We start from the raw sequence: 72,089 nt of genomic DNA, 5'->3' as shown, positions 1-72,089 counted from the left end.
TTAAGCATTTCCAAGATGGTTTACTTGTAAACAAATTATACCCTTCAAACTTAATTTTTCTACTCTGTAGACCAATAAAACAATTATTATTTCTATTGGTAACATTAATTTCTTCTCTATGTTGTATCGTGAGTTCTCAAATTATATCAATGAAATATCCTTGTTTTGAATTCTTATGTTACATTTAGACATACATATACATATTTTTTCCCAGAACTGAGGTATCTTTCTATGAAGTTCTTCTCCCCCTAGTATTGTTTTATAACTCTGAGTTGGAAGGCCAAGTGATGCTGGTGATTATTTTCCTGAGGCACTGAATCTAGGATTTATTTAATTGTTTACATAATCAGTTGAATATTGTTTCAGCTACCGTGTTTTCTGGAGCATTATACTGTTAAATATATGTACTTTCTCAAATTCTTTTTTCATTTGCTGCTTTGTTCCTAACCTCTAAAGTCTTATTATCTCTCATCAGTCTTTGCCCCTCATACCGATTTAATACTACCTGTAGATTTAATTAACTTGCTGTTTTTCTCTGGTTTGGACCATTAATGAAGATTTGAAGTGAGACCTAGCAGAACCTCCACACTGAATATGCTTTGCTATTTAAATTCTATTTTACTTTGGGATTCTCCATTTCATTTTCAACAAAATATCTCTCCCATGATCTGAATCTGGTTTGAAAACCAGATTGTATGAAACCTTACTTTCTATTAAAAAAAAAAAAGTTGGTGCAACGAAATACATTTAAAGACTTACTGTTTTCTTCAGTTCTTGTATGGACATTTTATATTGCATTTTGAGGAAGATTTTAGCTAACCACTTTTCAGACTTTGCCATTTTCCTCTCTTTACAAAAGCAACCCTTCAGTATTTTTTTAAGATTTTGTTTGTTTATTTAATTGACAGAGAGGGAGACACTGAAAGAGGGAATACAAGCGGGGGAGTGGGAGAGGGAGAAGCAGGCTTCCCACCGAGTAGGGGCCCCAATGAGGGGCTCAATCCCAGAACCCCAGGATCATGACCCGAGCCAAAGGCAGATGCTTAACAACTGAGCCGCTCAGGCACCCCAAAAAAGCAACTCCTCAGTATTATAACTTTCAAGCTTTTGACTTAAGTTTATAATAATTTGATTAATTGAGGCATTTAAGTGATCATTTCAAGAGAAATCTTTTGTTGACTGATCTCAGGTTGTATAAATCACCTGTATTTATTACCATTGTTTTACTAAATTCTGTGATTTGGAGCTTTTTGTTTTTAAGGTCTTTACTCAGACACATTTAAAAATATACTTAAAATAAGAACAATGTTTTCTGGCTTCATTGCCCATTATTTCCAGTTTGTAACTGTAGCGGGAAATTTCATTGGGACTCTGGCTGTCCCCTTTCCAAGTTAGGTCCCATTTACTCCCACTCCAATATAGGATCCTAGTCCAACCAAATAAAATTTGCAAAAGAAATGCCTAAGAATTGATTTTGCCATCCAGAGATGACTACCATCCTTTCTATCAAAGTGGCTGGAGAGGTCAATGGAGGAGCTGGACATAGAGGGTGAGAATTCGTAGAGGGTGTTTCAGGGTCTGTGAAGGAATGAGAGGTAGGCCTTTCGCCAGAAGCCCATGGAGCTGGTCTTCAGAAAGTGATTGACTCTGCTATCCAAGGAATTATATGGTGGTGGGACTATTGCTGGGGGAGAGGAAATGAGAGAACATGGCTAAAATTAGGGAGCAAGAAGAGGGACTACTTTGTGAATGGCCTGTGCTCCCAGATTCTATTGAAGGAAAAGATATGTCGGTATTCCCTATGGGCTTCATGGGAGAAACTTCCCCAAAGGAAGTCTCTTGGAAGACAAAACAGACACAGGAGAAAGAGACTAAAGATGCACTAGGAGATGAAGATGGAGAGCATGATACCTACTAGCAGTCAGTGGAGACATTTACATCCCTGAGGGGTCTTGTTGAGGGGTCCTGAGAATGGCAGGAGGTGTGGGAGGAAGTCCATGAGCAGTTGAGCTTCAGACATTTTTCATGACCAAAGGACTCTAAGTCCCATCATATCAGTGCTCATCAAGTAAGCTCTTTTATACCCTGTACCTTTTGTCCCTTCTCTGCTTCCGTGCTCCAACCCTGGAAGCATCAGAAATCTGGGCAGAGGAGGTAGGAGTGAGGAGAAACAAAGTGGTAAACAGAAATGCAGGGCACTGTAGTTCTTCCCCATGAACATGGAGTTTGGACTTGAAGCAGGACTGCCTGGGAGGACAGAGGTAACGATTAAATGAACTTCAAGTGAAGTAGTTTTAACTAGTGCTTAGATTAGACATTTTAATTATGGAAGAAGAACATTTTTGTTGACTAAGAGAGACTTTCATTATCTGAGAGCGATTAGAAAAGCCATGGGGTCAGGGTAGATAGTTCTTAAAGTAGAGAGAAAAGCCATCCCTACAAGAACGGGTGTGAATGGAGGTGGTGGTCATGATCAGTATTCTTTTCACCTTCACCTTGTGTAGTTCTAGTCTTTCAACCTTTTTGCTTTTGGAGATTACTTAGACTATAAACTTAGTGATGAGACTTGCTTTCAGCAAGAATCTCCTAAGCTTTCAGCTTAGAATCTCCTTGGGGTTGGCATTCTCAGGCTTTATTGGGTATCTGCTTTTTGTCTGTTTTGTTGTGGAAATGAAGCCCAGATCTGGCTGTGGAGAAATTCAGTAGGAGATGTAAACATCAAGAGAAGGTAACAGGATGATGAAAGGTCTAAGATCCTTGCCATCTGAAGAACAGATATAGGGGCAAGGCTTGCATTTAGCCTGTAAAAATGAATGATGTAAAGAGAATTTGGTATGTGTCTTCCCATGTCATGGTTGAAGGACTCTAATTCTGTATGTCTTCACAGACTCAAACTAGGAGCATTTCAGGCAGAGAGATTATATATTAATCTAAATTACGACTTTGAAATGTACAGAGCTGTTTTTAAATACTGGAACTAGGTGTTCCTTTGAGAGAGAACTCCCCTCTCTAGATGTTTGCAAACAGATACTAACTAGCTATATGCAGGGGGTATTGGAGAGGTCCCCTGCATTGGGAAGAATCTTGGATTTCATATTCTGGACTTACCAGTGCTCAGGCTTTAAGTGTTGATAGGGTGAATCAAAGAGGCACTGGCTACAGGAACCTCAGACCATCATTGCTGTACAATTATTCCTATTATTAGCAGGTTAGGCACCTACGCTCATGGAAATAGCACTGGTAGTAAGATATGTGTTCACTTAAGACCAATATGGCTACTGCCCAAACCACAGTTGTGTGGCTGGATTTTCTGGTTGTGGTAGTAAGTGGAAACAAAACAGAAGATGAATATAATGTCAATTACAAAAATAGAATGTAGAAGCAATATTAAATTTTGATTGGTGCTACCAAAACCATGTGTGCATGTATGATGTGGAAAGCTTTAGGTCAGTTTTACTGTTGGTTTCACTTTAAAGACTTATCAAGGTTAAAGCATATCTGTAATTAGAATAACTAAAGGGGGGCGCCTGGGTGGCTCAGTGGGTTAAGCCTCTGTCATCGGCTCAGGTCATGATCTCAGGGTCCTGGGATCGAGCCCCACATCGGGCTCTCTGCTCAGCAGGGGGCCTGCTTCCTCCTCTCTCTCTGCCTGCCTCTCTGGCCTACTTGTGATCTCTGTCTGTCAAATAAATAAATAAAATCTTAAAAAAAAATAGAATAACTAAAGGTTCTGAAGTGAATTTTCTGAGTAAAGAAATTAATCTTTTATTACCATAAAAGAAAAGAAAAGCACAAGTGCTTATCTCCTCAGTTAATGATTCATCATCATACATCCTGAGGGCAGTCATGTTTGAAGGCATGGTTGCATTTTGCATGTCTCTTTGGGGGTTTAGTCTCCAAATTGAGACTCTAATAATCTTCTGCATCTGCTGTTTATAATAGGAGTTCATCTGTCAGCATAAAGACACAGCATTCTCTCTGGAAGCAGAAATAGGACTTATAGGATTCATTTATTCATCCAAGAGTATTTTCAAACATGCCAACATGCTATTACCTTCATATATTAAAACAAAACAAAACTCTCTGTATCTTACACTCCTGCCTTGCTAAATCCACTCTCCACACCCATTTATCTGCTTTATAGCAGAACTTTCCAAGACCTGTCTGTACTCACCTTCTTCCCATGCCATTCTTCTTGAACCCACTACTGGAGTGATCACAGGTTTTCTTAAAGTTTTAAATGCTAACTATCCCTAGCTTATATTACCATCTCAGGTCTCTCTTCTGCTGAAGTCGGGGATCAGTGATGGTTCTTGGAGGGTAAACCTTGACATGAACCTTAAAGATGAGATTAATAATTTAGGCAAGCTCGAAGCGGGCTGGTACAAGGCTGGAGTTGAAGTTCCCAGGTCAGATACATGGCCTCATAAGTATAAATGCTAAACTAAAATAGTAAACAGCTGTCAACTTGTGAAATTAGGGTCAGGAACACAGAAGCCAATAAAAGAGTTGTCAGAATAGAGGCAAGATGCAAGGGTTCCTATTAGGGGAAACACCAGCAGGTACCTAAGGGAAGTATTTGAGACCTTAAATGTTTATTTATACCTTATAATCTTCACGTCTGTGTCCACTTTTGAAAAAATCTTCTTCGCTATCACTTCATTTTTCTTGTAGAGGAATAAATGACCTACACTGTGAAGGGAAAAAATAGATTTCTATACAGTGTATTTTAATACATGTTAAAAATTATATGCATAATATTTCCCCGATTGATAATTTCTAATCCTGCTTTACTGTAGTTAGGCAGCTATAAATATATTGAGCTTTAATGAATCTTTGAAATAAATTATTGATCATGAATTTTCTCACACCAAAGCCAACTAGAGCTATACCCCTGCAGTTTTATGAAAGTAAATTGTGCCTGTATATTTTAAGTCTTTTAGGAGAATCATGATTCCCATTGTTGAGAGCTGTGTATAGAATGATTAAGCAACATGGTGGTCAGTTTTCAGTAAGCCTTAGGTTATTAGATACCAATAAGATGCCTTTTCTTTTCCATGACACACCAGGGACTTAATGAGAGGGCAACTGAACACAATAAACAAACAATTGCGTGCATGTGGATGTATAGTGAGTCATGTAAACATTATGCATTTCTTTAGCAATTGGCATGGGGGTTGTGATAAGACAGCTTTGAATGCACTCCCTGGGTGATTCAACATCTGTCTGGCACTGAGCACTAATGTAAGTGCAGATACAGATCTCATTAGGGGTGTGGGAATAACACATTAGGGATGTCTGATGAGATGCCGTTGGTTGACAAGATACCTGCAGCAGGCCATAATTGATACCACCAGCCCTAACTGAGAGTCTTGAGAATCGACAGCTGCCACAAATGCATAGGGACGCAGGGTTCCTGAAATTGAGTCTGATACTTTGGATAGAGCAAGAGAACCACATAAACATTGATGTTTTTGGCTGTGAGCATAATTCATCTTTACTTTGCCTACCACATGTTCAATTACCTAATGGGCAAACAGTGAACATGCTCAGGGTCCTAAGACATGAGGGACACCTAAATATTTTAAATAATTGAATTGAAGCAATTCTGCTTCAAAAAACATAACTTGAACTTTGCAACCAAAGGAATCTGAGGGAAAACAAAACAAAACAAAACAAAACATTTTAATTTCAGCACATGCATGAAATTATGGGTTTTATGGCTTAGGGTTGTTTTTTTGTTTTGTTTTGTTTTGTTTTGTGTTTTTTAATTACAAATGAAAGAGAAAGTACCGTAATCTTTTCAGCTTTGAGGGCCTTTTAAAGGTCTTTAGCTGACCTTGTTCTCCACAGAAATGGAAGTAAAGCTCCCTCTGAAAGTGCACAAATGACCCATGCTGTGTGCTGTTCCAGCGGTGTCTTTGTGACCAAGAGGTAATTAGTCTGAGCCCAAAAGGATGACTGGATTACTCTTATCTGTGTGTGAGCTTGCCGCACGGCCAATGTTATTAATGGTCATAAAATTATCTGATCTTTTTTTAACACCAACCTTAGCATTTTTCTCTCTGACCTCATGTGGCAGTTATTCCCACAGGCTGACCGATGTGCAGGGTGAAGATGAATTCCCTTTTATTGGTTTGAAATTTATTGTCCGTTAATTTCATTGATCAAAGGGAATAAAAGATCAAAGAAAGGATAGCCTATTACATGAAGATACAAATCATTATTACTTTCTTTAATATTTTTGACATTAACATTAATCACTCTGAATTATGGTGGTGTTCCTTTGGATGTAGTATGCAACTTCAAACACATTTTATTTTAACACCATCTTATTGCTCACCATGTTACTTAAGCAAGTTTTCTTTTAGCACACATTTTCCCCCCTCATTAAAACCAAGTGGGGGGAAAAGCATCATGTTTGTATCTCTAGAGGCTGTGATCACACGTCTGTGTACCTGTGTCTGCTTTTGCAGCAAAATACTTAATATTTAATAGATGTGACTGAGCTATGTTCTTTTCTCAGTAAACTATACCAACTTGAAAGGCATATAAATATTAAGGATCTGTGGAATCAAAGAAAAATTTGATATTTTGAGGGGAAACGTAAAGCTGCGAATGATAATAGGATTATGTATTTGATTTGAAAATATGAGGGAAAAGATAGAAAGATGTCTTTGATGCATCTGTTAAAACCTACATTTCCTCACATTTCCTAGTCAAATGACTGTTTTCCAGGACAGTTTTATGGGGATTTTTTTGGAGCTAAGAATGGAACGATTCAGTTATATACTTGCTTTTGAGAAGATGGTTAGAATTTGCTATGTCTTTTTACTCAACAAATATCTTTGGTTGTTTATAATAAATAGGGCTTTTTTCATTTTTCATTTTTTTTTAAAGATCAATTCAGTCCTTTTCTTTGAATGTTCACCCTATGTCGTTGGTTATGACCTCATATAACAAAACAGATACTAGAGAGCTAGAGAGGTTTTAGAAAGTATCCTGTTCACCTCACTTTACAGATGGAATGCTAAACAAAGAAGAGATGAGATGATTTGCCCAATGCTCACCATTGACACCACAAGCTCTGGAACAATGCATTTCTGACTTCCAATTTGCTGATCTCCAAAGTAAATGTCATTTGTTCGATGGCTTAATTGCTTCTAAGGCATACTGATTATTTTCAAAATAATTGAGGTTGCTTGTTCATTTGCCTGAGCTTAAAACTGAAGGTTTTTTGGGCCATCAAATGTCAAGTTGGGTTGGACAGTCATTTACTAAGCATCTAGTGTGTGGTAGGCCTTGTGCTATTACTAGAGATACCAAAATGATTAAAAAAGTAGCTTTTGATCTTAAAAGTCTAGTGAGGTAGATAGACTCAGGTAAAAATAAAATTAACAATATAGTATTAAGTCTCAATGCTAGATGCTTCAAGCCATTTGAGCATGCACTCAAGGGAAGGAAGCTTACCTCTAGGAAAGATAAAAAACTACTTCAAGAAGGTAATTCTTAGGGCACCCGGGTGGCTCAGTTTGTTAAGTGGCCGCCTTTGGCTCAGATCATGATCCCAGGGTCCTGTCGTTGAGCCCTAAGTCGGGCTCCCTGCTCAGCAGGAGCCCGCTTTTCCCTCTCCCTGCCACTGCCCCTGCATGTACTCTCTCTCTCTCTCTTTGTGTCAAATAAATAAATAAAATATTTTATTTTTAAAAAAGGTAATTCTTCTTTGTTTGAGATGATGAAGAGAAAATATGTGTTTTACTGGCAAAAAAAAAAAAACATCATTCAAGGTGGACAAAGAAAAAACTGAGTGTGCAAATATCTAGGAATGTGAAAAACTACAGCTTGCTCAGAATGTTTATTTATGCAGGAAATATGAGAACAGCGGTGCATATGATAGGAGATGGGGTTAAAGAGGGAGACAACAGCCAAATCCAACACAGGTATAAAGCCTATGCAGACAAAGAATTATCTGATCTGTGTTTTAGAAATACTGTTCCTAGAAAACTGAGGAACATTTAAAAGGGGACTGGTTAAAAGGGGCAAGACAGGAATGGTTCTGGAGTTCAAGGACGTAGACCATCTCTTTGGTCTAGGCAAGAGTGACAAGGTCTTGTGTAACAACAAGGTGAGACGGTTTATGAGAGACAGTTTGGTAGACTGAGGAACTATTTCAAAGAGGAAAAACAGGCTGTCACAAAGATTGAAGTGTCAATAATGATATCCAGGATTTGGGCTTCCGTGAATGGATACAGATGAAAAATAGAGGGGAAGTGTGGTATAGACACAGTGAGCTCTGTTTCCAGTATGTTGAGTTTAAGGTTACAGCACGCAATCATGGAGTCGCTGTATCTAAAACCCAATGGGATCCACAACTCTGGTTTTCAGATGAGAAATAGATAAAGTGATGAGGTAAAGGGAGCTTCAGTTGATACAATATTAAGTCTGTGAGAGCTCACCAGCATCCAGATAGTGCCAGACAAGTCTCAGAAAAGAAGGAATTGGAGTGCCACCACCGTTTCTGAGAAATTTAAGGGAAGAACCATTGGTGAAAAAACCTGCAAAGGAATGGGGAGCCAGCAGGCTGATAGTTCAGAAGATAAGGGCATCATGTTTCAAGGAGCAGTCATTAGAGTCAGAAGCCTCAGGTTATGGTGAGATGAATGTCCAAAAGTATCCATTTGTCTTGTCTATTGATGGAATACTGGTGACTTCAGCAGAGGCAATCCTGGCAAGGTGCGGTAGAGATCTAGTCCAGAGGCAAGAAAGCAGAAGGGCAAAATGAGCTCAGTTATTTCAGTGCAAAGCGGTTGGTGTTCAGAGAAAATGCAGGGGTCAAGGAATGAGGTTGGGGGAAAGAGGCAGATCTGAGCCATTTTAGAGACTGATGGGGGAGAAGATGGAACGGGAGAGGCTCAACCTGTAGGTGAAGGGCCCAGTTCTGGGAGAACATTCCTGGATGCTGTGCATTCAATGGCACAGATCAACACTGCCTTCAATGAGGAAAAGGGAGAGGCACACTTACAGACCTCAGACATAGATAGTATGGCTATAGACTTGTTTGATGGGGGAAGAAGTGACATGGAAGAACCTTCCAAAATTGCATTATTCTGAATATAAATCCTGACTTGCCTTGTCAGGTGTGTCCTTGAAGATCTCTCCGATCTCCAGTTTTCTCATCTGTAAAATTGTGACATTAATTATCTAAAACTTACTGAGTTATATGAATTAAATGAGATAATGCCTATAAATTTTCAGCTTAGTACCTAACAAATTTTAAGGGCTTAAAAGTGGTAGCTGTTATTAAGGCTGGCTAAAAGACTCTTTTATTCTTACCTTTTGCCTGATTTTTAAAATTCCCTTCTATAGGTGCAGCTTCTCTGCATTTCCTTGTTCCTTCCTCCAGCTTGTGGCCCAGCTCTGGCACTCACTTCACCCAACCATTTGGTGGCTATTTAGAATTGAACATCAATTTATTATGAATGCCATCTTGTTCTTCTATACCTAAGTTTGTACCTGGTTCAAAGGGAAAGCACAGCTAGTCTATCATTATCAAGCTGTCACTTCTTATCCAGTTCATTCATTCAACTCATTTGCATGCAGCCACTCTAAGCCAGGTGGAGGATATATTGCAGCGCTAAGACAGACCTGCTCATCCATAGGGAACGTGCAGAATGCTGCATCAGCAGGAAAGCAGATGGGAGATCAGGAGTCCAGTCTGTACTTTCTGAGACTGACGGTTGCTTGGTTTTTCATTTGTGCCTGAGGAGAATTAGTGATAGCTGGGGGATGAGTGGAGAAAGTAAAACATACTCATCTTCTCTAATCAGCTTCTTGCAAAAGGAAAGATCAGTTGTCTTCGACATGATGCTCATCTATACCTTTCTTAGTTCCAGTCACAAAATATTTTCCTTAGAACATATCAGTAATGCCTCTTAAAGTCTTGCTCATGGGCACACAGAGCAAAAAGATATCAAATAAAAAACTCACTAGAAAAACGGGAAGGCAGTCACCTTCGAAGTCGGATTCACATGGAGAATAACCATGTTTGGACTCTAGGCACCTCTCCACGTGCCCATTCTTTCACACACAAACACTCCAAGAGGTATAATGAAACTTTTTTTCTCAAACATTTCGTTTATTTCCATGGTGAAAAAAAAATCATGTGATTTATTAGTCCATTTAAAACCCATTAAAGATCTACTTGCTTTGATTAAATGGCACCATTTTAAAGGTTAATAAGTGTCATTTTTTATATTTAAAACTTAAAGGTACAGTGCTTCTTACTTACTGAAAATTACTACCAAAAATGGAATGAGAGCAGGCATTGACATGCATGCTTACTTAAAGTGTGGAATAAATACAGTGTGAATCATTTCTTGGTCAGATCCTATGGGTCAGTATGCTACTAATAATATACATTTTTCTCACTTCTAGCAACTACAAGGTCAGTATGAGTGTCCTTGTTTATCGTTTTCTCCATGCATCTCTATACTAAGCAGGCTGAAAAATGCCCCCTCTGTCTATCCTTTGATTTCCAACAAACTGTGTTGGTAGACCTCTTGCCACCAAAGCAGAAAACTGTGTTCTAGACTAATGGACTAATACTGTGTTTTGTTTTTTTTTTTCCTGTGAGTGCTCTATTGTAATTTGCTTTATTTACTCTCTTCTGTATTCTTATTTATATAGTTAACATCTGAATGTTCTTCCTGTAAATAATATTGGAACATCACAGATAAGACTAAAGTCGTCTTTGACCCTCATCCCCCACCCAGATCCCCTATCAGCCTCTCTACCTAATTTGGTATATATTTAATCATTTTATTTTTTTAATATAAAAGCATCCTACTGTAGGATACTGTAGGTATTCATCTGTACCTTGAGTTTTTCAACCTCTAATGTCTCCTTGAGATGCCTTATTTTATTTTCTTAATTTATAATGTGAGACTCACAAAGAAGAGTTCAAATAAGTTTTGGAATTATTGAAAAGAAGAAACTCTTTGTATGCAAATCAATTATTAGTAGGTATTAGGAAGGCAAATCCCACAACTATTTAAGTGAACTTGGTTTTATTAGGTGATGAGAGAAAGCCAAGTTTACATTTTTCTCTTGAGATTCTGACAGTCTCCTATCCTGAAATTCTCTTCTGAGCCGGACTTACCCCCATTTGTCTATATAGAGTGTGCTTTTTTTGTTGTGGTTTCTCATTACAGTAAGTTCTTAGTTGTGAGAACTAAATGTGTGGTGCTGTTCCTTGCAGTGATTGTCTGGATTCTACTTTCTAAAGAATCACTGTATCAGGAAACAAGGATCCTCTTAATATGATGCACACACACTAACGTTGGATGACTTACCTGTGTTTCATCACTGAAGAGAGATAGAAGACACTAGAGCGAAAACCTGTATACAGCTTGTTCTTTTTGTGTAGAACATATTGAAGAAACAATGCCACTCTGACGATGTTGTGCTCCATGGCTTTGCCACAGATAGAAGAATTCAAGAAGAAATTTTTAAAAATCTAGATGAATTTAATCTGTATTCATGAATAATTATTTGGCTATGATTCCCTTGTTTACCGAGTAATTATGGTTTTAAAATCTGTTTGGGTTAGCATTTAGCATTTCTCCATCCAAGGGAATCATAACATTGATGGAATATCTATCAGCCCATTCTTATGAGCTAAAGTAATTTAAAAAATTCTTTATTATTCTCTGTATGATAGTAACCTATAATAAATTTGGAATGAGTTGTTCAAATATTGACTATCAAAGCAGTGTCCTTCTGCTTCCATGAGTAAAGGGTTGGGGGAAGAATTTGAAGGGTTTTCTAAGGCGTTGATGAATCACCATACATTGGAAAAGTCACACCACGCATACACAGGACCAGCCACAAAATCATATGCAAATCTGATACCAATATTAATCAGACCCCAGAAATGAACTTAGGATCCGAACTGCAGAAGAATGAAATTTTAGGAGGGATATATTGTAAGTTAAGATTGAATACTATTTATTTTTAAGTTTAAGCCAGGAAATTGACCTTTTTGAAAGCATGCCACATCTCATTACTATGTATACGTAAGCAACTATTATGAAATTGTGGCTGCTAAACAAAAATTCCTATTTGTGGTATTTTTTATCTTGAATTGCTTTCTAAATTAGGATAAGAAATGATAAAAAGTTAAAAAAAATCCTTCTAAGAAATGAGTGTCTTGGACCAGAAGATATCTGAGGTCTCAGTGATACCATTCTATGATAATTCTAAGACAGTTATTATTCCAGTAAAGATGCTTGGATTTGTTTTCCTTTAAAACTGTTATTTGTGGCTATTTAAAATTTGCAAGTGAGGATGGTGGAGCAGAGATAGAGGTTCTCAGCAGGTACTGGGAGAACAGTGTATTTTTTTTTTTTTTTTTTTTTTTAAGAACCACAATGTTGAAACTACGTAATTACATAGTAACTGTTGACCTTGTAATTACACTGTAAGTACCTGTAGTGACAAGATAAATGCATGGTTATTTCAGTCTTTTTAGCTATAGGGCTATCATGAGACCCTAACAATGTAAGCTACATAGTAATTTATTTGTAGAGTAAATAGTGCTTACCCACAAGTAATACCCACACATGTGCGGTGCTTGCTACACAGATCCAGAAAAATATGGCAAATCAGTGCCCTCTAGGTACTTTTATTAAAATAACATGCAAGCCACATGTATGTATACCACTAGGATTAAGTTATTTGTGGAGCATTTGGGAGTTTTCATCATTGCCTTTTGTCCTCAAATTTCCTGTTCTCTACATAGATAGAGTTATAGGTGAGTTCTTTTAATGATAGTTATTTTTTGTTACAATCGTATGTGACCATATGATTTGTTAACTGGGAGTCCTCTTGTCCTTACAGATTTTCTTCATTTAAATAAAGCTGCTTTTGCAAAAACTGTATGTACATCACACTATACTTAAGTTCTATTTTGTTTTGTTTTTTAGAGAGAGGGAAGGTGGGAAGGGTAGAGTGAAAAGGGAAAGAGAATATTAAGCAGGCTCCATGCCCACCGCGGAGCCTTACATGGGGCTCAATCTCACAACCCTGAGATCATGACCTGAGTTGAAATCAAGAGTTGTATGCTTAACCAACTGAACCATCCAGCCTCCCCTATTTTAACAAGTTTTAAGTGATAATCTATAAGAGTTTGAAGTAGAAACAAAATAAGACTTGTGAAGAACTTTCTAAAACATAAATGCTTTTGTAATATAAATGATAATGATGGCTACTAGCATTTATTGAGTGTTTATTAAGCCCAAGGGCATATGATAATTACCCCTAGTTTTGTCATGTCTGCACAAGTTCAGATTTCAACATACTGAATGTTTTTGTAACAATTTGATTTAACCAAGGAGCTGATGACTTATTTTTCAGTCACTTATTCATTCAAAGTATTTTTGCCAGTCTCTCCATATGCTGGATACTATGCTAGGTAGTCTTCAACAATTGTTAGTCTTCATAATGAGAAAGAAAATGGACAAATTATTTCAGTCTATGGTATAAAAATAATAGTAAGCATAGGATGAAATGGGAATGAATTAAAGTTGTCAGGTCACGAGAGCCAAATTGGGGTTGTGATGGAGGAGGAGAGTATTCAGGCTGAGGGGATAGCATGCTATAAACACCCGGAGACAAAGGTGAAATGACATGGGAAATTTGAAGCCTCCATGCCTGGGACTTGGAGTTTGAGGGTATGAGCTGGTAGATAGAAGATTCCAGAAGACAGGCACCATACCTTGAACAACCTTATAGTAGGGAGTTTTTATTTCATTCTGTGCTCATTGTAGAATCATTAAAGAATTTAAGCAGAAGGAGAGTAGACAATGGATGAGAAAAAGGCAATACTGCCATTTGGAAGACATATTATTGAGGTCAGCGCAGGAATCCAGTGGAGAGGGAGGCTGCTCAGAATATAGCACAAGAATATTGGAGGCTCCTCTTATATTCTGTCCAAGTGTTCAGTGTCACTGCCCTTAGTGAATATTATACATTGTCCACGTACGGTGTAAATGCAAGAAGGGAGGTGGACTGATGCTGCTGGAATAACCAGTCATAGTATTAATTGGCCAGGGGTTAGCAAAGATGCTTATAATTAGACTCTGAATGTAATGTATCATATAGTAATGTTTTTAAGTTCTGTAGGTGAAAGTTTGTCAGCCTGAAGGTGGTTTCAGCTCATGAGACATACTTCAATCTTTCCTGTCTAAAACATTGAATCATTCAATAAATAAGCCACTGGCACTTTTTCCCCTGTGGCCTCTGTGTTGATCCATTTCCTCTAACCAACGCATAGTTTTCACATGGCATATTTGTTCCTTTTTTGACAAGGGTTTGCAAGTGAACCTCCCTAGGAGAGACTATATCTGTGAACCGCTCCGAAGGGCTTATGGGAAGCTATATTGGGACTGTTTTCCTTAGCACATCACTGTATGATCAGGAGAAAAGGAAAAAAAAAAAAAGCAAAAGGCAAACTTTTGTTTGGATTCAAATGTCATCTTTGCCTGTGCCACATTTATTTTTATTTTCTCTCTGACAAGGAATGTTAACTTTCCAGGAAAACTCGACTTCTCTAAGAGAACAGCCAACACAAACAATTTTTTTTAAGGTGTGATTTTCCTTGAGGCTGTGATTTTATCATTTGGAGTGAATGGTGGGTTGGGGGAAAAAAAAAGGCTTGGGAGTATACATTTCCTTTACTAGGACATCAACTTGAATCATGCCTTGGATATTGTGGCTATGGTTTTCCAGGCCTTTGCTTCTCAGGAGACCCTGATGTGAAACAAAATGGAAATCTCCATCCACATTCCCTTTGGGTCAGATCTCTAGGGGACCCAGATAAGGTGAGAGAAACTTCTGCTTGCTCATCACATATTCTAGACAGATATTGTCCCTGAACATATGTACATTGCCAGCTTTTTATACTGGGGCAGTGTGGATTTTATGAAATGAAAGCAGTTTTCCCTTTCCTAACAGAGAGAGATTTCTCTTTTCAGGTAGGACATTCTCAAAACATTTTTTTTTTTTTTTAAATTCAGAGTAGTTAACCATGCCCTGCGAATAACAGAATTCTCGGATTTTTACCCATGTCCCTTCCATATTGCAAATAAAAGAGTGAATATTTTAATTTTTTCAATTCATTTAAAGTGTAAATAGATTCCTCTATTCTCTCTGTGTGTTAGGAGACATTTTTATTCTCTTTGCAGCATTTCCTTTGTGCTTTTGAGCTTGAATGGTTATCTTCTGTTTGTAGTATGTTATTTTTTAATAATTTGTAGCATGAACAATTGACAGGTACTGCCTTTTATGTCCTCCATATATTATGACAAAAGATAAAACTCATTTATAGAGGATGCTTTGCATTTTAACCCTGTCTTACTGTTTGTTTTATAATCATCAGCTATATCAATGATGGTTATTTAGAAAACAGGTAGAGGAGGAGAGATGGAGAATACCCAAGAATAGAATTATACTAACATTTATGATTATGTGACACCTTGAATTCCACCCAATACTTCAGTTTTACTTACTCCCTGAACTTTCACTATTAATGATATTCAGGCTGAAAAAAAAAGGTTGAAATGCCAACATCATATTGGAAGACAAATTTACATTTCTTTCCCAACACCATAATTTAATAAAAGTTTTATGGTGTTATGGGTACTTAATTATGCTCAAAGCAGAGCTGGAATTTAACAGTGTTCCATATACAGAGGAGTTGGTGGTGCTTTATTTTGAAAAGTTCCTTTGAAAGAGCATTGCAGTGTATGATACACCAAATATGCTGCATTTAAAAGACACTTTGGAAAATGATAAATTACTTAAATTGTAGTTCGTTTCTGTTACAGAAAATAAACTCTCCTAATTCACTTAAGGTGATATAATATACTAGGTTACTGGATTATCAAGCTTTGAAGTATTCATTCCTCTCAGAATTGCCACTAAGTTAATGTTGTTGTGTATGTAGCTTTTGCGTTTTAAGTCCAGACGCGAGTTTTCTGACTTTTCTCTAAGTCAGCATTATTAATTCTCCTGGGCACTCTTGGTTATAGTTTTTATCACCTCCTTCCCTCTTCTCTTACCTCATCAAAGTCCTGTTGATTAGATCTTTTTTTTTTCCCCAAAGATTTTATTTATTTATTTATTTGACAGAGAGAGAGAGAGAGAGAGAGATCACAAGTAAGCAGAGCAGCAGGCAGAGAGAGAAGGGGAAGCAGGCTCCCTGCTGAGCAGAGAGCCTGATGCAGGGCTCGATCCCAGGACCCTGAGATCATGACCTGAGCTGAAGACAGAGGCTTAACCCACTGAGCCACCCAGGCGCCCCTGATTAGATCTTTTAAAGGTCATTGAGAATCATGTTATCCTCCTCTGCTTAACATTGTTCAAAACCTCCCTCCCCAGTGATGAGTGAATCCAGTCTAAACTGTCATTTACAATTCTACAGTCTGGCTTCTACCTACATTCATTTGCATACCTCACATCCCCGCCAAACTCCAGCCCTTCAAACAGGACCCTTTCTCACTCCCTTTACTTCATGCTGTTCCCTCTGGTAGAATTCTCCCTCTCCTCCCATTTCCACCTGGTGATTTTTTCATCGTTCAAGACTCGGTCCATATGCTACCTCCTTCCCAGACAGAAGTTTTTCTTCAGCATTGGCTTCCTTTACTATATACTTTATTTTCCTTTACATTTAGACTTACAAAATGTGTTTTTTTTCTTATACACGTGACATTTCCCTATTAGCTTCCACAATCCTTGTCAGAAGATTCTACAGCTCATTCATCCTCTGAAGCTCTTGTGCAATGTCTTGTACATAGTAGCCCCTTAATCAATGTTTGTGCAATGAATAGATTAACTTCTAGAGGGGATGTTTTTATGTGTTCGAGGTGACTGAAGGGTCACACCTCTTCTCCTCTGAATACATTTTATTTAATGTCCCGATTTAAACTGGTTATAACTTCAAAAATACCAGCTGTAAACTACCACCCATGTCTATCTATGAACTCTTCCACCGTTAGGAATTCCTACTTAGTTGGAAGTATCAATTTTTCTATCCACTTAAAACAACAGGGTATTTATCTTTTATGTTAATACCTCCTCATTTTGTAGGATTACATGAGTAACTTTGGTATTCCCAAGTGTAGCACTTTATTTTGAGAGTCAGAGTTGAGTTTTTTGTTTGTTTTAGTTAGCGATCTTTATTTTTATGAGCAATTTCAGTTTCACAACAAAATTGAATGTAAAGTACAGAGAGTTGCCATAAACTCCCTGTCCCCACACATGCGTAGTGTCCCTTTGCTATCAAGTTCCCACATTAGAGGAGTGCACTTGTTAAACATCCATGAACCTAGATTGACCTATTACCCCACAAAGTCTGTAGTTTACATTAGAGTTCACTCTTGGTGTTTGACATTCTTTGGGTCTTGACAAATGTATAGTGACATGTATCCACCATTATAGTACCATGTAGAATAGTTTCACAGCCCTAAAAATCCTCTCTACTCTACATTTTCACTCCCCTCCCCACTAACCCTTGACAATTACTAATATTTTTACTGTCTTCATAGTTTAGCCTTTTTGGAAATGAAGTGTGAAGTTTTTTCAGATTGGCTTTTTTGATTTAGTAATCTGCATTTAACATTCCTCTGTCTTACCATGGCTTAATACTTTATTTCTTTTTACTGCTGAATAATATTCCATTGTCTGGATGAACCACCATTTAGCCATTTACCTACTAAAGGACATCCTAGTTGTTTTCAAATTTTAGTAATTATGAATAAAATGGATGTAAACATTGGTTTCAGGTTTTTGTGTGGATATAGTTTTTGGTTCACTGGAGTAAATATGAAGGAGTGTGAATGTCAGGTTGTGATTATATGGTGAATACATGTTTAGTTTTGTAAGAAACTGATAAACTGTCTTCCAAAGTGTCTATACCATTTTGTATTCACAGCAGGCATGAATTAGATACCCTTTGTTCCATATCCTCACCAGCATTCAGTAGTTCCGATATTTTAAGATTCTGGCCATTCTACTAGGTGTAGTGCTATTTCATTGTTTTTAATTTTCAATTCTCTACCGACATGACATCAGACATTTTCTCATATACTTACTTGCCATCTGTATATATTATATACATCTCTCTATATATTATATATATGCACATTTCTATATATTATATGTGTTTGTAATATATATGCATATATATGTATATATAACATTTTTTCATGTACTTACTTGCCATCTATATATATCTGTATATATTATATACAGATATTATTTTCATATATGCATATATAATATGTATTATATAAATCTATATATACTATGCATATTTACATTTCTATATATTATATATGTATAACATATACATATATACATATATGATATATATAGATGTATATATATATCATTTTCTTCACATACTTGTCATATTATTGCCATCTATGTATATATTCTTTGGCGGGGTGTCTGTTCAGGCCCTTTCTTTGTTTTTAAAATCAGGTTGTTCATTTTCTTATTGCTCACTTTTTTTTTTTTAAGATTTTATTTATTTATTTGACAGAGAGAGAGAGATCACAAGTAGGCAGAGAGGCAGGCAGAGAGAGAGAGGGGGAAGCAGACTCCCCGCTCAGCAGAGATCCTGATATGGGGCTCAATCCCAGGACCCTGAGATCATGACCTGAGCCGAAGGCAGAGGCTTAACCCACTGAGCCACCCAAGCGCCCCCTTATTGCTCACTTTTAAGAGTTCTTTGTATACTTCGGATAACAGTCTTTTATCAGGTGTGTCTTTTGCAGATACTTTCTCCCAGTCTGTGACTTCTTTTATCATTCCCTTGACACTGCCTTTCATAAAGTCTTTAATTTTAATAAGGTCCTGCTTATTACTTCTTTCATGGATCATGCCTTTGGTGTTGTATCTGCAAAATCATAGTCATACCCAAGTTCATCTAGGTTTACACTAAGCCTGGGAGCTTGACAGTTTTGTGTTTTATCATTAGCTCAATGATCATTTTGAGTTAATTTTTGAAAGGAGTAAGATCTGTGTCTAGGTTACTTTCTTTCCATGGAGATCCATTTGTTCTAGTACCATTTGTTGAGTAGACTGTCTTTGCTCTGTTCTATTGCCTTAGCTCCCTTGTTGAAGATTAACTAGCTACATTTCTATAAGTCTATTTCTGTGTTTTCTTTTCTGTTATGTTTATCTGTCTGTCCTTTCACCAATGCCACACTGTCTTGATTACTGTAACTTAATGACAAGATTTTCACTGCAATTCCATGGATTCTGTAGAACAAGTTGGGAAGAACTGGCATCTTGACAATATTGAGTCTTCTTACCCATGACCACGGGATAGCTCTCCATTCAATTAATTCTTCTTTGGTAACTTTTAATCAGAACTCTGTAATTTTTCTCATATAGCCCTTGTACATATTTTGTTAGATTGATACCTAATGATTTCACTTTTTGGAGGGGGAGCTCATGTGAATGGTATTGTGTTTTTAATTGCAAATTTCAGTTGTTATTTGATGGTGTATGGTAAAATGATGGACTTCTGTATATTAATCTTATATTCTGCACTGTAACTATAAATCTGGGAGGGTTTTTTTTGTTCTTCTTGTTGATTCATTTGGGTTTTCTGCATAGATCATCATGTCATCTATGAACAAAGTTCTATTTCTTCCTTTCCAATCTGTATAACTTCTTATGCTTCTCTTACTGGATTATCTAAGACTTCTAGTATGATGTTGAAAAGCAATAATAAGAAGGGACATCCTTCCTTTGTTCCTAATCTTAGTGGGAATGCTTCAAGTTTCTCACCATTATTATAATACTAGTTGTAGGGTTTTTGTAGATATGCTTTATCAAGTAGAAAAAATTCTCCTTTGTTCCTAGTTTCTTGAGAGTTTTTATCACAAATGAGTGTTGGATTTTGTCAAATGCTTTTTCTGCATTTATTGATATGATTGTGTGATTTTTCTTCTTTAACCTATCAATATGATAGATTATACTAATTGATTTTTGAGTATTCGATCATCCTTGCATACCTGGATGAATCCCATTTCATTGTAGTATGCAATTAATTTTTTTTATATATTGTGGATTCGTTTTGCTAGTATTTTATCGAACATTTTTGCACCTATGCTAATGAGCAATATTGGACTGTACTTTTCTTGTAATGTCTTTTCTGATACTGGTATTAAGGTAATGGTAGCCTCATAGAGTAAGTTAGAAAGTATTTTTTCTGCTTATATTTTCTGGAAAAGATTATAGATAATTAGTATAATTTCTTACAGAAATGTTTTGTAGAATTCACCAGCGCATTTATTAGGGCCTAGAGTTTTCTGTTTTGGAAGGTTGTTAATTATGGATTCAATTTCTTTGTGTGTGTGTCTGGGTTTTGGCATATTGTGTGTAAGAGGGATTGGTCCATTTCATATAGGTTATCAAATTTGAGGGCATAGTGTTGTTTATAATATTGCCTTATTATCTTTTTTAATTTCCATGAGATCCCTAGTGATGTCCCCTTTTTCATTCTAATATTAGTAATCTGGGTCTCTTTTCTTATTTTCTCAGTAGCCTGTCTAGAGGCTTACTGGTATTACTGATTTTTTTCAAAAAATAAGCTTTTTGTTTCGTCGATTTTCTCTATTGATTTCCTGTTTTCAATATCATTGATTTCAGGCCTAATTGTAATTATTTTTTCTGCTTACTTAGAATTTTATTTGCCTTTCTTCTTACAGTTTTCTAAGGCAGAAGCTTAGATTATTGATTTTTAGAGCTTTCTTTTTTTTCTAATATATTAATTCAGTGTTAAAATTTCACTTTGTACATAGTTTTGCTAAATTTTCTAATTTTGATAAGTTACATTTTTATTTTCATTCCAAATTTATTTCATTTCATTCCAAATTGAAGTGACCTTTGAACAACATGGATTTGAACTACATGGGTCCATTTATATATGGATTTTTGTTTTTTGACAAATACAGTACAGTACTGCAAATGTATTTTTTCCTTATGATTTTCTTAACATTTTCTTTTCTCTAACTCACTTTATTGGAAGAATATAGTATACAATAGATATAAAAATACATATCAATCAACTGTTTATGTAATTTTATGCTTCCAGCCAACAGTTAGCTATAAGTATTTAAGTTTGGGGGGAGTCTAGAGTTGTATGCAGATTCTCAACTGCTTGAGAAGTCAGTGCCACTAACCCCCATGTTGTCCAAAGGCCAATTTTCCTTTTTGGTTTCTCTTGAGATTTTTTTGTTTGACCCATGTATTATTTAGAATTGTCCTATTTAATGTCCACGCATTTTAGGATTGTCCAGATACCTTTCTGTTACTGATTTCAAGTTTAATTCTATTATGAGAGAAGACATTGTATGTTTTTTGTTCTTTTGAATTTGTTACGATGTGACCCAGAATGTGGTCTATCTTTGTGAATGTTCCATGTGAGCTTAAGAACAAGGTATAATCTGCTCTTGTTGAATGAAGGAGTCTGCAGATGTCCATTATAACTAGTTGATTGATAGTGCTGTTGAGTTGAACTATATCCTTACTGATTTTCTGCCTGCTAGATCTGTCCATTTCTGTTAGAAGCATGTTAAACCTCCAACTATAATAGTGGATTAATCTATTTCTTCTTGCAGGTCTAGCCAGTTTTTGTCATATATTTTGATGCTCTGTTGTTATACATTATACATGAAGTAATGTTTATGTCTTCTTGGAATATTAATCCTTTTATGATTATGTAATGCCCCTCTTTATCCCTAATAACTTCCTTGTTCAGAAGTTTCTTCTCTTCCTCTGTCTGAAATTAATATTATTACTGCAACTTTGATTAGCATGTAAGCATGGTGTATCTTTTTACATATTTACATTAAAATATATATATATATATATATATATATATATATATATATATATAGTAAAGACCATATAGTTGGGCCTTGTTTTTTTATTTACTCTGGCCATTTCTGTTAATTTATGTGTTTAGACCATTTTCTTTTAAGGTAATGATTAATATAGTCAGATTAATATATATTCTATTTTTTGTTCTTATTTCTTTGTCTTCCACATTTTTCTGCATTTTGTGGTTTTAATTGAACATTTACATGGTTTCATTTTCTGTTCTTTCTCAGCTTATTAATTGTGTCTTTTGTTTTTTTTACATTTTTTTTTTAATGAATGGTTGCCCTAGGGTTTGCAATTACATTTACAAAATCCAAACCCACTTTAAATTAACACTGTGTCCCTTCATGTGTACTATGAGCACCTTTAAGGAAAAAAAAAATATGTATATATATATATATATGTATATATTTATTTCTGATTCTTTCCTCGAGTTCCTTTTATCATTGTTATCATTCATTTACTTATACATAAACTTATATCAGGACCAAAATACATATATATGTATATATACAAATATATACATAAAAGCATATATGATTAAATATATTTTTGCTATTATTATTTTGAACAAACCATTATTTTTAGATCAATTTAGAATAAGGGAAATGAATTCTTTATTTTATTTTTATTTATTAATTCTTTAATGCTTTTATGTAGATCAAGTTTCTAACCTATATATTTTTGTTTCTCTATGAAACATTTTTTTTCTCTTTTTTGTCATTTCCTACAAAGCAGATCTACTGGTAACAGAGTCTCTCAATTTTTATTTCATAAAGTCTTTAGTTCTCCCTTCATTTTCGAAGAATAATTTTGCGAAGTATAGAATTCTGTATCATTTTTTTTCCCTCTTAAAACATCCAGTTTTTCACTCCAATTCATGCTTACATGGTTTCTGTGGAGAAGTTGGATGAAATTCTTATTTTGCTCCTCTGTAGGTAAAGGTTTTTTTTTTTTTCCCCTCTAGCTTCTTCCAAGATTTTTTCTTTATCTTTGATTTTCTGAAGTTTGAACATTATATGTTTAAGTATAGTTTGTTGGGCATTTATTCTGTCTGGTATACTCTGAGTTTCTTGGCTTTGTGGTTTGGTGTGTGCCATTAATTTGGGGAAGTTCTTAATTACTGTTGCTTCAAGTACTATGTTTGTTCTTTTCTCTCTATTTTTTCCTTTTGTTCCCATTACACACATGTTATGCCTTTTTAATTGTTCTTAGGTACTCTGTTCTTTATTATTTTTCCTAGTCTTTTTTTCTTTTTGCTTTTTAAGTTTGGAAATTTCAATTGTTGTATCCTCAAGTTTAGAAACTCTTTATTCAGTTGTATCCAGTGTGCCAGTGAACTAGTTGATGACATTCTTCATTTATGTTAGTGTTTTTTTTATTTCTCACATTTCTTTTCAATTCTTTCTTAGAATGTCCACCTTTTGTGTGCATTATTTATCTATTCTAGCATATTGTCTATGTTTTCCATTAAAACTTTTAGCATGTTAATCATATATTAAAAAAACATGGTTTAATAATTCTAATATTCTTGCCATATCTGACTCTGGTTCTGATGCCTGTACAATCTCTTGAAAGTATGCTTCTTACCTTTCAGTATGCTTTATAATTTTTTGTTGTTGTTAAAAGGCAGATAATGAAGTGCTAGGTAAAAAGGATAGTGGTAAATAGATCTTTAATAGTGTAGTGGTAAGGTTTCAGAGGAGGGTGAGGGTTCTATAGTCCTATGATTCTCAGTAAACTTGGTCTCTGAACTTTATCAGTGCTTCTCAGTTTTAGGTGGGACAGGCTGGCTATAGGAGGCTTAAGGTGTGTATTCCCTTCTCTCATGTGGAAGCCTGTGAGGGCTGGATTTGGGTATTTCTCCTCTCCACATGGAAGGCTAGTGGGAACTGGAATTGTTTTATTCCTTCCCATAGATAAATTAGGCTCTGATAAATACCTGTCAGATTAAACTCTGGTAATATACTTTCTCCTGAGGTCAGGCCTTGTTAAAAAGTATAGAATGCTCTGGCGTATTTCAGAATGGTTCAGTTTATTCTCCCTTGCTAGAAGCACCAGGAAATTTTTCTCCTGTATTCACTGTGAGAACTTTATAAAGCTCTTAGCAGTAAAACTCAAAAGGTGTGTGAGACTCTTTATGATTGAGTGCCCCTGGAGTTTTCAACTCCGAGACTTGTCCACACTGAGCCTCCAGCAATTTGTTAATTTCAGTGAGCTCTTTTTATCCTAGCCCTGCTTCCCACAGAGGTTTCTAATTGTGGGTTTCTGCTTTGGTAAGTTGTCATTCTCTCTTTCCGCTTCTCTGTTTTTCCAGTATTTGAGGGCATTGGTTTGCCTTTGACCTTATTCCTCTCATGTATCTAAGAAGAGATGTGATTTTTGAGTTGCTCATATTTTTGCTTGTTGTCAGAACAGAGTGGTTACTTCTAAAGAAATTATACACCAAAAAGGAAACTGGAAGTTTCATCGGTTTTTAATTTTTGTTGAAGCTAGCATTATTTGAGTCATGACCTCTATCTGTGCTCTTAAAATGAGAGCAACATTTTGTTGAAAGTGTTGTATTTTCAGAATTTCATATAATTTCTTAACCATCACAAGAAATTTTATCATATGTTAATGAGTAATAATAACAATAAATATAATTAATAGAAAAATTTAGATGACAGTAATCATTTGAGACCCTTATTTGAGAGAGCCATGACATTAAGATTTATCTATAGATGAATTATAGGATGCAAGCTATTTGAGAGTACTGACTTGGATATATAATAAACATTCTACAAATGCTTGTTGACTGGTCTACTAATTGACTGATATAATCTATGCTAAGTGTCACTTATCCAGTGGTGCAACATATGATGACTTTTACAAACTCTTAATAATTAAAATGTGTTAAAAGAAACAAAGCCTGAAATAGCTATTAGTATTAGGTGTATTCTTTCCCTTAGAAGGTATGAAATTTTGCCTTTTACTTTCTAGACCATTTAAAACTATACAGTCCTACAGTTTTCGAACTGGGCTGAAATAACTGAACCTCAGCAAACTCAATTGAAATCTATGAGATATTTTAAACATTTAAAAGAAAGCTAGAAACATCCGCCTAAAAACTATTTAGTTGTTTGGGCCTAACTACTGAATAACTGGAACTGTTATGTAATTCTCTTGCCCTAGGGGTACGATGGACATATCACCAAGACACTAAGGTACTGTGAACTGAGAATATTTGGGGACCTCTAATATAACTCACTATCAGAATATGAGTATGTAGCATGTAAGTCAGGAAAGTGGAGATTGAAATTTGCTTATCATTATTAAACAATATAAAATTCTATGAAAATAAGTGTATGGATCTCACTTTAGTAGAATAATAATGAGTAATTTAGGAATATAGGTAGTAATTCATGACATGTTTATTTCAGAAACTTAAGTTATTTATCATATCATTTATTAGGTACCATAATACATTGACCAATAGAGAGAATATTAGCAAGGGTGATTATGTTCCCACCCACCCATATAACTCTATTTATCTCATTATATAGTTATTGCCAGTTACAATAATACTGGATTATACTCAACAGTTTTCTTGTCAAGTGTTTCTATTATTTTTGTGAATGAGGCACAAAATGAAAAGTTATACTTTGTGGTGCGCTGCATAAACACATCCGTACATACAAATATACAAACATACATATATCATGCTCTAAGGAAATTCATACCTGAAAGCAAACACCAACCACACGTGGGATTTAATAATCATTGCATGCTGGTTAGGATAGTTAGTTAAGGCTTTGTTTGTTTCACTAAAAAAATAAATTTGATATAGAAATTTATTAATGTGGCAGTTTAGTTGATGCATATATCTTTGTTAGATTTCTAAAAGTATTCAAAGAAATCTTACATACTAAAATTTTTATTATATGTACCTTGGTCCTGGGCTTAATTTAGAATTCTTTTACTACCTTTGCCTGGAAATGAGAGTATCAACTAGTGTTGCTCAAAAGAAAAATAAGTCCATATAGAAATATAATGTCTGGGGTGGCCTGGATAGCTCAGAGGAAAAAATACTTACATTCCTATCAATGTCAGTATGTGTAAAATAGCACAAGCTTTTTTATTTTTACACAGAAATGTGTGTATTCATATCTGTGTGTCTTAGGTGTGTGTAGATGTGTGTAAAATACTGGATTGCATTTTTGAAGATTACAGAATGCATATTTGGAAGCCCATTTTTCTATTTAAAAATATATCCTGGGTGCCTGGGTGGCTCAATGTGTTAAAGCCTCTGCCTTCGGCTCAGGTCATGATCCCAGGGTTCTGGAATCAAGCCTTACATCGGGCTCTCTGTTCAGCAGGGAGCCTGCTTCTCCTTCTCTCTCTCTGCCTGCCTCTCTGCCTACTTGTGATCTCTCTCTGTCAAATAAATAAATAAAATCTTAAAAATAAAAGAAATATAATGTCTGATAGAAATATCAGTGTAAGATACATATATAATTTAAAATTGTGTAATACCCACACTAAAATAAATAAAAAGAAATACATGAGATTAATTTTAGTAATATATTTTATTAAACTTATAAATATAACTAAAACATTATAATTTTAACATATAATCAAAATAAATTATTCATGAGATAGTTCATGTCCTAGTTTTCATACGGAGTCTTTGAAATTCAATGTATATTTTTTTACATTCAATACATGTCATTTTGGATTAGCTGCATTTTTAAAAGCTTCATGGCTACCATATTGGACAACACAGGTAAGAACTGTATGTAGTAGAATCACCTGTTGCAGCTTGTTGAAAATGCAGTTTCTATGGGGCGCCTGTGTGGGTCAGTGGGTTAAAGCCTCTGCCATCAGCCCAGGTCATGATCTCAGGATCCTAGGATCGAGCCCCGCTTTGGGCTCTCTGCTCAGCAGGGAGCCTGCTTCCCTTCCTCTCTCTCTGCCTGCCTCTCTGCCTACCTGTGATCTCTGTCTGTCAAATAAATAAATAAAATCTTAAAAAAAAAAAAAGAAATGATGATTCTATTAAAAAAAAATGCAGTTTCTAGACCTTACCCTACAGTTATTGTATCAGAATCTCTTAGGGAAAGCCTAGTGATGTGATTTTTTAAAATTTCCCCAGCAGATTCATTTGCATTTGAACATCTGTGAATCATTTTACTTCCAAGGATGGTAAATAATTAATCCCTTCCCATGTCCCCTTATACACCTGACCCCCACCCCTGCTACACATGCATATTGTGCTAATCTCCTGGAAGAGAGAGTAACGCTCTTTCTTCTCCCCTTTCCCAAACATGTAGTGTCAAAAAAAAAAAAAAAAAAATAGTATGTTGGCTAGTGATTACAAAAAAAAAGACAAGTAATATTACAATTTATAAATAGAAAGAATACTAACAGATATCTCTTCGGTCAGCCTGAATTTTGAGTAATTTGTGAGTCCATTTTATATTTTTAAAATTTAAATCCATATACTTTTTACTATACAAATACGTAACAGTCGTTAGGTGACTTCCTTAGAATGCTTTTCTGTTTTAACTAAAAAGAACTCTGAGAATAAGCATCATAGAACATTTGTGGCTAAGAACCTGGGGTTTGGTATCAGATCCAGATTCAAGGTCCAGCTCTGTGGGACGGCCTTGGACATGATATTTAGTAATTCTGTGCCTAGATGCTCTCATTTATAAAACAGGAATGGTGAGAGAGCTAACCTCATAGATATGATTGTGTCAGTTGAATGGGATAAAATGAAGCTGTGCACGGTCTTTTAACACGTCATGGTTCTTACATAGTTAGTGTACGATCCTTTCCTTTTTCTTTTTCTTTTTCTTTCTTTTTTTTCTTTTTCTTTTTTTTTTTTTTTTGCCAGAGAGTGAGAAAATAAACCCTAATCCTCTTTTATATTTGTAGCTATTTTTTGAAATATATTTGTTGGTAGAAAGAATTCACTTGTTTTCTTGAAAGAGTTCAAATTCCGAGAACCTCTCTGCTAGGCAAGAGCAGCGTCTGGACCAGGCTCAGCTGCTACTAATCCCGAAGTTGGGCAATTCTGTTATAGTCAGTCGGTGGCTATGTAATGGAATTTACAATGGACACAGATAATTTAACAGGCACAATTTATTATACCTCTTTTTTAGAGTTAAAGCATTTTCAGTCAATTTTATGCTTAAGGGTTGATGAAACATTAGTCACTACTTTCTGAATGGGTCTGGGACACTCAGAGAAATGGTAAGGATGGTCATAATATTTTTTCTCACAGAGATAATTGATTATCACATCCCCAGAAGTGACAAATGGTAATGAAAGTAAAAGGAAAGAGTAAAAATATTAATGTTTCAAAAGGATCATCCTGTCACTTTCCTAGAGGCAGGTGACTTTTTACACACTTCCTATTGGTGAAGCAAATACAAACCGAATTCTTGTGTTAAATGTGTTTACTTTTGCACCAAAAACAGTAATACCGACAGTGTGTTTCAATTAAAAGGAACCCTGGAGCAAAAATGTGTTCCAGTCAGGGGTAGAAGCAGAGTGTATCATTATCTTGTAGGCACAGCAGTCAAGATAATGAACAGCTAAGAAGACTGGACAATGGAAGGTGAAGTATGACTTGTCATGAAACTGTCAATAGAATCTGAGCTCACTTTCTATTAGTAGGTGCTGTGAAATTGCAGGGATGTGCTGAGCAGCAGAAGAAAAAAAGTAAAAGTGGCCTGATAGTACTTAGTAATTTCAAGCCTGATTTAATATTTTGCCATTGTTATCAAAAGCCTTAAATCAATGATTTCATTGTTTAATTCCTCTCATTCTGAGTTGATGGCCTGTGTTTTTCCTCTGTTGCCTCGACCTTGGAACAGAAATTCCGCGAGTTCTTTTCCTTTGAGGGGATTTTTTTGTTGTACTTTCTTAGTATGTGGTGTAAGATTTGAATAAGTTTTGGAATTCTGTCCCTGCTGAGGGGCAATAGGATGTTTTATAAATTACAGGAGAGATGGGCAGAAGATATATGGGCTTGCATAAAAATGGATTGCTGCTAAACTAAGTCCAAGTGTAAACATCTTCAATGAATAAAGCTAGAGAGCAGATAGGCCAAAATAATCTTAGAAGAGAAATCAGGTTAGGTTTCAAATGAAAAAAAAAAAAATCACTAATACTATAAATCCAAGAAGATGCACTGAAAAAAAATATCCATGTCTGGTGATAGAAGGGAGCAAGAAATTTTAAGGATAACTATTTTTTGTTCACTGTTTTATTCATTGAACATGTATTTGGGTACCCACTTAATGCCAAGTGTGTTTCTAGGTCCTGGGAACAGGTGAATAATAGGCAAGGCCTCTGCTCTGATATAAGGAGACAGATAAGAGACGGTTACACAAATGAATACAATAATTTTAGGGATAAGGAGAGAGTGATGGGGGCGCCCAGGGCCCTGGCTGAGTTACATTCTCACGGAAGAGAATATTTTCATTACAGAGGGAGAGGAAGCTAGAAGAAGGGAGAAGGTCTAAACTGATTCGAAAGTAAATAGAGGAAGGAATGCGGAAAGAAGCTACAGTCTTCCCAGCTTCCTCCTTAATGCTTAAATTCAACCTTCTTTCCCTAAACAAGTCCTGGGCATAGATGTTAATATCTTTTGTAGGAGGTCTAGTGGTTTCTTCCTTCCCAGATCTTCTTAAAGTGTCCAGTTAGTAGACACTTTATAAAATTCTGGAAAGTGTCTCCCAGGTTTTTCATTTCTTCTAGTTTGTATATAAGAATCCCTCTGCCCTCATAATATTAGGCAGCCTTCTGTCTGTACCTAGAGCCATGTACTGAGTCTGCTGAGATAAATCCTGGTGTCTTAGGGATTCTGTGTATGCCCAGTGCCAGGCACAGGGTAGACACACTATAAATATTTTCTGTGTAAAACAAAGAATGGAATAGAAAGTCTCAAAAAGTCAAGCTGTTAAGTCATGTTCTCATGCATAGTTCCTGAATACGCTGCCAGGATATGCTCAAGGTTTAGGACTGATTTCAAGAGAATTAACAAGGATGTTTTCAGATTCCTGGGTCACACCCTTGGAGTCTCATTGGGGGCTGTGGAGTGACACCTGCACAGGTGATCTTTTGTTTGAAGTTCTCCAGTAGACCGTCATCAGTAAGCAGTTTCATAAGTGCTCTTGGAGTAGGGAGGGAGGCAAGGAAGAAATTAAAATCTATTCCTTCCATGGCTTCTTTGACTTTTGTTGTCCATTTACTGATTTTTACTAAGTAGTGTATTTGAACTGTAACCAACAAGCAAGATTGTTCTTACTGTATTTAAGAGTATAGCAGATAATGTGAAGGTAAATTTTGTTGTCTAATTTTAAGTGCAGAAGCCAAATGGGGCAAGATGCAGGTCTTCTCCTGAAATGTGTGCAAAATCTGCCCATCTGTACCAGCTTTCAGTCCTACAATGAAATGAGTTCTCTTAATAGCCAGAAAGTTAGACACGTTGAAGCATATTTAATAGTAGATATGCTCACATCCTGAAAGCTTTAGATAGTTAGGATTTTAGATTAGAATTCCACTTTTTACCCCTATTAAATGCCAGCCGGGCTAGTTGCATTAATGACTGTGGTTATGTTTGAATGTAAATGGGGGACATCTGGCGATATCAGGAGATCAAATGTTGGGAGTCTGCATGATGACTCTCATCTGTTTGTCACCCAGCAGGTGTAATGGATGGCAGGCATGTGGGCTCTTTGCCCAAGTTAATGTACAGACCTAATATGTCGAGGGGAGAAGTTTTTAATTTGCAATTTTAAAGGATCACAGCTCCAGATAGGTGTTTGGGGTGGGGGCAGGTGGAGTCGCTATTTTCCATTGTGCCAATTTCTTTAGTAAAATCACCACTTTCTAGCCTACAGGCATTTCCCTTGTCCCGTTTCAACAAACTTCCACAGCCCAATTTGTTATTCAAAAATTTATGGAAAATGTATGTTAAAGTGAAAAGGGTACATTGTGCAGAAAAGGGAAGCAGCTTGTAAGCATATCATTATGCGTGAGCCATGGGGCCCACAGATGGCACTTCTACTCAGAAACGAGAGTGGTGCCAAAAGCTAAACTCTAAATACATTTAAATCACATATCTTTACTTAAAAATGGAGTATTTTGGAAGGAAAAGCAGATGATATTTAAGTACACAAGTGGTATTCTTTTGTTCCTCATATAATAGAGCCCTTTACAAAAGTCCTTGCCTTCTAAGTGTGCGGTAAGCCTTTGATTCCTCAAATTCCCCAGAGGATTTAGTCGAAGTGCATGGCTCAGTTCTTAATAGGATTAACCATTGAGGTAGTACCTTGCTAGGAGAACATGTCTTCAAGTATCCTTACAGTTATTGAAAATTAAAGGATTTGTTTTGATTACTATGTTCAATGCTAACAGCAAACCTTTGTTTGGCACATTAGAAATAGTAACAAAAAATTATCATGACATACGGACTTCTTATTTTAATTGAAAATAAATTTAGTTCTTAGACTGTGCCAATCTTTAATTAATTAGGGGGAGGGTAAAGAAAGGGATAAAGACATTTGCTTGCTACTTAATGTAATGATTTTGAAGAAATACAGTAATCACACTGATTTCTTGTTTAGAGAGCGGTTATATTCACACTTAGTGGAAAAATTATATTTTAAAGGGCACAGTTCATGTTGGTGAGACTAACATGAAAAATAACCAGTGTTGTTTTTTTTTTTAATTTCTTCTTTTGCAAGAGTGGCGTTGCTTCTGCTAGCACCTTACACAATGAGTATTTTATCTCTGAAATTGATTGTGATTGTACATCCTTAATTTTTATTGATGCCATTAGATCTGACAGCAGTATGATTAAAACAAGCATTACTTGTATTTAAAAATTTAGAACAACATTTTACTTTAATATTCTAACAGCTTTATCTGTTTAATGATTGCACTTTTAGGAAATGCAGAAGTATAATTATTTCTGTACAGCATTTGGTGTATGGGATCTTTAATTTTCAAAATATTGCAAACACATGTTATTTCCTCATTTCTCCACCTTCCTTTCCACTCTCTTAATCTGATGTACTGAACATAGAATAAACCCTTGCCTGTTCTAATGACCTGTATTGAGTTGATGTGTATGTGTGTGTGAGGCAGAAAATACGTGCGTGCCCACATGTGCATATGTACCCACCTCTAAATAGTGTGCCTGAAGGGGAGAAATATGAATTGTTTTTTAAAGAAATGCAATTTCATTATTTTTAGCCAACTACAAGTAACAGATAGTGATGGCTGATAATGTGATAGTAAATAGAAGCCCCCTTGCAGTTATCCTTGATGCAAATATATGAATCTATTATGAGTTTTAATAAATTGATCATTTCAAACTGAATGCTGATGAAGTTTTTGTGTGCAGGTGGGATAGCTGTATCGATTCTGTTAATTTTGTTATTCTGCAAAAATTTCCTTGTCTTTATTGTTCAAATTTATCACACTCAGCACTGGTCAGGCCAGTGTCCATGTATTTGGCAACCAAATTCCTTAAAAACGTAATGCCCCAGTGTTCTTCCTTTAGTTTCTTTTAAAGTTGTGTAACTTTGGTGGAATGCTGTGGCTATTTTTATTCTGTGGCAGTTCAGTATTCTGGGTCATGCTCTCACCAACGGTGACTGTTGATATAAAGTTTAGATGGTTGGCTCACTTTGTTTATGTGCTCACTTGAATGAGTGGTGCGGATGCAGGGTGAGGACGCAGGGCCATGAGTGAGCAGGGAGAGGTTCAACTGTCCCCATAGCAGGGAGTGAATATGATGAGAACCCAGGTAACCCTTGGAAGGCATTGTGGGCGACAGAAGATATGAACAATTAAGCAGTTTGCTCATGGACAGAGGTCAAATATGATAATTACTATTACCACAAAACCAACTGAGTAGGTTGGGGTGTCAGTCAGACTCTTTCTATGATTTCAAAAACATTCTTATTCCATGGGTTAGTTCTCCATCTCTCCATAATTAAAAAGAGATGATGATAATTTTACAAAGCTCTCTATATGTTTCAACAAATCCAACACCCCAGAATGTTCAATGTAAATGAAATTCTAAGCAATGTCTTTCGGCAAGTTTTTATTTCTTTCTTAATGATCTAAAAATGTTCTCAAAAGGACTCACGTACATTCCTCTAAGGAAATAATCAGTAAAAGATTCACAGTTTCTGATGAGATCTGATGAGATCTACAAGGTTATACCATTCTATCTTCAAAAACAGTCTTTTGTATTCTAAAGCTATTCAGTAAATAAAAACAGTCCTTTTATGATTTGGTACTCTTTTGCCTGTACTCTGGACTTCCATATGAGAACTCAAATACTTTAGCCAAAGCAAATAAACCTCAACTGTCTATAAATTAATTATAATTAGTGACTGATTTAATGTTTTCTTTTGCCTTCCTTTTTATATATATTCCTTTGAAACATGCTAGGCTGTAATACACAATTATTAGTTCAAGTTGAAGTGATTCTGTATAAAATTGGCCTCATATTTATTCATTCAGAAAATGAGCAAGGACAGAGTGCATATTTTATAAAACTCCAGTAATTTCTGTATCAGATAACCCTTAAGCAAAATAAGATTTGACCCTTCCAAAATTGCTTAATGAATTGGTATTTCATGGAGTATCTTTTAAACTTCTGTATTTTTTTTTCCTTTTATTGAAACCTTCAAAGCTTCGGACCACAGATCCTGCATTTAAATGTTGAAAATATGATTGTGTTTTGATTGATTTAGTGCATCTTTATGATAGAAACCATTTATTTTGAGCAAAATTATGCCTGAATTTGACAGATTATTGTGGAAATCTCTGTGTGAGAGATAAAATGGCTTAAATTAATTGAAATGTTCTCCTAAAGAGTGAAAATTCAAAGATTCCATGTAGAAAAGGAGACTTCTTTGGCCTACAATGGCTTTGGAGGGAATAAAACCTACTGTAAAAACAGAGAGAAGTCATTTTAAATTTATTCGAAGCATACCTTGTTGTAACTATTTGGTTGCTGATAATTTCTTTGTGATGTTGGTCAGAGCTATCAGAGATAATACTCTGCTAATTAATCTCTACCATATATTTGACAGTTCTGTAATCTCTTTGTCACAACCACAGTGGGCCTTCAGATCCTTAGGGAGGCTTTGAGGACCTCCGGATGTTTTGAAATGTTTTCTCCAGCTCCCTCCTAAGATCCAACTTAGCTTGCTTGGGGATATCAGTGAATTTCAAATGGCATTTGTGATGAGGCTGCTCTCTTGATCCCCTGTACAAATTTGCCATTATAAGCAGATCGAATATGAGCTCCTCGTCCCCCTCCTGAAGAATGAGAAGCATGCCCACAACCCCAGCAGCAAGTGCTGAACAGCAGATCAGCCTAATGCTCCCCTCATGATAAAAGAAGTGAGATGTATTGAACAACCCTAACTTTTATTTATTACAGAGATTTCTCTGCATAAAGCAGTGTTATATTTTTGGTTAGCATTATGTAATGGCTTTGCGCTTATGTACTTTTCCTGTCTTTCTGATGCATATTGCTAGATGGCAAAATTTCAGGGGTTGGCACACACCTTATACTTTAATGCATCTTCATCAGCATCTGACATGGGTCCTTGAACAGCATTAGTGCCCAACTACAAGCACACAAATATGAATACAGAGACCTGTTTTCCTTATTAATCATTATTATCACCTAGAGAAGTGTTGTCCATTAGAAATATAGTGCAAACTGCATGTGTTATTTGAAATTTGCTAGTAGGTACATTAAAGGTAGTAAAAAGCTGATAAACTTAATTTTCTTAATATATTTAATTTAACTCAGTATACGAAATAGTATTTTTCAATTTGTGCCAATATAAAAATATGATTGAGATAATTTACTTTATTATATTAAACCTGTGTTTCACATTTACACATGTCATTGCAGACTATCCACATTTCAAGTGCTCAATAGCCCGTGGCCACTGGTGGTTACTCTACTGGACAGTATAAACCTGGGGCTTGAAATAGTTTTTAGTATATGGGCACTACTCAATTAAATTTTGGTCAAATAAGTAAATGATACTAGCTGACTGGTTTTTTTTATATCCAGATCAATTAATAATTTTCTATGTTGTAAAATCATTTTATTGGTGGTTTAAATGCCTCATTATCAAATCTCCATGTTAAGAAACAGAAAGATCTTTTATTTGGACTTAGAATATTCCCTTTTTGAAGAAGGTTACAGTTCCTAAACAGTTAGATGAGTAGGAGAATGCAAAATGGCTTGTGTATTCTGAAAGTCATTCATTCTAACTCATTTCATTTTCTGCTTTGTGGAATGAAACTCATATTTTTATGTCTCTGAAATCTTTATTTTTATTCATTAGAAAGAAGTCAATTATTTTGCATTTACTAATCTCCCATTCCTCACACTGTAACATCATTCTCTTTATATCTAAAGGGAAAATTGTTAATATTTCTCTTAAGCCTATAAACTTAATTTCCATTAAGGGAACTGGTAGTTTGAATGAAAATAACAACATCTTGCAAGTTTTATTCCTATTTTCTGGCTTTTTATAGGTTTGTCTATATCACTTCATTTTGTGGCACTTCCTATTGTGTAAAATATGTAGTCTGGTATTTGCTTAATTTTTCTGATTTATATGTTTAATGATAGAAAAGTACATTTACAAGACACAAATTGAGACATTCCTAAATTATTCCTCAGATGTCAATAATATTTAGTTAATTTAAATAGTTCATTTTTAGTACTCTTAAATAAGATATTTAAATTTCTCAAATTTTTGATAAACATTAAATTAAATTTAAAGTAATTTGATTGAATCAAAAGTGGACCCAGATTAACTGCATCAGTAATCTAGAAAATGCATTTCTATTATGGGAAAGGGTTTGGAGTAAAAATAGGTGGCTGGCATTGTCCTATTTACACATAATTTTGTCTAGTCCAGGTGAATTTATAGATAGAGAGTTATCGAGAAAGATACCCACCAAAATGAAAGCAGCAGTTACTACTGGCTGCTGTGCTTTTGAATAACTTTTGCTCTGTTTGTTTTTATTTACTATACAATTTTTTAATGATGACATTCAAAAGAGTATTTGAAAATGTAGGTCTCATCATAGTCCTATCAAATCCCATGTGTAAAATCTAACTGAAATGCTATTTCTGAAAAAAAATTAGTTTGGGTTTGTTAGTTTTATTATAATTTAATAATGTATTTAAGTTCAGTCAATATAGGTTTTATCTGATCTATCTTAATGTGTAGATGAAAACCTAATAAATAGTAACATTGGCAATAAATGTTAAGTCTTAAAGCATGCAGCATTTGTTACTGAATATTTGATGAGTGACATATACTGATCAAAAAATAAATTCCATTTATCCACTTGACAAGTATCAATAATGCATATAACAAAATAGGGGGTGAGTCCCAAACTTCAGAAATCAGTGGATTTTGATGTAATTCTATTTTACTAATAAAAATAAATAATAACAATAGCTACATTTACTATGTACCACTTATTGAGTTATGTAAGCAATCTTTATAATAACCCTGAGTTAGATACTGTTGTCATTCCTATTTTATCCAAGATTCTAAGGAACATAGAAGACTAAACTTGTCTTGGACCATGTGGCTATTCAGTGTTTTCCTTCAGTAGGCTGTGGAGTCCAGCAAGTTGATCATTACACTGTACCAAATAGACTATGTATGCTGAGCATACTTGTTTTTATTTTACAATCCAGCAGCAGGCTTTTCAATTTATAATTAACATGATGTAAAATAACAAAGCAAGTACCAGATTTGTTGCCTAAAATTTACAGCTGTCCTATTAGAGTCTTGTTATTATAGAGAATTCTTAACTTTAAAATGTGCTTGTGCTCTAGCTGAGACAGATCTCTAACTCAAGTGCAGGCTCATCTACAGGTCTAAAGAGGAAGGTTGGTGACTATCCCCAGGCTGCACAGCAAGTCAGTGGAAAGGCATAGAAGCTTCTTGTGCTTCTACTTTTGAGGCTTACCTGTATGATTTTGTACTACTCCTAATCATAAAAGAAAGTTTTAGATTCAACTGACTGGTGAATCTTCTTCAAAATATTCTTGCAATTCTATTTAGTAATAAAATTGTTAAATTGTGGCTTTTTATAGCATTAGAAACTAATATTCAGGAGAGATTAAAGGATCAGAACTGCACAAGTGAGTAAACAGACTTGATTATAAGGACACCTAATTATTACAAGATAGGATATAATTAAGTGCTAAAGTTGTGCAATACAAAGACAATAAAGGCTGCAGAGTTTCTTAGGAAGAAATCAAAGAACCATATTGCTTTGCTGAGCTCTAATTGCCAAATTGAAAAGTTGAAAAAAAAAATAAAACAAAATTTAAACAAAACAAGTTGACATAAGGTCTTATAATTCTGTCTGGTCTTGTCAGTTTGTCAAGACACAGCCTTGATTAGACAATTCTATTTCATTCCCTTACAATCAGATAATCAAGCTACCATCATAAGCAAGATAGCAGCAATAAGGAAAGCAAAGATTGTGATTAGCGTTTGTTGTATGCGTACTGTGTGCCAGAGACATTCTTTCTTTATTACTCAATTTAATAGGTGTGTTGTCTCTGGTCCCATTTTACAGATGAGAAGACTGAGACTCAGGGGATCTGAGGAACCTTGTATGGGGTTATACCTATTCGTGAGAAAGTCACAATTCAAACTCAGGTCTGTTGTGACTTAAATTCCATAGTCTCCACTGCATTGTAACAAGCCCTCTTACTGTCTGCAAGATCAGGACAGTAGCACCTCGTATTTATTCCACATTTCCAGAAGTCTTTGAGGAGGGCAGAAAGGCTTTTCAGAGTAGTCAGGAAGATAGAGTCATCCGTCTGAAGATAGTGCTTACCCTTGTGAGGAGGGTGTCCGGGAGTGTGTTATCCGGCTGTGGCCTTCCTCGTATGGGAGCCGGAGATAGGCTCAGCCAGACTGAGGCTCTAGCTCACCAGGGCATCTTACACCCTGGCTTAGCAGGGCTGGTTGAGGTAGGGTTCCTTTGTCCTACACGTGGAGGCGTACATTTAATACCGAAGATGAGAATGACTTGAACAAAATTTGCTGATTAAACCTATTTGTTTTCAATTGTTGTCATTCCTTCTTTGTTGACCTCTCTTTCTTTTTTGCACGAATATACCGATTCCTTTGTGAACTTAAGAAATCACCCCTTGCCTCCCTCATATCCCAGTTCTCCCGGCCAGGGGAGAAGAGAACATAAGGAGGAACTAACATCTTAATGTTGGATTCATTTAATGATGCGGACTTTTTTGATAGAGGGGAAGATATTTGTATTTTTCAAAAAAGTTAATCATTAGGACGTGAGCTCAAAATCTCTGATGACATTCCAGGTATGGCCTTGTAGTGTTGGTAACAACAGTGACAGCAGCGACACGTGACGTGTGTTGAAGGGATACTGTATGCCAGGCACTGTATGAAGTGCTTTTGATGGATTTTTATGTTTAATCATCACAACATTTCTATGAAATAGGAGCTATTATATCCCCATTTTAGATGATGAAAGCTTAGGCTATTTCCCCAAAGGAAGTTGTATTGGAGTCAGAGGACTTTCCTGGTGTATAATACCACTCCTGCATTCTCTTGACCATGGTACTAATTAGCAAGTATTTGAATTTAGAAGTTGGCAAAATAATGCTTAAATCCTATGGATGAACAAAATGTACATTTGAAGATGAAATAAATCATTTGTAAATGTGAAGAGCTGCTTAAAATCTGTATTGCTAAAAAAAAAAAATGTGCTTAAACTATTCACCCATTCTAATATTGTGTATTTTGGTGTTTAGATTGCAAACAGCGTCACAGTTGAAGGATAACAAATGGGAATAGTACTGTGGTAATTTTGTATCTTAACGACAATGGTATGCCATAGTCAAAATGACTGATTTAATTAATATGTTTTTTACCGTATTTTACATTTCTCTATTGAAAGATATTCTAAAGGGTAAGGTGTGCAGTTTAGCTTATTTAGCTCCCAATTCCAACTTTCCAACATTTTGAAGATATATGGTATTTATTTGCATTTTTATTCTTTTTTTGTTTTATGTGCTCATTTGAATCTTACCTATTTTCTTTTCTTTCTTTCTTTCTTTCTTTTTTTTTTTTTTTAACAGTTACATCCAGCTTTGTATTGCCGAAGCAGACTGGGACTTGCTTCGTCTCTCGGCTCTGCCGTGGAGCACTCCTGTTAAACCAGCGGAATTGCACACTGAAGATCCACCCTTTTGGTGAGTGGAATCATAGCTACAATTTTGTGTTTTGCTCCGCCTCACGTTGTTTGTATTGTTGGCCACGGTGCTTTGATACAGAGCACAAAATAGGGCTTTTCCAGCTCTGTGCAGGAAAACTGGCTTCTTTTCTTTTTCTTTTTCTTTTTTTCCTTATGGACACAAGTAATTTGTACCGTCATTTTCTCTCTCAGAAATCTGCTATTGTCTCTCTCTCGCTCCCAACCCAACTGAATGACTACAGGTCTTCAGTCATGCACCTGCCTCTTCTCAGCCTGGCTGTGTCCCCCTCCAGCACCCTCTCCTCATCCCTTGGCCTCTACAAATAATTTGCTTATCACAGTTCCTATTTGCTAGGTATGCATGGAAATAAAAGGTGTTGATTGTGTTCAGCTGGACCACATAGTATTCCACTGTAACGTGTAAGACATTTTAGATTAAAAAAAAAAAAAAAAAAAAGGAAACCTTGGCCCATTTGATCTGTTTTATGTTGTTAATCTATGCATGCCATCAAAAGAAGCGAAAAGGAAACTGGCAAGCCTTCCTGATAAAATCCTCTCTGTTTTTATTGTCCCTGAACTGGCATCCTGGAGATATTTCTACAGCACCTAGCAACATATATCAAAGGTCTTCCTAAGACTTTTTCTTGGACCTTCTGCATCCTTATTTCCCAAGTCTTATGGTTTTCAGATCTTGCTTTTATATATTTGTACAGGTCACGTCTTACTGAGACGTTGCACTTTGTGGGGATGAGACAATTAAAAATTGTCTCGTGGGGATGAGACAATTATAAATTGTCTCATGGGGACATCTAATTGTCCTGTGGGGGCAACTAGTAATACATTTTGCAATTCTAATTTGGAGATGGACCATCTGACTTAGCTAAAACCTCAATTACAGAAAAACTGTGGTAATTTGAGCACATATAGAGATATTGTGATCAAGGATAGGGTAAGAGAGGAGGTATGGTAGAGACTTAAAAGTGATTAGATGAATAAAAGGAACAGGTATCTTGATTAAATCTTTCTTTTTCTTCTTTCTACCTTTTCATTTCTGGCAGAAGTTTTGTCTGTGTGTCTGTGTGTGTTTCCTGAGAAAATGAGGCAGTGACAAAGGAAGTGAGAATGGGTTTAAGGCCAAGGGTGTTGACATGAATATTTTCATGAAGGAGGTGCTCATAATGCAGTAATCAGCCTGGGTGGGACAGTCAGCTTACAAAGTACTTATGTAACCGATAATATAATGCCTGGATGGGAATCTCATGAGACTGTGGTGAGAAGTAGATGATGCAGTTAAGTAGTTACCCAAATACTTGGACACATAGTCGGAGATAAATGAATGTTATTAGCAGTTTTGGCTCCATTTTGCTGGTGAAGAACTGAAGTCCAAGCAACTTGTTGGAAAATTACCTTTCTACTATGGCTGGTTTTCCACATTTTTTCTTGCTGTCCCCATATGTTTTCTTGGATATGTGGTCCGAGCTGAGAGAATGCTCTATTAAGGTTTTGGATTATATTGTTCTTAGATTTTGAGAAAGGCAGTCAATGAGATAATGCTCAAAATGCTTTAACTTTCTCTGAAGCACAATGTTCCTCGAGTCTTGGAGGTCAGATCCAAACTAGGTTGTGTAAGGAAGGCTTGAGTTTATTACAGCACATCTCTGACTTGAAGGACGCTAACACACAGATCAGATGCTATCCTCCCCTAGACATATCCCCTGGTACCACTTCTTTCTTGGAAGCTTGGATCCACCATTGTTCTGGTTCTTAAGGCAATATCACTGAGTGCTTAGGAAATAAATTGTAAACGTGGAGTTGTCAATTTTAGAAGAAATGGGAGGGCGTATGGTGAAACAGACCTAAGATTCAGACATAGCCTATGCTATGTCCTCCCCAGAACAAATAATAGATCAAAACACTGCAGAGGAAGAGGAAGTAAGTTAAGTGGGGCAGGACCTGGAAGAATGGAGCCTGCCTCGAAGAATGTTGCCCATGCTTCAGATTCCTAAAGGATTTTCCTGAACTTGTTAGATTCATCATTCACATCCCCTGTTTTTCTCTTTGTTGCTCATCATCCTAATCTTGTCATCTAATTTAATTCTCTGACTCAGTTATCTGGAAAAGATGGGTCTTTGGTACATAGTAGTCAGGAAAGCAGGTAGAGGAAAATGAGGAATATTGTGTCCATGTGGGAAGAGAGAGAAAAGGCTGCACCATCTTAGGAAATACCTTGATCATAAAAGCAAATCTTAGAATGTCCGTGATTTGCCTAACATGCTGGTCTGAAAACTCTTTGGGTTTTATCAATGCTCTCATCAGGTTTTGCCATCATTTAGTTAAGATCATTTACTCCTGCAATCACAAATGTTTTAAATTTTGGCTAAATAACAAGGCAGCCAGTGAGGCAGGGCTTGGCTTGCAGAAAACTGCTGTCAACGTTCAGAAGTTCTTCACGTTGTCTGGCATTGTATTTACATTCTATGGAATCTGTTCCCAAGAAATACCTACCAACTTTGAAAAGAACTCTGCAAGATTTCTGCCCTCTGCTGTTCAATTTCAAGTGTCATTTTCAGCCCTAATAAAATAAATGAGAACGGCTTTATCAGGAATAGGCTTTATCAACATTAAGGGTGTCTGCCCAAGTTTTTAGTTTCTGTCTCTGCTATCTCTGGTTCTTTTTCTTTTCACTTAGGTTTATGCCCAAAGTTTTAAATGTTACTCTCTTTGCTTATAAGAGGAAATATATATTCATTGTAATTGATGTAATCAATGTACTAGATCATAGTTTATCATATATCCCTTATAATAAAATCTAGACTTTCTCTAGAATCATCCCATATTTTTGCTTGTTCACAATATTTCAATTAGTGGATCAGTACCTTAAAAATTTCTATGCAACTTCTTTGCTTAACTGGAAGGAGTGTATAAAATGGTTTTTACTCCATGTTGAAGTCATAGAAAACATTAGATTTAAATGTAGATTCTCATAATTCTAGGATGGTCATATCTGCTTTCAATCACAGTACGATGAAATATAAGATGTGATTCTGCCATCACTAAAATATGTTTTTTTTTGCCTATTTTTTTTTCATTATTTAAGAAATGAAAACAAAAGAGAAAGAAACAAAAACAATAGAAAACACCCTGATACTTTAAAGGATTGCCATTGATATGGGCTAAGTAGAGCAAATGTTTTTCAATTTTTTTTTTTAAGATTTTATTTATTTATTTACAGAGAGAGATCACAAGTAGGCAGAGAGGCAGGCAGAGAGAGAGGAGGAAGCAGGCTCCCTGCCGAGCAGAGAGCCTGATGTGGGGCTCAATCCCAGGACCCTGAGATCATGACCTGAGCCAAAGGCAGAGGCTTAACCCACTGAGCCACCCAGGCACCCTTCAATTTCTGATAGTATTAAATTGAAACCCTATTTTAAGTAGGAGTTTGGGGAAAATCAACAGATCTACATGAAGTCTGTGTTTTCAGCAACACATCCTGCAGTGGGTGATGTGTGGATTTAATTCTCTATCAGTAGAATACAACTTGACATTTTTCACTTTCCTTCCCATTTCAACGACTTTGTAATAATCAGTATGTACTGAACATGTAAGTGACCTAGTCTCTTAAAAAATAAGATTACATTTTTTTCTCTAGTTTAAAACTCACTTTTCTTTTTTAAGATTTTATTTATTTATTTGACAGAGAGAGATCACAAGTAGGCAGAGAGAGGGAGAAGCAGGCTCCCTGTTGAACAGAGAGCCCAATGTGGGGCTCCATCCTAGGACCCTGAGATCATGACCTGAGCTAAAGGCAGAGGCTTAACCCACTGAGCCACCGAGGTGCCCCCAAACTCATTTCTATAAAAACTGGAACTGTTAGCACCATGTTGAAAGTATTACACTGAACTTTTTTTTTTCCTTTTCCTTTTTTGCCAGCATAGAAACACCCTTTAATACTCAACATCTAACCTTTAAAATGAGAGCATTTTGAGATTATTTTTTTTCCTACACTACATGCCTGAATTGCCTCTTAACGTTGTGAGATTTACAACAGGTTTTCTTTAAATATTTCAAAATTTCTCGTATAAAGTCATGCAACATTATATATTTCACAAAATATTTCCTTGGAAATTTAAAGACTAAAATAGAACTTATGTAACTAGAGCTAATATATGATGCGCGCATGGTGTTTTAATATAACAATTATGAAGGGAGTAAATGTAGAAAAGAACAGTTATTAAATACCTGCCATGTGCTACATTTAAACATTTTTCTGTGTAATGAAAATCATTTTATTTAACATAAAAACAAAGTCCTCTTTACTCCTGAAAACTGAGGTCCCAAGAGGTTAAATATCTTACTCAGGTTTGCACAGCTAAGAAGAAGAACCATATTTTTTAGCCCATCTGTTATTACAGATACTGATCCACTAACTGAAATATTCTGGACAAGCAAAAACATGGATGATTCTAGAGAAAGCATAAGTTTTATTACGAAGAATACGATATGATAAGCGATGATCTAGTAAATTAATTACATCAATTTTTAAATTACGGATTTTTTTGTAAACTGTTGTCACTTATGCTGAAGTGTGAATAGTGTGCTTATTGATGTTTGCCAGTTAACACTGGATGTAGATTTTGGTTTTCAAATCCCTAAGTATATAAATCAATGAGATATTTGTAACATAGAATAAGAAAAGTAATTATAAAATGCTGTTTAAATTTTTGAGTAGCTCATTTGAAAAATTGAGTGGGAATATCTTTAAATGGCTTAGTTTATTATCACAAAACAGTTACAAAAGAAGAAAAGCAATCTGGAGAGGTTTGTTGTATCATTAGAACTATGTAAACCAAAATGAACAAATTGAACAGAATTTGGGTGAAATCAAACATTTTAATGGGTTACTGAGAAAATAGGGATATATTGTAGGTTCAGTTCCGGACTACCACAATGAAGTAAATATCACAGTACAGCAAGTCAAATGAATTTATTGGGTTCGCAGTTCATATAACTATTATGTTTCCATTATACTGTAGTACATGAAATGTGTGATAGCATCGTATCTTTAAAAAAATGTACATACCTTAATTAAAAAATACTTTATTGCTAAAAAAAAGTGCTAACCACCATCAGCTTTCAGTGAGTCAATCTTTTTGCTGGTAGAAGGTCTTGCCTCGATGTTGATATGTGCTGCCTGTTCAAGGTGGTGGCTGGCAAGTTTGAGTGACTGTGGCAATTTCTTAAAATAAGACAAGGACATTTGCCACATCTCTTCCTTTCCTGAACGATTTCTATGTAGCATGTGATGCTACTTGATAGCATGTTACCTACAGTAGAACTTCTTTCAAAATTAGAGTCCGTTCTGTCAAACCTAAACCACTGCTTTATCAACTGTTTATGTACTATTCTAAATGCTTTATTGTCACTTCAACAATAGTCATAGTATCTTCACCAGAAGTAGATTTCTTCTCAAGAAACCAGTTTTTTTGCTCCTCCACAGGAAGCAACTCCTCATCCATTAAGGTTTTATCATGAGACTGCAACAATTCGAATATAATAATAATGAAAACATTTGAAATATTACAAGAACTACCACAATTTGACAGAAACATGAAATGAGCACATTTTATTGGAAAAATGGCATAAGTAGACTTGCTAAATGCAGGGTTGCCACAAATCTTCAATTCATAAAAGTATGCTATCTGTGAAGTACAATAAAATGAAGTATAATAAAATAAGCTATGACTGTATAAGGAAAATAAGCCATTAAATTATGATGAGTCCAATTTGAATGGAAAACCAATAGATAAAAATATATTGTTAAAAGGTCAATTTAATATAAATTAAATATCATCATACATAATATAAATTATAAATAAGTCAAAATGTAAGGTATTTAAATGGATATTTGCGTGTGTGTGTATGTGTGTGCACATGTGTGTATGTGTGTGTAGGTCTGTGTGTGTTGTATACCTGCGTACCATATCTAGGTCCATAGAAAACAGGTTACAAATGTAGGCATCTTAATAAAGAATGTAAGAACATAGAGCCACAATGACACAAGGAATAAACTATCAAGAAAATAAGGAAATAAATATAATAGTTGATTCTCCTTCCTTGTGGTAGTTATGCTCTATCAAGTTGCTGGAACACTGAATTAGCAAATAACTGAACCATTGCCCCAAGGGGAAATATAGGATTAGATAAGTGCAAGCCTCAAGTCCCAACATTTTCATCAACCAATCAACAGATCAATAGGTAACCTTGTTTTATGTGTGTTTCTGTTTAAGAACATCTTATTAAATACATGTTGTTGATTCATTAACATTGAACTCATGGCAGACAGCACTATAACTCTGCCTGACCAAAGCTTATCTAGCACATGTATTTTCTCTGTAAGGCACAGAACAGCCTTCTTGCACTTGGGATTACTAGACAGCACTTATGTACGATGCTTGGAGTCATTTAAAACAGCAAAATCAGCTAGAAAAAGCACAAAAATGTATAAAGTATGGTACTATATAGACAGTGAAAAGGACTTGTTTGTAATATGAACACTGAAATAAGAAGACGGGGCATCTCACGTATTAGGCAACTCAAATTATTCACTGCTCTTCATGACTGTAAAAATGCTAGGAGTCTTGATTATGGGGTTACAAATCAAGGAAGCCAAAGTGGATAAACCTATGGTCAGTAGTTGATGTTTCAATATTTCACCTTATTTGGAAATAATCTAGGTATTCAATGAATATCCAATATTTAACTTATCTCAGTATACCCTTAAAGTTTTCAGTTACCGAAAAGGTTTTGGAAACTATTTTTATAGTTTCCATCAGCATAAATATCATTGAAAAGTATATTTATAAATTTTTATGTTACTTACATATTTCATTTGTTAAGAATTGTGGTTAGATTATTTATGAAAATTCATGAGATATTAAATGTCTAACCATCATCTTGTTACCTGTTATCTTTCTTGCTGACGAATTCTGTAACAGATACACCATGAGATTGACTTTTAATAAATCTGGGTAGAATAAAAGTATTATATTTAATGCTGATAATTCTAAAGACATGCCTGTTTTAATTACACCAACAAACTTAAATTAGCTTTTTTTTTTTTTTAAGATTTTATTTATTTATTTGAAAGAGAGAGAGAGAGAGAGAGAGAGGAGAAAAGTCAGCAGGAGAAGCAGACTCCCTGCCGAGCAGGGAGCCTTATGTGGGACTCTCCATCCTGGGACTCCAGAATCATGACCTGAGCTGAAGGCGGTCACTTAACCAATTGAGCCACCCAGGTACCCCTAAATTAGCTTTTATCTACCAAACATTATCCTAGATCACATGAACTTGAAAATCATCTGGGTTAGTTTCTACATTTATGAGAATATACTTTATTTATATAAATGTTTGTCTTTACAAATCAATTTTGGTAATACCATCTGCAGGTGGAAAAATATCACGTATCTGTAACATATATACATAGACATACATAATATGCAGACACGTACCGGGATCTTAGAGCTTTGATTTTAAAATTTTAGCCATGAGAGATGTATGATAATGGAAAACTCACTATTTTATAGAAGACAGTTGAATCCAAATTGTGTTCTGGCAGATAGAATAAGTTAAAGTTACCTGCTCAGATGGCTAAAAGCTTTTACTAATATTTGTAGAAAGATTTTAAACATTTTTTATTCACCTAATTTCCATATAGCATTCTCCCCTCCCTTCTCCGACCCCCCCCCCCCACCACCTCCTTCTTTTCCTTTCGAAGAATTTCTTCCGAAGTTTGCATAATAAAAGATGGCTCTGAGTTCCTAGGGAAGAGCAGGTAGAATACTCAAATCTCAAAGGCACAGAGGAAGTATGTAAATTTCTCCAAGAAAGCCTTTGTTTCTTAAATCTAGATCTTTCACAATATGTGAAAGCCTTTTGAGATGAATAGGGAAGGTTTGGGGATTGGCAAAAGGATAGGTGGTGTTTGAATTGTTTCTAGAACCATGTTTCTGTTCTTAGAAAGGCTCAATTTGTAAGACAAGTACATTTTTTAAGTCCTCAAAGAATTGGGTTTCAACCTGAAAGATATCCAGAAGCTGACCCAGCCATCTAACTACATTATCCTTAATTTGCTTCTTCGTATCAGGGAGAAGATCTTCAACTAAGACTGAAATCAAAAGATTCCTATATTCTAGATTTAGAGCTATGTTTCTTGAGAATGGCTTGACAAATCCTTCCACAATGGCTTCAGAATGTTTTCCTTTTCCTTTGTGTACAGATTTTCATTTTAGCTTTGGGGAGAAGGCCTGAAAAAAGTTCCTATCAGGCTGTGGTATCAGTTTCCAATTTGGCCAACTTCTGATTATAGAGCTACTTAAAAAAATCCTTTCAGATGTCTTGTTAGGTCTTAGCCAGGACCAACAGTAAATATTCCTGACAGTATTGAATCACCCCATGGACAGAAGAAGGGTCCCCAAAGAAGGTACAAAAGATAGAATCCTTCCAATGAAACAGGGGAGTGAGGTTCTTATCTCAGGGAGTCTAAGAGTGAATCTCGCAGACAAAGGAGTGTGAACAAAGCGATAGAGTTTTATTAACCAAGGATACAGAAAAAGCTCTCAGGAGTGAGAGGGGTCCCAACTGGGTTGCCAATGAGGGCTTTTCATCTCAGGCCTTTTATTAGGACTTTAGCAGGAAACTTGCCAGTGGTTATGTCAGTGGCCTGGAACTAGACATGATACTTACACACTGTGTGCAAGTCTTTGTTTCTGTAACATCTATGATCTATAAATATGTATTACTAGGTCTGGTTAGTATCTATAGTGAACTTTTCTTTTGAGGCCTGGTTAGTTTCTGTGGTTATTTTTATTTTCTGGGGTTACAATGTAATTATTTGAAAAACATTTTAACCCTAGTAATTGGGATAGGGTGATCTAAATTTTCCTGATCTCTCTCTGTTCTGTCTCAGTGTCTGCACACCTTAAATGCTGTCAGAGCCTAGTTGGGGCCCCTATTCTTTCCCTACCTAAAGTCCCATCCTTTCCTTGTTCACTAAGATCCAGAGCCAGTACCAAAGATAACCAAAAGAAATACTGAAACAATTCCCCCTGAGAGCTGGCAACACTTGTTAGGACCCCAGCTGAAACTGTCCTACAACTCATATCTCTATCTAGCTGTATTTTGGGGACCCCTCTCCCTCAACCTCATGGTTGTGAAACCAAGTTCCTAGGACACAAAATTAGACAAACAAGGCAGTAGCTGTTCTTGGGTAAGAAAGGATTGATAATCATTATCTTTTCATGCCAATCTGAATTTGGAAAGGAACGGACATGAAATTTTACCCTCTCTCTATGAGGTGCCAGAGGTAGAAATCTGGGAGAGCTGAGTTTGTTATTTATTTGTTCTTACCCTTTGTAGATGTCTGCCAGTTTTCCTAGAATGCCATCTGCAGGTTCCAGAAAGAATAGGGTGTCCCAGTGAGTCCTTGTCCTGGTCACCAGAAACCACAGAGGAGGAGAAAATAATTTTCCCACTATCCTTTATGGCAAGTGCTTGGCAGAGACCCCTTTCTCTCTAGGAGAACTCTTAAGTGGATAAGCTTATCTGAGGTGGTTAGAAGTTCTCCGCTGTGGCCACTGTAATGCAAGATTACCTTTGGTAAGCTTACCTACTGGTTTAGCCTTAAAACAAAATTTTATTCACCTGTGCCCTCGCACTCGCTTCTGATCAGCCTGACTCTCACCCATTCCCAACTCAAAGTCCAGTCCTGTTTTTAGGTCAGACCCAGTCAGACCTGACATCCTTGGGATTGCTAAATTGGGCCTAGTCCGCTCTTGTCGGATTTTCCGAGCAGGTAGCACAAGTCACGGTAAGGGGAAGCAACACGAAGTCTGAAAGTTCATAGTGCAGAAGCCGCAGATCTGGAATCCAACAGGGACGTTCTTACCGCCTCGGCAGCTCCGAGAAGCAGCGAGAGAACAGCTCGAGGGGCTGAACAGGTAGCTACGCCGGGTTGCTCATTGCTCCAGGGGACTGTCGGGGTCTCCTTTGGTTCCGTGTTCTGACGTCAGGACCGTTGAAAGATACACTGAGGCATAATAAGAAATTCCAGAGTTTGTTTGAGTAAAAATCACCTTAAATTGGGCAGCGCCACAGCGGAAGTGGTTGGGAGCTCAGGGAGAGACTTTGTGAGAAAAGGCGGAAGCAAAGTAAGGAAAGTATCGACGGGCGACCGCGTAAAGCCTGTGGGCTGTCGGTGACTGCTTGTCCTTAGCGTGCGATTGTGTAACCTTGAGGCATTTATAGGCTCAGAGTTGGGTTGGCTTATGTCGGTCGCGGCAGCATTAGCGCCCCATCCGTCTTACGCCGTCCATACGTAACTAATTTAGCACTGATTATCTTCCATAAGTGCAGCGTTTTTGGTTTGGAAGTCATTTTTGTAAGCTTTGAGCAGGAGATGGACTGACTGTCCAGAGCACTGATACTGCCCGTTCATGATGAAGTAGCACGTTTTTTTCAGAGTCCATAAAGTATATGATACCAGCATTTGTCTTCGAGGCAAATTATAAAAGATTTTAAAAACTCATTGTCCTTGGTGTGTTGTGTTGCGGAGAGGGTCGCCAATCACTGGGAGTGGATAGTGCTGCGGATCTTAAGAGGCTTATAAGTTTTGATCTTCTCACACATTTAACCTTTTTTATGCTAAGAATGATCATTGGACAGAAAGATACATTTGGAAGGATGGTTTAATGGATCATTTAAAATAAGGGCAATTTAAAAACAATTGACTACCAATAACAGTTTAATGACAGCAAAACGTTCAAATACTATGCAGCCCTGAAAATTTAATCTTTTTTTTTTAAATAACATGTAAGACTATCGAAATACTATATTTTAAAAAAAGTATATATAGCTTGATCCTAGTATAATTCCTTTTTATATGTACCAAAGAACATTAAGAAAAAGGTGAGAGGGACATATGAGGAAATGTTAATAGTGGCTATTTCTGGGGAAAGAGACAGGAGATCATTTGTATTTTCTTATTTTTTTCTGTATTCCTACCATAATTTTATGTTACTTTTATATTAGAAAGTAAGGAAGAAAACAAGTGAGATATTAGAATGTGATACCCTGTCTCCAGATGGACTTGTCTTGGATGTAAAACCATCTTATTCTTGCTGAAAATGTGAAGATCTTCTTGTTTATGAGGATTTAATATCCTCCAGCAGAAGATGGTGCTATTTATAACAAGTATTACGGACAGCCAACATGAAGGGGAAAAAAATATCTTCAGAAAACAAAAGACACTTTTTTGTTTTTTTGTATATTTTTTTCCACTACTACCTAGATCACTTTTTTAGATTCTGTTTATGAAACATTTCTCATTTCAGGTAACTATTAATTTAAAAATTACTAAATGTTTTGGGCCAAACTTTTAGGCAAGTATAGTGTGTTAACTATGTGGTAAAAAGAAGTTTGTGAGTCTTGTTTTCTAAAAGCTTCAATTACTTTGGAAGAACAAGTTGGTTCTTTAAAAAAAAAATGAAATAAGTGATATGGAATTCAGAGGAAAGAGTTATCATTGTAGTTATCATTGTGGGCAGAACGCATAAGGGAAAGCATCAGAGAATGGATGGCACAGAATGAGCCGTGAATAATGGCTGGGGATTTGATAAGCACACTGCAGAATAATAAAAAGGACTGCTTATTGAGGGCCTATTACATACCAACTACTGAGCTAGACTTTCACTGTAACCACTTCAAAACATTTACTACAGTGTTATCCAGGAGCTGATATCATCTCATTTTACAGATGAAGAGAAGTAAGACTCAGAGACACTAAACAATTTTCCCAAGGTTAAGTAGCTAATAAGTAACAGCAGAAGGATTCCAATACTACTCTCTTCCTACCTCCCTCTGTCTCCTCCTCCTCCTTATCAAGTCCTAATGCCAGGCATATGTTATTCAGTTGTCACCTCTCAAAAATGCAGGTTTCTTTTGCAAAAATGGTGTTAAAGTAGCTAGCCTGGGAGGCTAAGTGTCTGGTGGTGCTGGGGACAAGTGTGTTTAACTTAGAGCTGAGGTTTGATCAGCGACGGCTCTTCGATGTGACAGCTCTATGAGCTTGAACAAGTTACTGAACTTTTAGGGTTATAGGATCCCATGTGCAAAAGTGCTTTCTTCATGGGTAATTAGGAAGAGTCAATTTATTATTATGTGTAAAAGTGCTTAAAACAGGGACGCCTGGGTGGCTCAGTGGGTTAAAGCCTCTGCCTTCAGCTCAGGCCATGATCTTGGGGTCCTGGGATGGAGACCCGCATCTGGAGCTCTCTGCTCAGCAGGGAGCCTGCTTCCTCCTCTCTCTCTCTGCCTGCCTCTCTGCCTACTTGTGATCTCTACCTGTCAAATAAATAAATAAATCTTAAAAAAAAAAGTGCTTAAAACAGGGATATAGTAAGTACTCTATGACTACTTTTTAAGTGATTATTATTAGCAGCAGCAACAGTAACAATACCACCATCATTATTAATGTTATTACTGTAGCTCTGTTACCAAAAAAAAAAAGAAATGAATATCACCAGTGGTTCAGGAGGACATTTCAGTAGCTAGTAGAACAGTGAAACAAAACAGGAGAGGTCGTTCCTATTTCACCTTTCTCTGATACATCCATTACTTCAAGAAGAACATTTTGTGGGGCGCCTGTGTGGCTCAGTCAGTTAAACATCTGCCTTTGGCTCAGGTCATGATCCCGGGGTCCTGGGATCAAGTCCCTCATCAGGCTCCTTGCTCAGTGGGGAACCTGCTTCTCCCTCTTCCTCTGCCTGCACTACCCTGCTTGTGCACGCTCTCTCTCTGACAAATAAATAAATAAAATTAAAAAAAAAATAGGATCTCAGTTTATGTTTACACTGACCTTAACCATTCTCTCACACTTGCTAATTTCTCTGTTCTAGGAAAAAGACTCAGATTCAGCTTCCATTAGTCACTGTATCTAGTTTGAAATTAAGAACATTTTAAACATTACATTTGTTTATACAAGTACTTTCTAATCATAGCCAATAATATTTTTTATATTTAAAGTTTTTATAATTGACTTTTAAAATAGTGGGCTTAAGAAACAATTCATTAAGGTAAATAAAAATACTAAGGAATAATGACAGTGATGTGAGATGGTGGCCATTGGAAAGGTAATGATGGAAATGGGGTTGGAAAATACCACGCTATAGAAGCTAGCAAACAAATGGAGTGAGCACACTGCATGGGGGAACCGCTGTCATCAGAATGGAGGGTTTACATAGAGAATGAGTGCAATAGATGGTTGTTAAAACTCTCATTTTTCTCATTTCACTATGGAGTACTGAAAACATGGGTTCCTGAGGCAGCACTGGTCTGTAGGCTATCACTGGGGAATCCCGTCTCTAAACCACAGCACTCAGGTGAGGGCTATAAGAGGCTGCTTCTCTTAGTGACTTAAATTCAAGAAATCTCGCTGGAATAGCCAATTTTATTCAGGCTTTCCACATTAGGAATCTAAGCTCTTGGAGGGCAGCAGCTGTATCTGAGTTCCTTTTACTTAAATCCTCAGTGCCTAACCGACGGCTCGGGACATAATAGGTTCCCAGTAAGTATTTTTCTGAGTGAATGAGTAATTTCTATCCATGGAGGGTCTCTTGCCTAGTTCATTTTACATTTATGTGACTGTATCTAAGGACTTCAATGGGACTGACATAGAGAGAAAAAGTGAATTAATTCAAACTAATAGCTATTTGACCTTCAGTGAGGTCAGCAGTGTCACAGTAGAAGTGTTCTGGAGACCCGCCACTGTCAGATGAAACGTCAGTAGCACAAATTGAGATATTAAATCAATTCAAGAGGCCCAAAGCGCACATAGTTGTCACTCCCGCATGACGTATAAGGGGCTTCAGGAGAGGAAATGTTACTGACCACTGAGTTTCCTTAAAGTACCAAATCAGTTTTAATCATCAGGAGTCTTCATGGATTAACAGCTGTGGGGTGGGAAAACATGTCAATAGGGTATTGGAGAGCAAAGAGATTATGCTCCCTCATAGTGACATTGCTATTTTAACCAACTCAAAGTAGGATGATTCATGAAACAGTTCTGTATTCTTTGTGTGTGTGTGTGTGTGTGTGTGTTCCAAGTTAAGATAGTCAAGGGAAATTCTTTCAGAAAAGTTACCTCAGGGCCTCTAGTCTATTCCTCTAGAGCTTCCACTTTACATAAATCAAATACTAAGGATCATCGGTTTAGAAAAGGACATGTGAAATTAGCCATTTATAGGATAATTCTACTTTTGGTGTTCTTCCTAATTCAGGTATAAGAAATGGTAATGACTTTTGGTAGGGGCTGAGGAAGGTTACAGATATTTTGTAATAAAAGATGCCACATCACATTCTGCCAGGTTCTTTGTACAGTGTTAAGTTCCAGCTGCCACTATTTGCCAAACAAAACCCCTCTGCCTATACTAAATGTTTTAAAGGTGTAGCTCTATGACATCCAGGATTTTGCCTCTCACTATGCAATCAGTTGTGAGATTGGTTCAGAGATCCATTTTAATTCTTTATGTATACAAAACAGATTGAGACTGTTCCCAAAATGTAAATATGTTTTAGACCAAATGTTGAAATTCAGTGACAACACCAATAGTAACAATAAAATCTGGAACTTAATAATAACTAACATATAGAGACCACATACTAACTAACATATAGAGACCACATACTATCTTGGGCCAACTCTGATAAGGGCTAAATGTACATCTCATTTGATTCACACAACACTCATTGGGACATTCCAGACTCAAAACTTCTGTACTCCCTGAAGCTTCTCTTGATCAATGAGACCTAAATTTTTTCTCAGCTTCTGTCTCCTCACCGAGCTGGAGCCAGCATTGAAATAACACTTAATTTACAGTGTAATTCAAGGTAGCATTATATTTAATATAAAACAGAAAGGCCCAAATTTGTGTCATTATCAGAACCCAGACTGGTATTATGTATTGTGTATGGCAACTTTCTGAATAAGTGCTACTCGGTGAATGTCTCTATCAGACATTCTGGCGGGAAAGAAAAGACTTGCACATATGTTTTTATTGTATGAGGCTCTTAGTCACAACATCACCTACAACTTCTTTAACATAAAGGTGCTAGTAAATCATTTGCCTGACTCAAAACCAATAGAATTATTTATTATAAAATTTATCAATTCCAGATCATGAACTCCAAATTGCTCTTTTGTATCCTTGAAGGAGACCTTAAGTGGTGAAGAAATTCCCCTTACCTTGCAGTGACTCCAAGAGACAATTTAAAGGCAAGACACAGCAACATTCAAGAAAAGCTCAACATAAATTTGAATGCACTCCAGAAAGGGGGTCATTGTTGTCACCATGGTGATTTTATTCTTTCCTGGACTGAGCTCAGAATGAAAGAGGAGGAGTTTTCGTAGGAAAGATGCTGATATACATGAACCGAAAATCTGGGCATGGTATCGAGCTGTTAGTAGAAATTTAGTGCTTGGTTTGAAGTTTTGAGCCCATGTCTGGGATCAGATACTCAAGATAATTGACTATTAGGTAGCCTGAGAAAGCACCATTCTATTGTTAAAATATTTGTAAGTAATTAGAAAGTTATCTTATTATCAGTACTCTGCTGAAAAGCATTATACTCACACTGCTCTTTCCTCAACAAACATTTGGAATGTATATTATTCCTATGAAATGTGCAAAGTGCATTACATCCAGTATTTCACTTAACATTTAAAAAATCTGTGAGGTGGAGACTATGATTATTCCCATGTTAAAGATGCAGAAGGTAAGGCAAATGAAAGATAGAAAATTTCTTTTGACTTTTGGTTTGGGTCTGATTTTAATCTCCCCCCGCCCCCAATGTTGTATCCTTAGAAAAAATCAGGTTAAAAATTCCCATCCTCTTGGAGCTTGCGTTCTAGTGGTTTGCCTAGGTCACACAGCTAGTAAGTAGCCCATGTGAGAGTCAAACCCAGGTTGAAATTCATAAACCCTACTGTAATTAACTAGAATCTACCTATCAAAGCATATCTAAGTATTACATGATGTTAGAAGCTCTGTTTAAGAATGGCCAAACCTACAGGTCAAATTTTTTAATGATACAGGTGGGAAGACCCCTGGCATGAATCTAGAGTACTCACAGAGGTATCATTAGTTGTGTGCCATATTATAAGAATTTTGGGAATCCACTACAAAGAAGGAAACTTCTTTCCTATTACATGGGACCCAGAAGCCGGTCTGGACTTCTGGCAATTTCTGTCAGCCACAAGTGGAGCATGATTCTGTTCTAGTTAGGAAGAGCCTTCTCTTAAACCGAGCACATGAAGCAGAGATTTATCACAACCAACCCTGGCTGCCATTGTGGTGACAGATGTCACAGCTAGACCTCCCTCAAACAATCCTGGAATGATTCTCTGGAATTCTGCATGTTGGCATGTGCCAACAGTCATTTTCAAACACAAGGGTTTTTTGCTTATGCTTTCCCTCTTGCTTTCCATGTCACCTTCATCACCTAGTTCTTTCCTCAGTTACTTTGAATTCTGACCTTTGAAATTGTGGGGCACAATTACTTCCTTTTAGAGAAAAACAGTGAGACTCGGGCAAAATGAATATATTGGTAACGTTTTTCAGCATGTAGACATACTGATCGTCTTCCTCATGGCCCTGAGGTTCTACAATTGTTCACCTCTTAAGCAAAAAACAAGCAAACAAAACCCCAAAACCTTCCTTTGTTTCCTTTTCAAATACTTTGGAGAATTCCTAGCCAGTATCTTCATTTCCCTGAAGAAAACGTATGGGAGCCAGCTGCTAAGTGCTGGTGTTTGCACGCACCTGTTTGTTTATTTTTTAAAATGTAATTGGGAATATGCCTAGAACCATGAGTCTGTTTCTGTAGTGCACTCTAAGCAGATTTAGGCACACAGAAGACAATCACAGCCTTGTATTGTGCATTTATCACACGCATAGTTCTCTAGTTGGCATTTTGCAAAGATATAATGATCAGAAATGCCTGGAACACAAACTTTAAATGGGGAGATGAGGTACTAAAAGGTAACCAAAACATGAATGAAAAAAACAATGTAACTCTTTATTAAGGATTACAACACTATTTATCATTGGCTTTTAATACTGGCTGCCCTTTAATATCATCTAGGAAACTTGGAACTGCACGTACAGCCTGGAATCTACCATCAGTGATTGTGATTTAATTGGTTGGGGGCATGGCCCACATATCCAGATTTTGCAAAAGCTCTGCAGGCAGTGTTATGGAATTGGGCCTGGAATCATCTCAGTGCCTACCACTCCCACCTCACCTCTGGGCATCTGCCCCCATACTCCTACATTGCGGTCAACTGTCCTGTTTTCTGTTCTAACATACAAAGCCCATTCCTTCTTTAGAAACTTTGTCCTATCTTCTCTCTTCTACAGAAATGTTCATTACCTAGGTCTTTGCATAGCCACTCCATTTGTGCTATTTGGCTTTCAGCTCATGTGTCCTCTTATTGGAATGTCTATGAGCAGGACCTTCTAGACCTGTGCAGTCCCGAATGAGGGTGGCCTTAAATAGGGCACCATCTTTCCTATCAGTACTCTCTCTAATTCCTCTTGAATCAACTGGTTTTACTTTTTATCCTTTTCAAGTTACTAACTGAAACCAATTTGTTTACTCATGCCACTCATATCACTAAAAGGTAGGGACCAAGAGAGCAGGGGCTTTCTCTAATTTGTTCAGTGTTTATTTCTGGTACCTAGAATAGTACCTTGCAGCCGGTAAACATTTGTTAAATGAATGGCCTGTGTGTAGAATATGAAGCTGAGAATCTCTGTTATCAGGCAATAATAGGAGGTAGTTGAAGTTGATCAGGAAATCTTAATAGCAGAGGTAGGGTTCTAAGTAGATTTTAAATAAAGAAAGATGGGTCTTGATAAGACGTTGGAAGGATGTTCTGTTAGGGGAATGATATTTCTTAAGAGCCAAGCCAAGTTACCTCAGAGTAGAGCAAGCTCCTTGGCTTGGCTAAGATGAACAAGTTATGGAAATAGACCACAATTGGGATCTAACACAAATATTTCTAAATAATATGATCATAACTGTCATGGAGAGCATACAGTGTCCCCAGTTCTCATGAAAGCTCTGAAAGCTATATTTGATCTTTAATTAATATTCTCAGAAAAGTGAGAAGCAGCTAATAATGATGATGATAGTAACATAACAGCTGCCATTGATGGAGTGCTTCTTGGTGCTGGGCATTGGACCACGTACTTATATCTGTCATATCATGTTAACCGTTGCAGCAGACTTAGGAGGTGATTAATACCCAGTTTACCACCAATGAAAGTGAGACTTAGGAAAGCCAAGAAATTGACTGAAGTGCCGTCCCGTGTATGTGGTTGAAATGTGATTTGAAGGGCACCTGGGTGGCTCAGTGGGTCAAGCGTATGCCTTCGGCTCAGGTCATGATCCCATGATCTTGGGATTGAGCCCTGCATATTGGGCTCCCTGCTCAGTGGGGAACCTGCTTCTCCCTCTCCTCCCTGCTTGTGCTCTCGCTCTTTCTCTCTGTCAAATAAATAAATAAAATCTTAAAAAAAAAAAAAAAAAAAGAAAGAAACTTGATTTGACCCCAGAATTGTGGACCTATAAGCTGCTGTATTCACCCAAAATGCCACACTGCTCAATTTGGACCCAGTTTCATCCAGTGTGATCCTGATGGTCTGTCTTCCATACTAATTGCATCTCACTAAGTTAGAATTTTAATAAAAAAGCATGGAAATTACAAATTCTTGTAAACTTTTTTTAAGTCTATCATTTGGAGCTCCAACTATGCATTCACACAGGAAGACTGTTAGGAATAGTGCTGAGGTCACCAGGCCACAGAGGCCAAACATTGTGTAACTTGGAACATTTTCTTAAAGGTACTTTCTTTTTCCTATTTATCTTACATGTTGTTCTGTGTATTACAGGTGACTTTTTAGTTATGGTAATAGCATTTAACATCTAAAAATAGATAAATAGTTTGCCTATGTTTTCATATACAATGCTGATATTTAAGCAAAATATTACTAACGAAAAGGCCCCAAAAGACCTCATTCAATTTTTAGTTTATAGTTTGAATACTGATTCCTGGCTAATGATTTAATTAGAGCAAGTAAAAAAGGTGTTTGGGTGATTTTGGATAGATGCCAACAGAGACTGGGGGCTCTTTCAAAGAATTTAGGTGGATTGCAGTTGTTTTTACGACATGTGATTTCCTTTCAAACTGGATTATTTTTTCTTTTCACGTAAAGGTATCATTCCTCTTAAAGCATGCTGATAGAACAAGTCAGATGGTGGGAGGGTTTGAACAGAACATGCGGGTCCAAGATACGTGAAAATGGGAATGTATCAGGTGTACTGTCAAGCGTGAGGCATTAAAGACAGAGGAGGAGGGATGAGCATGGGGAGAAATTTTCAAGAAGAAATTTGCCTGAGTTAGGCCCAGCTGCCATGCTGTCTTGGTTTGGATCACTTGTTTCCCAGAGTCTGGAGTACTGGCCAGAGGGCTGCAGGTGAGACCGGAGCTGGGTGAGGAGAGGTCATGAGCTCTCACAGCTCTGCAAGCAAGGCTTATCTGCAAGGCCCCTGTGTTTCTAACCAACGGGAGGGGCTGCTTCCTCTCTAGTTACAGAGGATTGACAGATTATATAAAAAGGCAATTCCTGTTGAATTCAGGTACCAGTACGAAGAAAGTACCAGTTTCTGATAATCAACCTCAATTGATATTGAGTGCACAGGTGGGCCTATTTTTCTTTTCTTTTTTTTAGTGATTTATTACTGTTAGGGAAGAATGGTAATAAACCATTCTAATGTATTTCCTTTAAAGAGTGGAGCTACTGCTGGTTTGTTTTTAAAACAAATAGTTAATTCAAAACTAACAGAATTCTCCTTTTTAAAAAAAGATGGTAGTTGCTTATTTACTTCATTTCAAAGGTTTTTTTTTTTTTAATTCAGTCTCCCTAGCAACAGAGACATCTGTCTCTATTCTCTTAGTCATTAAAGCCAAAGAAAGTAGCTGCTTCAAAAATAATAAAGGCAATTTCTATGAATTGGGTAACTGTTAATTGTTGCCAAGAAATCTTAGTGAGATAATGAGGCATACAGCAATTGACAAAGATCTTTTCATTGATGTATGAGCTTCCAGCTAGCCCATGGTGGTTAGCTAATATATACAGTACCATCGATGAGGTATTGTGTGATTCACTATGTAACACACATAGAGAAGTGATCTTTACTCTTTCTGATTTCTTTCAGAAGTATGCCTTGCTGTGATTTTTCTCAGTGCTTAGTAACTAATCATAACTCAGGATTCCAGGGAATATATTTGCCCGTTACATTTCATGAAAGTAGAAAGCTTTGAAGCATTCACAATGGAGATCAATGCAACAAATAGTATAGTCGTTGGTGGTGGTGTTAAAACACAATATACTTTTTATTTGAGTTGTAGATTCTGCAAAACCATTTGAGTGAAAATACTTAAAATTGCACTTGATTATCAAATGTATATTGGCATTTGTGCTAAAACTGTTTGCAGGCCCCTTATAATGAAGCCCCAATCACCCTCTACAATAGCTTCACTAATAAACACAAAACAGTTTGTCAACGCTTTCTGCTTTCCCAGCAGCCATGGAAGCAAATTATATTAAGTCAGTATTTTTTATTATTGGCCCTGTGTTTGGCACATGCCTGGCTATATGTGAAACTACTGTTAAATGGGTAATAACAGAAGGAGAAACCAAGCATATAAAAACAGCTTTTTGTGATTTTTTTTTTTTTTAATCAGAAAATATGCCTCCGATAACCAGATGTGGAATAGCTCATCGTGTTATTGGCCCCATAAGCCTATTTTAGTTTCTTAAAGGGAGGTGGAGGGAGGGAGGATTACAAACGGGAAATGTAAAAAAAGCTGAATCTTATCTCAAAATTAGGATGTATATAAAATTTACATATGCATGGATAACTATCAAAGAAAATAAAATGGATATTAAATGTACGTCAATTTAGAAACTTGAATAAGAATTTTGCTTCTGTTGGGGCATGTTGTCATATACTTAGAGTACAGATAAGAAACAGAGGAACTGAAACATGTTTTTAACCTCACATTGACATTTGTTTTGTGTCAAACTGTAGGTATATATAGTTTGGTGCATTATACAAGTAATTAAGGCATCGCTGGTTGGAAAATGGGTAAGATCTTGGAATAAAAATGTAGACATAGTTAAGCAAATCTTTTTAGTTTAGAGATATTTTTATCATTTGTGAAGTATTTTCTTTAAAAATCCTCTAAATACAGATATTTCTAGTAAATGCTTATGAATATAAATGAATAAAAGACATTATCTTTTATAAATTACAGTATTCGTCTGCATAATTTTGCACTGTTAAGGTGACAAACTGTTAATTTCCTTTCAAGATGCCTTCAATATAATGAAAGTAGAAAGAATTTTTCTAACAACCAAGTAGAAATAGATTTGACTAGCTGTTGGTGACTTTTTATCAAAAGTTTAAAAAATTCAGTGTAAAGGAAATCTTGGCACTTGATGTAGCATTTATCACATACTCTGGAGGATCTCAAAGTTACAGTACCGGCTTTGTTGATCAAGTTGTACCATATTGTCTATCAGCATGTCACTTAACAGCGGGTGGAGGCCTTGAAATGAATATTTGCCTCACACAATGGCCATATATACGATTTCTCTCTTTCTCCAGTTGAGAGATTAGGAAACCGTGGCCTGTGGACCAAATTTGACCCACTGTCTGTTTTTAAACAGTCTATGAACTAAGAATTATTTTTACATTTACAAAGATGAGGGAAAAAAAAGAAAAACATTTCTAAAATGTGAAAGTTAGAGAATTAACATTTCAATGTCCAGAAATGCAGCTTTATTGGAACACAGCACACCCATGGGGTTCCATATGGTATGTGGCTGCTTTAATGCTGCAACAGCAGAGATGAGTAGTCAGGAAGCAATGATTGGGGCTATGGGGTGCTTGGGGGGCTCAGTCAGTTAAGGATCTGACTCTTGATTTCAGCTTAGGGCATGATCTCAAGTCCTGGGATAGAGCCCCAAACTGACTGAACCCTCCTCCCCCTTACCCCTTGAGCACTCCCATTCTGTCTCCCTGCTTCTTGAGCCCCAATCAGGCTTCATGCTCAGCAGGGTGTCTGTTAGAGGATTTCTCCTTCTCCTTCTGCCCCTCCCCCCAGAAATAAATAAATAAGTTTTAAAAAAATAAAAAGAAATGATTGGGGTTATAAAGCCTAACACAGTGACTTTGTGGCCCTATCTAGAAAGTTTGCTGACATCTTTTCTAGATTTAGGTTATACTATCAGAGTGAGTCTAACAAAATATGACTAATATAACATATTCTAATTGCTAACACATGCAGCTAACATTTAATGAGGACCCTGTTGCACCAGGGAATGTGCTAAATATTTTGTGTGGTTCTTCCCCCTGGATTTGTACAATGGCTCTGCGAGGTAGCTACTGCAGTTATTCCCATTTAATAGATGGAGAAAACAAACTTAGAGAAAAGGCTTGCACAAAGCCATACAAATAAGATGTGATGGAGCTAGGATTTGAAACCATTTGTCTGAGGGTAAAAGCCATATTTAACAAGGACGCTGTAGTCATTCCTAAAATTAGGAGCCCTTACAGATCATGCAAGAAGACAAGCATTTCATTAGAAAAAACACAGGGAATGAACAGACATTTCCTCAGTGAAGAAGTACAGTTGCCTTCTTTCTTTCATAGCTGTTAATTTATGGGGGAAGGTGAGAGAAATTCCTGAAGCCCTATGTGGTTTTCAGACTTGAAACCAGAGATTTGGATTTCTTTTCCCCTCAACTATGGTTAATAAACTGGCAGTGTCTCCAGAGTTTCTGAAACACAACCTTCAGGTTGTGGCTGGAGCTTAATTGTATAAAGTAGCAAGAATGGGAGAACTGTGGTACTTTAGTGGACTCTTCTATGAAAGAGAATTCACTGGGAAAAACAAAGTTGTTATGACAAGGAAAAAGAGTGGTCCATAGTGGCTCATAGTAGGACATGATTCTGTGGTATTGGGAAAGTCACTTAACCCAGATTCACTTTTATAACCTAGGGTTCCAAGGAAACAAGTGCTCATGGGGAGGTAGGCCACTCCTTTTCTTATCCCCCTTTTCTGGTCCTGTGCTTTGTGCCCGATTGTCTTTGTATGAACTAGGATTCTAATTTATAAGCCACCTAAGCAGAAAAGGAACATACTGGAAGAATGTCAGGTAGTTTCTAGAATCATCAGGAAGCCAGGAAAACAAGGTTGATAAAGGAGGTAAGAAGAGAAGATTGGGCAACAAGAGCCATAAGGTTGGCCTGACCAGCGTTATGGGCTGATTGGGACAGTGTCACCAGTATTAATGTTGCCAAATGCTGCCACCTTGATCAACTTTTGACCTCTCCCTACAACTTTGTGTCTTTTGTAAAAATTCACAGTCATGAATGGTAATAGTGAATTGTCCAAGTTGTTGACTAAGTGCCTTATCTTTCTAGCCAGGTGTAAGTAGGAAGGACCATATGGACTCCTTCCACTTCCAGAGTAGGAGGGAAAGGGTTTGGATACCATGCAGACAAAATGGAAGTGGATTTATCACTATATATGGTGAGAGCCAGAAATGAAAAGATGATTTTCCTGGTCCTTGCTCATAGGAGAGATTGATCCATAGTCATCGAAGTATTTTATTACCGGGTAGTGTTTCTTGGAAAGTGCAATCAAGGGATTGTTTACTGACGTTGTGGATGATAAGAAATGCCTTCTGACATCTTTACAAGAACAGAGAATGGTGAGGCCTCAGCTGAGTTTCAGAGGGTAAATAAAAATATACAGGCAAAAGAGAGGAAGTAATAATGCCTTGTGGCAGGCTATTGCCAAATATCCAGTGATTACAAAAACTAAAATGCTGCTAACTTGATGACATATTTAAAGTTTAAAAAAAATATATCATTCCAAATGGATACTTCCTAGTTTATTTTTATGTATTAGGGCTTTATTGAGGTATAATAAATTAAACCTATTGAAAGGGTACAATTTGATGAGTTGTAACAAATATGTATTCTCTCATGAAACCATCACCATAAGCAATTCTGTTACCTTCACACTTCCCTTGTGTCCATTTGTAATCCATCCCTACCTCCACCCTCATTCACAGAAAACCACCGTTCTGCTTTTTGTCACTGTATAAGTATGTTTCCACTTTCTAGAATTTCACATGATGGAATCATTCATTATATACTATTTTGGGGGATGTGTGATCTGGCTTCTTTCACTTGTGTGAGAAGATTGGCCCATGATATTGTGTGGATAAATAGTTCATACTTTGTCATTGCTCTTAACGGTGCTCACAGAAGAAATAAAGCAGGAAGCTACATCGCTGGTCATTATCCAAAATCTAACACTAATTTTTTTAAACATGTTTATATAGTCCACTGAGAGTGAATCACAAAACTCCTCCAAAATTGATCATTTGAAATGGTTTGATGAAGCATTATGCTATTTGCATGGGTCACCTGGAAGGAACCTCAGTGAATTCACCGTAGGATCCTTTTAAGTCAGGAAGCCAAAGCTAATCCACAGGTAGGGAAAGTCCTTGTAAACCTCAGCTGCTAGGATTTAAAATTAGTTAAGTCCGTGCATTTCTTAGGGGCAAATGAATTTCCTTACAAAAAGAAATATTCTTGGAATTTATTGGAGGTGTGTTAAATCTAAATTTAAACATTATAAGCTCAGCAAGTGTTTCATGGGCTTCTAATGTGTGCCAGGCTTTGGATTTGGCAACAGAGATGTGCAGATGACAAATACATGGCCCCTGACCTGGAGAGACTTCTAGTGTAATAAGGGTACATGGCTAGATAAGGTGTGTATATTAATTCACAAACAACTGTTTGTTGAGCGTATGCAAGGTCCTGAGTTCCACTCTGAAAACAGCCACCTCCCTTCAGTCACACAGCTTTCTTTCTAGTATAAGAGACAGCTGATCAGTAACTCAGCTCATAAATGAGCAGGATTCATTTAGATTATAGAAGTTGTATGATGGAAATAAACAGGGTGACATTTTTCTAGAAAGAAATCACGAACCGTTTTTGCTGCAGAGCAGGAGAGTTGGGGCAACATTCCAGGAAGTGCAGAGCACTGCAAGCACAGAGCTTGAAATGGGAAGGGCTTTCCTGGTGAACAGGACCCAGAGAAGGAGGATTGGGCTGGGAAGAATGAATGAATGAAATGTGACTTGAGATGAAAAAGTTAGGCAGGGGAAGATCCTATAGGGATTTAGCAGCTATGAGCAAGACTTGGCTTATTTTTTATTTTATTGAGGGAGTTGGGGAGCCCCTGGAGGAATTTAAAGGAGAGTACCTCACTTTCCCCCCATCTTTTAATTGTTATTTCACAAATGATTTCAAGGTAATGCCATACATCAGTCAAATTCATACAATAAACTTAATAGATCTTTTGTGTTCAGTGTGAATTTTGGAAGTTGTGCACAACATACTCCATAACCACCATCCAAACCAAGATATAAGACATTTCAATTCCAGGGACGTACCCTTGTTGCCTTTTCTGATTTGCTTTTAAAAAGATCAACATTGAGAACTTTGGTATGGGTTTATTCACCCCCATATTGTCACCTCACTAGCATTCTCACTTTCCTCTCCATGATCATAATGTTTTTCAAGGGTCACCGTTCTTTTTCTTTTTCTTTTTTTCTTTTCTTTTCTTCTGGCCCCAGTGGGCCACAGGCCTTTGGTTCTGATCACTCTCTTTCAGACATTCTTAGGTACTTTATTTTCAGGGTCACTTCCTAGTGAGATTTTAGTCTCTACCTGACCAAACTCTATAAGCCTTACCAGCCTCTGCCCAAATCTTAACTTTTCATAAAGCCTGAAGCCTTTCATTAATCCATTTCTGACTGATCTGTGTTCTCTGAACACTATCATGTTTCTCAGCTATTCCATATTGACTTTTTTATTTATCCTCTCTAGGGGAGGAATAAAGAGAAAGAGATGGTTACAATGAGAATGAATATAGTAAATAATTTAGAAAAAATAATAATGATAATAACATAGAGAGGAAAAGCAGGTAAATTCTATCTCAGTGCAGCCTTAAATGGAGAGTCTTATGCAACACGTGAGGACCTGGCCCAAAAACATCGCAGTCTTGGTTTTGCAAAACTGCTGAAATTGTTTGGGTTCTTTCTTTATCTTGTACTGTGAGTTGTTTTGTCTGCAATCTAGTCAGCCAGTCATAAAGGCTTACACACTCCAGAGAATGCTGGATGCCTTTCTACTGGGTTCAGACGTCACTGCCTGCTGCCTTGTCATCCGTCTAAATGCTAACTAATGCCTTTCTTCTAGAAAGTCAAACGCTCAAGGCACCGGCTTGTCAATGGTAGGTGTTTGCCTGGGTTAGTCCCATGGCCTGCTGAGGTAATGGATCAGCAGGATTTACTTATTTTAAAAATGATTTGAGGGGCACCTGGGTGGCTCAGTGGGTTAAGGCCTCTGCCTTCAGCTCAGGTCATGATCCCAGGGTCCTGGGATCTAGCCCCTCATCGGGCTCTCTGCTCAGCAGGGAGCCTGCTTCCACCTCTCTCTATCTCCCTGCCTCTCTGCCTACTTGTGATCTCTGCTGTCAAATAAATAAATAAAATTAAAAAAAAAATGATTTGATCTAGTATGTCTGTGTGGGATGATGTGTTAAAACTTCAGGATGCTAGTTACAAAGAATTGCTAGAAACCAAGGGCAAATGGGACCTTGGCCAAGATTCTCCTCTTTATTGATGCTTCCATCACAAATAGTTAATTGGCATCAAGGTAAATATTCAAAGGTTAATGTAGCATGCTGTTAATGGATAATGGAGGTGTGCAATCCTTATTTTGCTTACTGCCTCACTTTGCTTTTGGAATGTAATTACCAGTATAGGGATAGTTAGATGTGGAAGCAGTGTATCATCTTTTGGCATTCACCTACAAGTAGCGTACATAAGAAATGGTGGTTATTATGATCTGTTTTATGTATTTTGATGCATTAGTCACAGTCCGTTGTTTGCATTTCCGCGTGTTTAAGATCCAACGTCAGTGAATTAGATAGTGCTTTTTGGCAGCAAGACAACAATGCTGAAGACTTCTACATTTACTCTAAAGTGGAGTTGAATTTATTTCTAATGCAATTCCTATCTTTTGCATTTCAGGGCGGAGGTGGGGAAAGACCTATCTAAAAGTTCTTTTTCATGGCATATATTTTTATTTTTCATGTTTCCCACATAACAAACTTAGAGAAGAGCCTGGCACATAAGTGCTCAATAAATATAGCCCGGGACTACTCCTATTTTCTTGCTTTACTAGGTGATTCCTTTTTTTTTTTTTTTAAGAGGCTTTGTGCAGATTATTTGTAATTTTTGTTGGTGTTATGGTTTCAGTGACAACTTTTGTTTGATTTTATTTATCATAAAAATAACATGCCAAGATTTTCCCTCCATTTTTCTCTTTTAAAAAATTCTTAGTCTTAGAATTCTATTCCATGCAAATGAATTATGCTGAAATACATTACTTTTATATGGTCATAATCTGGGAAATGAATACAGAGTTAATTTCTGCTATTATTTCTGCATGAATGCATTATTTTTAAAACACTTAGCAACAATCACGGTAAATAATTGTGGAAGTCGAACTATTTGATCTGATGAATCCTACAACATGTAAGTGCAAGTCACACAAATGACACGTTAACAGAAGAAAATGGTTATGACCGTATAATTCTCCTTCCTTTTCGTCTTCTTTTCCACTTACGTGTTGATAATGAAGGAGAGCTGGTTTTGAATGGTCAGTAAGTCTTAGCTGTGCCTCTTTAAACTTAATATTTATAAGAAAGCATTGAAATTTGAAATCGGAGGTTGGGCCACATACCCTGGCAGAACATCAGCTGGGGCTCCTGCTTCCATTGATTACTCCAGGCTTGCTCTCATCTCTCTCTCTCTCAGAGCTTGTCATCCCTGTTGTTTCTGTCTGTTTTCTTATTAAAGAAGAGATTAGCAGCTGTTAAATGCATATTAGAATCCAACTGAGACTTTATTTGAGATGAAAACAGAAAACTTGAAAACACACTGAGCAAAAGGGAGCCCCTGAAGGAGGGCATGGTCAGTTTTAGAAGCATTTTGTCTAAAATAGATTGTTTCTAAGACCTGGTTTTCATGCTTGGGGAGGTTTCTCTATCAATAGTTATGAACCAAAGTGATGCAAATTAATTGAAAACAACACCGGCTTGGTAAGCATGACTTTTTTCATTTTGTATCAACTAAGCAAACTCACTGGTACTAATTCTCTAGCCATGTCTGGGTAGTCCTACTGCATTAGCATCGCCAGGGATGCTTGTCCAGTACAGACCTCCAGGCCCGCATCAGCATGTGCAAGCAGGACCCCTGTGGTTAGGGCCTAGGGCCCACAATCTGCTACCTGAGATGGTTTCTAAAATTTCTGTTGAGAGGTTTCTTTGCCAAAAAAAAAAAAAAGATCTTGTGACTTTATTAATATAAAACTGTTAGGAGTGTGGGATGCGGAGCCTGACCAGTGGGGTGTGCTGAGTGTGTGACCTTGTTCCAGTTACCTGGCCTCTCATTTTTTCGTCTATAAATGGGAGATGCAGTAGGACCATCACTTACAGTTGTTTGGGGGCTTGGGTGAGATAAACCCTGTGAGGCAGTTTGCACAGTGCTTGGCAAATATTAAGTGTGCTGTTCAATGTTAATTATGATTGTTGCCATACTGGTCAAGGTGTTATTGTTTTAGTAATAATAATCACATTGGGGCTCACCTGTGACAGGCTTGTGGACACTAATACAAGCTTCATCTTTTTTTGAGGCATTGAAATTTGAACCTTTGCAGCTCTTTCTCAAAAGACACTTGAAAATATCAAAATAAAAGTGAATGAGTTTTCAGCAGTGGGCATTTCCTTTCAGTGGCTCTCAGGAAAGATATTCTAGGATATACCTGTAGAAGGCTGCCTCAAGGATGACCAGCGTGGACTGAGCCCTGCTGTATTGTTCATTGGCGAACCATCTGGCAGATCTCCTGCACTTCATCTTCCAATGCCTTGACCTTTGAGGATGGCTCTGCCCAAAACCTGTGAGCAGACTTCCACCCCTCACACCTGCAGACTGAAGGCTGTTCGGTTCTGGCAATTTAAAATGTGCCCTTCACCTTTACCCCTACAAAGAAGGCCTCGCGCTTTCATTGTGTACATTTTTCAGCCAAGTTCCCACACACTGGGTTTTTGGCTATTAGAGGGCTTTAATTACAGCTATTAGACAGACAGTCTGAGCAAATGACAGTGTTTTTCCTCTGGTCATGTAGCAAACACTTGAAAGGGGGAAGGCACAGATGGAGATGGTGTGTGAATGATTGCTACCGTTCAGATGCCAGTGGCACCTGGGTGATGTGAGTTAGTGATGCTGTTTCTCTCTGGTCCCAGGAGACCCGCTGTGCTCACTCAGAGCACACTGGCCACTGTGCCTCTGGTTAGCACAAGTTCGTTGGGACTGCCTCCAAAGACTCCCTTTTACCCTGTTGTTCTCCTTGCTGGTAGACCACTTTCATTTTCCTTGAGCCCATATTTTAGAGACTGTGACGGCCCTCCAAATTGCTGTTGATAAATGCATTGAAGGCTCTGATCCTTGTGCTTTAATCGTTGAATATTTTCTCTTTGCTCCATGTAAATAAAACATCTTTCTTTCTTCCTATTTCTTTTGCTTCTGCTACATCATTTTAATATACCTAAGGTCTGAGAAACAACTTCTCAATTTTTTTTTTTTTTGGCAACAAAATAAGTTTTCCTTTAAAATTATAAAATGCTTCCCTTGTATATCTGTTATAAACAGCAATCCAGAGAATTAATTCAGGCTATTTTCAGACCTATTTCAAACATTTTGATGACTCAGAATCTGAATCAGAGCAAATAGAACACGATCTAAATACTACAAGGTGACACAAATTCAACACGAGTAGGAAAGGATTAAAAAGACAGTAATTACAGTTATTCATCTTTAGTTTATATTGAGAGGAGTAACGCTGCAGTTCTGGAGATACATGTTTAGGTATCACTTGCATCATTTTTCAAATATATAGTCCTAAGGACGTAAAAATAACTAAAATTTATGGACCCTGTATCCAAAATACAGAGGTTCTCTCCCCTTGCTTGGAGTTTTGAATGTCATTGTTCTATAGTTAATGAATTCAAGATTTATATTATGTCCCCAATTATAATCAGTGTTATAATCGATCTACCTTAATTCTAATAACTTTTTGACTCTGTTTGGTACATAGAAAGACTATATGGTATAATCCCTGCCTTCAAGAAGACTCTAGTCTAGTTCTGAGGAGACACTAATATGAAATTGAAACTCATGTGAAATTATTTGTTTATTCAATAATTATTTATGGAATACCAACTACATTCCAGGCAGGGTTCTACTACTATTTATGGATGAACAGATTGTTGAAGAAGAAATGAGTTTTACACAAATATCACTTGCTGGGGATTGTCTTTTCCAAAGACAGGGCAACAGTAATATCTCCCATCCCACTCGCTCTTCTGTGATGTGGCCTGACCACTGCCTGTTCAAGAGGCGGACTCTATTGCCCATCCCCATGATTGGACTGGTCTTAGGGACACACTTACAACCCATGGGTTTCTGAGGCTATGTCAGAAAAGGTCAGGCAGCTTTTACCTGGATCTTTAGGAATGCTTGCTTTCCAGACACTCCCTGTCAGAGAATGCCCTCTAGGAACCTGGCTACCATACTGTGAGACATGAGGCTACATGAAGGGGCCCTATAGAGGTACTCTGACTGTAGCCTTTGGGTCTCCTCTATCTCACAATTAGACATAAGTAGAGATAAATTCAGACTCCAGACTTACCAGTCTTCCCAATAGGGGTCTCAGACATTGTGGAACAAAGACAATCCAACCCCTGTGCCCTGCCTAAAATCTAGACTCACAGAATCTGATACTGTTTTACACCACTAAAATGAATTTGCTCGTGACAATTTCTAATGATAGAGTATTGATGAAAACAGAAATAGGTAAAAGAGATGCTGATAATAATAATCAACCACTAAAAGTTCCTGCTTATTGTTGCTGTGTGCCAGATTTGACCGGATGCTTATGTAATCCTCACAGTGACCCTGAATTTGGCATTATTGCCCTTCCCCATTTTCTAGATGATGGAACTAAGGCACTGGGAGGTGAAATAACACATTCACATAGTAAGTGAAGGAAGAGGATATGGAGGCTTTGTGCTTAATCGCTTGGATAGATGGTATATCTAAGGGCTAAATATGGTGCAGTCTAGCACCGGTGCATGAGTTCAGAGACTGTATCGTTCTGAGATGGGGTGGTTTTAAGCTTTGTGAGGTTTTGTGAGGAGATAAAATTTGTACTGAGCCTGGTCAGGTGTGTAAGGTTTAGATAAGCTGAGTAGAAGGAGAGGCAGGCATTTAATGTGGAAGTAACCATGGGAACACAGATAGAAGTGAGAAAAGAATTAATGAGTGCATAGGTGGAGAATAAACAAGTAATAAGAGAAGCTGGGGAGAAGGATGTGTGGGGTTTGGATGGCTTCTTTAGAGATGTAAGCATGTGGGGCATTTGACCTGGGTGAAGCATGTCTAGATTCATATTTCAGTGGGAGCTTACTCTAGTAACCATTCCGAGAATAGGTATATCTGAAGGGGGTGGGCAACCAGAAGACAGAAGAACAGAGAATAATAGGCAGGTGGCAATGGTAATAAAGATGAAGGGTAACTTTATGGAAATTTCAAAGAAATCAGTGGTATAGCTTAACAACAAATTGAATATAAGGGTTGAAAGAATAGGAAGTAGCAGAGACAGCTTCTAGCCAATGAGGTCAGAGCGTCATAAAAAGATCTTTTACATTCAAATATTGCCAGATGTAATTAATGCTACTGAAGGCCATCATTAAAGGTGTTAGTGTTAGAATTGCAAGACTCAAGTACTGCAAAGTTGAAAAATCATACACAATAATATCATATACTTTATGATTATATTGCTTTGTATCTAGAGGACTCTTCACTTTTCTTTATGTAACATGCAACTGCAATATTTAATACTCACAATAAGACTATGAGATATGTAGGACAGGTGGCTATCCTTGTGCAGAGGCTGTAACTGAATATGGTAGAGGTTGAATTACTGGATCAAGACCCTATTTAGATGAGACCTCATCTTGGGACTAGGTCCTTTGACTTACAGTCCACTGCTATTTCCATTTATAGTAAAAACTGCCTTTTTGAAATGATTTTGGACTTGGGTAGGTATTTTTCTTTTTTCTGAGACAAGAACATGACTATTTCTCACTATACTTGTATAATATCTTGTGGTTTCTGACTTAGAAGATCAGCCTTATACAAGTTCTCATTATGTAAGTGGACTTGGATTAGTAGGTAAGTGAAGGAGTGAGTTAAGTTTTGAGGAGGTTTTGTGAACTCATTCTGTCTGCAGATTAAGTTTAGGGACTTTAAAAAGCTGTAATTATCTGGTTTTCAAATTTTGGTTACTCAGAGCAAAAGCCCAAGAGACTCTTTACTTCTTAACCCTTTATGCACAGTCCTGTTCATTTCACATTCTAATTATATCTAGAATCTTTGCATTCTTGTTATTTATATTACTACTACTTTTGCCTATATCCACTACATGTTTCTTGGTAA

The sequence above is a fragment of the Enhydra lutris genome, unplaced genomic scaffold, assembly GCF_002288905.1.
Source record: "Enhydra lutris kenyoni isolate GAN:26980312 unplaced genomic scaffold, ASM228890v2 scaffoldscaffold5, whole genome shotgun sequence".
Taxonomy (NCBI): domain Eukaryota; kingdom Metazoa; phylum Chordata; class Mammalia; order Carnivora; family Mustelidae; genus Enhydra; species Enhydra lutris.
Note: the sequence above shows the minus strand (reverse complement) of the source record.